At 41.6% G+C, this 72,089-nt stretch overlaps 1 non-coding gene and 4 pseudogenes across 1 annotated transcript; 2 read left to right on the plus strand and 3 right to left on the minus strand.

Annotated features, from left to right (window-relative positions):
* Window positions 1-29,057: 29,057 nt before the first annotated feature.
* Window positions 29,058-29,568, minus strand: LOC101593909 (annotated as a pseudogene).
* Window positions 29,569-38,938: 9,370 nt separating this feature from the next.
* LOC101613924 lies at window positions 38,939-40,817 on the minus strand (annotated as a pseudogene).
* A 3,962-nt stretch (window positions 40,818-44,779) lies between these two features.
* On the plus strand, window positions 44,780-44,886 carry LOC123463060. Its single transcript, XR_006638672.1, has one exon. It is a non-coding gene; the product is annotated as a U6 spliceosomal RNA (small nuclear RNA).
* A 7,766-nt stretch (window positions 44,887-52,652) lies between these two features.
* Window positions 52,653-53,020, plus strand: LOC123462960 (annotated as a pseudogene).
* A 1,025-nt stretch (window positions 53,021-54,045) lies between these two features.
* LOC101614215 lies at window positions 54,046-55,423 on the minus strand (annotated as a pseudogene).
* Between the last annotated feature and the right edge of the window lie 16,666 nt (window positions 55,424-72,089).

Genomic DNA, 72,089 nt, shown 5'->3' on the forward strand with positions numbered 1-72,089 from the left:
GGCTTTGGTCCTACCAGACAAAGCCAGGTGCGGTGTTTAAAAGTCCTGGATGCTGGGTGTGGTGGTGCATGCCTTTAACCACCACCTGGGTGCCAGAGGTAGGAGGTTACCATGAGTTTGAGGCCACCCTGAGACTACATAATGAATTCCAGGTCAGTCTTGGCTAGAGTGAGACCCTACCTCAAAAAAAAAAAGCGGGGGGGAGCCAGGTGTGGAGTCCCATGTTTTTAATGCCAGCATTTGGGAGGTGGAGGCAGGAGGATCAGGAATTCAAGGTCATTCTCTACTACACTGTGACTTTAGAGGCCATGCTGGGCTTCATGAGCCCCCGTCTCAAAAAAAAAAAAAAAAAATGGACAACAACCCTCAGAAGCTGGGACTCTGCCACATTTCCATGAAGCAGCTTCCTCCTGAATGAGGACCAGTGGACCAGCTACCGTCTTAGAAATCATCACTGCAGGAGGAAAAGGGTTCTACGGGTGTTTCCTCTGACCCCTATAACAAGTAACTTGTTAATTATTTCAGCCCAGAAGTGGTGCCTGGCCCTTTGCCTAAAACTCCTTGGCCAGTGTGAGCACCTAGTTCACTTAGCAACAAGTAGGTCAGGAAGATAATCCTGCCTTGACCCCTTCATTGAGCAAGGCATGCTGCCAACTTCTCAAGAATCTCCTCTTCTTGCCAGAGCCTAATTTGCTTGCCCACATGGCAGAGTGCCCAGAGTGTCCACCACCCTTGTACTAGACTGATGAGCGACATTATACTCAACAGTCCACCTTGCTCCCAGAGGCCCCTGCAACTAACACTCCTCCTTTTCTCACTTGATGACATGCTGTGGTTGGTTAGTTTTCCTCCCTTGTCTTATTGGCACCCTCAGTGCTGGTGTTTCCTGGAATCACCTCTCTTATAAACTACGGTCATGCATTATTTAATAATGGGGAATACATTCTGGGAACTGCATTCCAAGATAATGTCATCATTGCATGAACATCATAGAATACAACTAACTACTTACACTGCCACTAATAGAGATTAGGAGCAAAGCAGACTCATTTTCAGGGAGCTAGTTGGGGTACAGTCTGTGTTCTTCCATCTGATCCCTTGACTACTGAGGAGACAGACAGGAACAAATCAAGCTTATTCATTTTTAAATTTTTTTAACTGTTTTTTTTTCCTGGTTTTTTGAGGTAGGGTCTCACACTAGTTCAGGCTGACCTGGAATTCACTATGTAGTCTCAGAGTGGCCTTGAACTCACAGTGATACTCCTACCTCTGCCTCCTGAGTGCTGGGATTAAAAGTGTGCACCATCACACCAGGCTTGAAAAAAAAAAAATAAATAAACTCAAGGATTTCACTCTAGGCCAGGCTGACCTGAAACTCACTATGTAGTCAGGGTGGCCTTGAACTCATGGCGCTCCTTCTACCTCTGCCTCCCAAGTGCTGGGATTAAAGGCCTACGCCACCACGCCTGGCTGTTTCATTGCTATTTTAACCTCAACATACAACTAATATTCAGTGTTGACAACTTTCACAGCAAATATTAATCATGCTGGAACTCTTTACTCTGTTCGGTTCAATTGGACTGGAATGAAGGGATCCTTTCCCTTCCAGTACCTCCTTAAGGTTCCTTCTTCCTGCACTGGCTCACTGTGGTTTATTTCTTCAGCTGCTTGCTGCCCTGGGCACACACTGTCTGAAGTAAGCTGCGCAGCATGAGGAGGGAATATGGCTGCTAGACTTGCACATCACGGACTAGGAAGCCTGGCCACAAAGAGGATCTTTGTGATTGAAGGATGAAAATTGGTTTCTAACTAGTGCTTTCAAGTAAGAACAAACATTGGGATAAAGACAAGAAGTCATAGAATGTCAGAAAGAAAATTCGGAAATGAAAATCTCTGGCCTCAGAATGTTTATTTAGATGATCGACTGTTTTTCTCAAACTGTGAGGAAATAAAAGACATGCTGAGAGCAAATTTAGTTAGAAAGACTAGTTCCTGATCATATAAGAACACCTGGAGTGTGTTCTATCAAGGAGGCAGAATGGAGCCTGGTGATATTTTTAATAACAGCTAACAATGTTTTGCAAAGGCAGTGTCCACACAGGCACTCTGAGGTCAGATAGAAATCCCACCAGAAGGTAACTCCAGTGTTAGCTTGCAGAGCCTGCAGGTACTGACACTCTAAAGAGAGTTGGCCAAGTCTCCCTGTAGTTCTTTTTCACCTCAGGTGTAAGTTCGGAGAGAAGCAACAGAGCCCTGCAGTTGAGCATGCAGGCCCCAGGGCAAGTAAGGCCTGCAGCCTAGAGCCCAAGGCCATGGGATTACTCTGTATCTAGTGCCTTCCTGATTCCTAGCTCTTAGCCAGCCACCTACAATATCCCTAATAGTAAAGCCACTTCTCAATTTAGAGACCCCTCTCCTGTAGAAACCTGTGAAGGCAAGGAATTTCCTTAATTCTGTGGGTGTGGGAGCTCTACCTCAGAACCCCCTTTTATGAGGAATCCATCTCAGCCCTCTCCATGGAACCTGGACAGAATCTTCAAATCTTATCCACTATCCGGAGAGAGCTAGCAGGGAAAACAACAATCTCTTGATGGTAACAGCCATTAAGTCTTTTCCTTGGGAGTTGATCCAACAATAAAGAGGTGAGGCCCATGGACGACCAGGCCAAGAAGGGAGCAAGGCGTTCACCGGGCTTCTTGCTCGGGCCAGGAGGCTTGGCTCCACATGGGACACACCCGAGATGCCACTCCCTGTACGTTGGGCTGCTTCAGGTAGACATTAACACTCCCAGTGTTCTCCAGCTATTTCACACAACTGTCTGGGCTTAAAATATTGCCTAGCAGTAAACCCAGGGGCCTAGTAGATAGAGTTCTTTCTCAGAAGTTTCTCCTCAGCACCTTGTTTCCCTTTCTTTCTTCCTTCCTTCCTTCCTTCCTTCCTTCCTTCCTTCCTTCCTTCCTTCCTTCCTTCCTTCCTTCCTTCCTTCCCTCCCTCCCTCCCTCCCTCCCTCCCTCCCTCCCTCCCTCCCTCCCTCCTTTCTTTCTTTCTTTCTTTCTTTCTTTCTTTCTTTTTCTTTCCAGGTAGGGTCTCACTCTAGCCCAGGCTGATCTAGAATTTGCTATGTAGTTTCAGGGTGGCCTCAAACTCACAGTGATCCTCCTACCTCTGGCTCCTGAGTTCTGGGATTAAAGGTGTGCACCACAACACCTGGCCCTTGTTTCTTTCTTTCTTTCTTTTTTTTTTTTAAATCATATATATATATATTTATTTGCATGGAGAGAGTGTGTGGGCACAGCAGGGCCTCTAGCTGCTGCAAATAAACTTCAGACATACACATATGTGACACTTGAATTGAACCTGGGCCAGCAGGCTTTGGGAGCAAGCATCTTTCACCACTGAGCTGTCTTTCCAGCCTCCTGACATCCTTTTACAGGCAGTCAAACTGGTGGGTCGGCATTCATTGTGTCAGAAGGCAAAGTCTCAGGGAGCTGGCCCTTGTTTCTTTATTGTCTTTTCCCTCCCACTTCTTCCCTCAATGTGTCAACTCTGAGAATAAGCAGCAGATCTGCCTTGCGTACTTAAAATTCTTCTTGCAGAACTGTTTCTACATGTATATACACACATATATATAAGACTTTATACACAAGTATATATACTTGTGTATGTATGTGTGTAGATAAATAGAACTGGCTCATACAAATACAAAATACAAATACCAAAAACTTTTAGTCCCAGTACCTGGAGGTGGGGACTGAGGCTGGAAGGTCACCATGAGTTCAAGGCCAGGCTGAGCTAGAGTGAGCCTTGTTTCAAAAAAATAAAAAAGCTTTTAACCAGGCCTGGTGGTGCATGCCTTTAACCCTAGCACTTGGGAGGCAGATCACTCACAGTGTATCGCTGTGAGTTTGAGGCCACCCTGAGACTACAGTGAATTCCAGGTTAGCTTCGACTAGACAGTGAGACTCTACCTTGAAAAACCAAGAAAGAAAAAAAAAAGCTTTTAGAGGAGTTGGAGAGATGGCTCAGCAGTTACACACACTTGCTTGCAAAGACTGACAGCCCAGGTTCGGTTCTACATGTACTCAGGAAAAGTCAGATGTACAAAGTAGCACATATGTCTGGAGTTCATTTGTACCCGTGGAAGGCCCTGGCATGTCCATACTCAATCTCTCTGTCTCTCAAATAAATAAAAACATTTTTTAAAAAAATTATGGCCAGGTGTGGTGGCCCAGTACTTAGCAGGCAAAAGTGGGAGGATCACTGTGAGTTTGAGGACAGCCTAGGACTACAGAGTGAGTTCCATGGCAGCCTGGGCTAGAGTGAGACCCTACCTTGAAAAAAACAAAACAAAAAGTTATGGAGGCTGAGAAGTCCAGGCCCAGGAGGACTTGTGGTCTTCTAGTCCCAATCTGAAAGTCCAACCATCAGGAAGTAGGGCTGATGGTATAAATTTTAGTCCAAGTCTAAAGAGAGAAAAACATTGATGTTTTAGCTCAAAGATAAGGACAGAGAAAGTATTTCTCTCTCTCTCTTTCTTTTTCAAGGTCTCACTCTAGCCTAGGCTGTCACAGAACTCACTTTGTAGCTCTAGGCTGGCCTTGAACTCAAGACAATCCATCTACCTCAGCCTCCCAAGTGATACAATTAAGAGAGTACACCACCACATCTGGCTCAAAGATATTCATTTTAAGATCATTATAAGCCTGTATTAATTGTACAAAACAGGGCCAGAGAGATGGCTCAGCAGCTAAAGACACTTGTTTGCAAAGCCTAACAACCCAAGTTCAATTCCCTAGTGCCCACATAAAGCCAGATGCACAAAATGGCCTATATACCTGGAGTTCCTTTCCATGGCAGGAGGCCTTGGCATGCCTATATTCAATCTTCTCTCTCTCTCTCTCTCTCTCTCTCTCAAATAAATAAATAAAAATATTTTTAAAACATTGTACAAAATATTATGCTTCCCCATGACATTTTCATACATGTATACAATGTACTTCAAGAAAGACTTATTTTCAGTGCTTTGAGCTAAAGACTGGAGGGAACAATCTCCAGCATTCAGTGTAGATGAAATCTCATCAGAAACACCCTGACGCACATGTGAGCATCCCATGGTCCTAACAAGTTGAATAGGCAGATAGTAGGAGTTCAATAAATATTTGTGGAATAAAATCTCATAACAATAGTTCCTCCTTTTGTCTATTTTTTGTTAATTTTTATTTATTTATTTGAAAGTGACAGAGAGAGAGAGAGAGAGAGAGAGAGAGAGAGAGAGAGAATGGGCACGCCAGGGCCCCCAGTCACTGTAAATGAACTCCAGCCGCGTGTGCCCCCTTGTGCATCTGGCTAACATGGGTCCTGGGGAATCTAGCCTCGAACTAGGATCCTTAGGCTTCACAGGCAAGTGCTTAACTGCTAAGCAATCTCTCCAGCACTTTTGTCTATTTTTAAAAGCATTTTTTGTTTATTTTTACTTACTTATTTGAGGGTGACAGACAGAGAAAGAGGGAGGGAGAGAGAGAGAGAGAGAGAGAGAGGGAGAGAGAGAAGGAGGAAGAGAGAAGGGGCGTGCCAGAGCCTCCAGCCACTGCAAATGAACTCCAGAGGTGTGCGCCCCCTTGTGCATCTGGCTTATCTGGCTTATGTGGGTCCTGGGGAATCTTGCCTCAAACTGGGGTCCTTCGGCTTCACAGGCAAGCACTTAACCACTAAGCCATCTCCCCAGCCCCTTTTGTCTATTTTTAAAATTACAGTATTTGAGGGTGGTTTTACTTACCCATTTTAATCTTAAAGAAAACAAGTCTCAAAGACTCACCTACTCAGAGTCATGCAGGCAATAGATCTCCTCTGATGTTATTTTCTTTGGACCATCCCAGCGTTGTCATTTTCCCAAGCCTTAAACTCATTAGCACCCACAACAGGCACTGAAATCAAAAGAACCTCACAAAATGTCTTATGCCTTTAAGAACTTAAGATGTAGAAAGAAAGACAAAACCTGGTCATAAAACGATGCCACTGACAGCCCAAAGTGATGGTACACAGCCATAATCCTAGAACTTGGAAGGAAGAGGCAGAAAGATATCTGCAAGTTTGAGGTCAGCTTGGTCTATATAGTGAGTTCTGGAACAGTTGGAATTATGGGAGACCTTATCTGAGCAAAATAAATGATTAAATAAACATAAATGATGGCACTCTGTGAAACAGTTTACAGTCCTTGTAAGAGAGTACAAAGCAAAAATCGGAGCACCTGGGAGGCTAAGGTAGGAGAATCAGAGATCTGAAGCCAAACAGCCTGCATAATAAGATTCTGTCTCAAAATAAAAACCAATTGCCGGAACACAGCAGCGGCCCGGGACCCGGCCACGCCAACTTGGGCTGACAGCGGGACCCAAGCAGGAGCAGAGTTCGGCAGCAACTTCAGCGGCTCCAGCACCGGTACCAGCGGCCCCAGCAGCAGAGGACCCAGGAGCGGCAGCGGCGGCAGATCCCGCAGCAGCGGCTTCCGGGGGAGCAGCAGCGGTGGACACGGCAGCGGCAGCTTCAGCAGCGGTGGTGGCTCCGGTGGTGGCAGCTATGGCAGCAGCAGAGGCAGCAGCAGCGGCTCGGTTTGCCCCGTAGGAAAAGCAAGTGCCCAGCTCCAGAAATCAGAACAGCAGCCCAACGACCCAGGCAGCAACTTGACTGAGACCAAAGGTAACTGGGATTGCACCAGGGAAGGGTCTCACTTGGTCACAAGCTGACTTGGATCCCTCAACAGACCAGAAATCTAAACCTCTTTGTTGATAGAGGATCTGGTCATTATAATAACTACTCTTGCATACATACTCGGGGCTGTTTTTGATTGAACGTATACACTGTTTAGTTAAATTTTAGAATCTACCTGTATTTTATTCCACTCAGCCTGCTTGAATACTCCTATAGCAGGGAAACTCAACCCCTAAGAACATCTTTGTAGATACTCTGAGAGTCTTAAGAGCCACACCTAATACCTTAAGGTCCTACCCTGAAAATATATTACATCAAATCAATTGATACAGCTAAGAATACACAGCTAGCTAGAAAATCCAAGCATTAACTTAATTTAAGATGCAAAAATATATACATTATAACACAAGAAACACTAAAAAGCCACCTAAAAGTATTAATGCATCAGAAATGTCCTCCAGTGAGAAAGAGTTAGAGGAAATGCCTGAGAAAGAGTTCAAAAGAATAATTATAAATATGTTCAAAGAGGTCAAAGAACACATGAAAACAATCAAAGAAGAAATCAAAGAGGAAATCAAAGGAATCAAAGAAGAGGCAGGACACCAATTTAATGAAATAAAGAAGGCAATACAAGACATAAATAGGGAAATAGAAATAATAAAGAAAAACCAGTCAGAATTACTAGCAATGAAGAACACAGTTAATGAAATAAAAAACTCTGTAGAAAATCTCACCAGTAGGATGGATGAGGGAGAGGACAGAATATCTAAGCTAGAAGACCAGGTGGCAGACCTCATGCAGTCCAACAAAGAGAAAGACAAACTTATAGAAAAGTATGAGTGGGAATTTCAAGATATTCGGGACACTATGAAAAGATCCAATATAAGAATTCAGGGCATAGTAAAAGGAGAAGAACTCCACTCCAGAGGCATAGTAGGCATCTTCAACAAAATCATAGAGGAAAATTTCCCCCAAAATGGGAAAGAGGTGCCAATACAGTTACAGGAAGCCATTAGAACCCCAGCCAGACAAAACCCAGAAAGAACCTCTCCTCGCCATATTATAATCAAACTTCCAAACACACAAACCAAAGAAAAAATATTGAAAGCAGTTAGAGAGAAAAATCAAGTTACCTACAAAAGCAAGCCCATCAGGATTACAGCAGATTATTCAACACAAACTTTTAAAGCCAGAAGGGCTTGGAGTGATATATTCCAAGTTCTGAAAGATAACAACTGTCAACCAAGGTTACTTTATCCTGCAAAGTTATCCATCCAAATAGATGGAGAAATAAAGACATTCCATGACAAAAGCAGGTTAAAGGAGTATTTGAAGACAAAACCAGCTCTACAGAAAATACTTGATAGAATCCTCCATGCTGAACAAAAGGAAAAGCACACATATAAGGAACCTAGAAAAAACAAGCTATACTCAAATACCAGTTAACAGAAGAGAGCACAGGTAGAACCAGTAACACACACACACACACAAAAATGGCAAACATAAATACACATCTTTCAATAATATCTCTTAATATCAACGGTCTCAATGCCCCAACAAAAAGACATAGATTTGCAGACTGGGTTAAAAAGCAGGATCCTAAAATTTGTTGTCTCCAAGAAACTCACCTTTCTACAAAGGATAGACATTATCTTAGGGTGAAAGGTTGGAAGACGGTGTTTCAAGCAAATGGGCCTAGAAAACAAACAGGGGTTGCTATCCTAATATCAGACAGGGTAGACTTTAGTCCGACGTTAGTCAAGAAAGATAAGGAAGGTCACTTTATATTGATGAAGGGCACATTCCAACAGGAGGACATTACAATCCTAAACATATATGCACCTAACATGGGGGCTCCCAAATTCGTCAAACAAACACTATTAGAACTAAGGTCACAGATAACACCAAACACAGTGGTGGTGGGTGACTTTAACACCCCACTCTCATCAATTGACAGGTCATCCAGGGAAAGAATAAACAGAGAGGCATCTGGACTAAATGAGGTCATAGAAGGAATGGACCTAACAGATATATACAGGACATTTCATCCAAAGGCTGCAGAATATACATTCTTTTCAGCAGCACATGGAACATTCTCTAAGATAGACCATATATTAGGACACAAAGCAAATCTTAACAAATTCAGGAAAATTGAAATAATTCCTTGCATTCTATCTGACCACAATGGAATTAAACTACAAATCAGTAGCAAGAAAGGCTATAGAGTATACACAAAATCATGGAAACTAAATAATACACTACTAAATGATGAGTGGGTCAATGAAGAAATCAAAAAGGAAATCAAAAAATTTATAGAGTCAAATGATAATGAGAACACAACATACCAAAATCTCTGGGACACAATGAAGGCAGTTCTAAGAGGTAAATTTATTATAGCCTTAAGTGCCTATATTAAGAAATTAGAAAGGTCGCAAGTAAACGACCTAATGCTTCGCCTTAAAGCCTTGGAAAAAGAAGAACAAGGCAAACCAAAAAGTAGTAGACGGGAAGAAATAATAAAGATTAGGGCAGAAATTAATGAAATAGAAACAAAAAGAACAATCCAAAGAATTAATGAAACAAAGAGTTGGTTCTTTGAAAGGATAAACAAGATTGATAAACCCTTAGCAAATCTGACCAAAAGAAAGAGAGAAGAGACACAAATTAATAAAATCAGAGATGAACAAGGTAACATCACAACAGATTCCAGAGAAATTCAAAAAATCATAGGGACATACTATAAAAGCATATACTCCACAAAGTATGAAAATCTGAAAGAAATGGATGATTTCCTTGATCTATATGACCTACCTAAATTAAATCAAAATGAGATTAATCACTTAAATAGACCTATAACAAACATGGAGATCCGAACAGTTATCAATAATCTCCCAACTAAAAAAAGCCTAGGCCTGGATGGATTCACTGCTGAATTTTACCAGACTTTTAAGGAAGAGCTAACACCATTGCTTCTTAAGCTTTTCCAGGAAATAGAAAAAGAAGGAATTCTACCAAACTCCTTCTATGAGGCCAGCATCACCTTGATACCAAAACCAGGCAAAGATAGAACAAAAAAAGAAAATTACAGACCAATCTCCCTCATGAACATAGATGCAAAAATTCTCAAAAAAATATTGGCAAACAGAATACAAGAGTATATCAAAAAGATCATTCACCCTGACCAAGTAGGCTTTATCCCAGAGATGCAGGGATGGTTCAACATACGCAAATCTATAAATGTAATACATTACATAAACGGGTTGAAGGACAAAAATCACATGATCATCTCATTAGATGCAGAGAAAGCATTTGACAAAATCCAACATCCCTTCATGATAAAAGTCCTACAGAGACTGGGAATAGAAGGAACATATCTCAATATAATAAAGGCTATTTATGACAAGCCTACAGCCAACATATTACTAAATGGGGAAAAACTGGAAGCTTTTCCACTAAAATCAGGAACAAGACAAGGGTGTCCACTGTCCCCACTACTATTTAATATAGTTTTGGAAGTCTTAGCCATAGCAATAAGGCAAGAGACACACATAAAAGGGATACAAATTTGAAAGGAAGAAATCAAGTTATCATTATTTGCAGATGACATGATTCTATACATAAAGGACCCTAAAGGCTCTTCTAGCAAGCTGTTAGAGCTGATCAAAACCTACAGCCATGTAGCAGGATACAAAATAAATACACAGAAATCAGTAGCCTTCATATATGCTAACAACAAACACACAGAGGATGAAATCAGAGAATCACTCCCATTCACAATTGCATCAAAAAAAATAAAATACCTTGGAATAAACCTAACCAAGGAAGTAAAGAATCTATACAATGAGAACTTTAAAACACTCAAGTGAGAAATTGCAGAAGACACTAGAAAGTGGAGAAACATCCCTTGTTCCTGGATTGGAAGAATCAATATTGTGAAAATGGCAATCTTACCTAAAGCAATCTACACATTTAATGCAATCCCTATCAAAATTCCAAAGGCTTTCTTCATGGAAATAGAAAAAACAATCCAAAAATTCATTTGGAATCACAAAAAACCTCGAATATCTAAAATAATACTGAGCAACAAAAAAGAGGCTGGTGGTATCACCATACCTGATTTTAACCTATACTACAGAGTCATAGTAACAAAAACAGCATGGTACTGGCACAAAAACAGACATGTAGATCAGTGGAACAGAATAGAGGACCTAGATGTAAGCCCAAGTAGCTATAGCCACCTGATATTCGATAAAAATGCCAAAAATACTCATTGGAGAAGAGACAGCCTCTTCTGCAGAAGGATGAAAATAGAGTCTTCTCTCTCGCCCTGCACAAGAATTAAGTCCAAATGGATTAAAGACCTTAACATCAGACCGGAAACTTTGAAACTGCTAGAGGAAAAAGTAGGGGAAACCCTTCAACATATTGGTCTTGGCAAAGACTTTCTGAATACAACCCCAATTGCTCAGGCAATAAAACCACAGATTAACCACTGGGACCTAATGAAATTACAAAGATTTTGCACCGCAAAGGACACAGTGAAAAAAACAAAGAGGCAACCTACAGAATGGGAAAAAATCTTCGCCAGCTGTATATCTGATAGAGGATTAATATCTAGGATATACAAAGAACTCAAAAAGTTAAATAATAAGGAATCAAACAAGCCAATCAAAAAATGGGCTATGGAGCTAAATAGAGAGTTCTCAAAGGAAGAAATACGAATGGCATATAAGCATCTAAAAAAATGTTCTACGTCACTAGTCATCAGGGAAATGCAGATTAAAACTACATTGAGATTCCATCTCACTCCTGTCAGATTGGCCACTATCATGAAAACAAATGATCATAAATGTTGGCCGGGATGTGGAAAAAGAGGAACCCTCTGCCCTGCTGGTGGGAATGCAATCTGGTCCAGCCATTGTGGAAAACAGTGTGGAGGTTCCTAAAGCAGCTAGAGATTGATCTACCATATGACCCAGCTATAGCGCTCCTAGGCATATATCCAAAGGACTCATCTCATTTCCTTAGAAGTACATGCTCAACCATGTTTATTGCTGCTCAATTTATAATAGCTGGGAAATGGAACCAGCCTAGATGTCCCTCAACAGATGAGTGGATAATGAAGATGTGGTACATTTATACAATGGAGTTCTACTCAGCAGTAAAGAAAAATGAAGTTATGAAATTTGCAGAAAAATGGATGGACCTGGAAAGTATTATACTAAGTCAGGTAACCCAGGCCCAGAAAGCCAAGTGCCACATGTTCTCTCTCATATGTGGATCCTAGCTACAGATGACTGGGCTTCTGCGTGAGAATGAAAATACTTAGTAGCAGAGGCCAGTAAGATGAAAAGGAGACATAAAGGGTGGAGAAAGGAAGGGAGGAGCATACTTAATAGGTTGATATTGTATATATGTAATTACAATGATTGTAATGGGGAGGTAATATGATGGAGAATGGAATTTCAAACGGGAAAGTGTGGGGGTGGGGAGGGAGGGAATTACCATGGGATATATTTTATAATCATGGAAAATGTTAATAAAAATTAAAAAAAAAAAAAAAAACCAATTGCCTGTTAATTCTAGCACTGAAGAGGTAGAGACAGGAAGATCAGAAGTCCAAGGTTGGGCTAGAGAGATGGCGTAGCAGTTAAGGTGCTTGCCTACAAAGCCAAATGACCCAGGTTCAAGCCCTCAGAATCCACGGAAGCCAGATGCACAAGATGGTACATACATGTGGAGTTTGTAGCGACTAGAGGCCCTGGCGTGCCCGTTCTCTCTCTCCCTCTCTCTCTCTCTCTTCCTGTTTCTTTGACTCTCTCAAATAAAAGAAAGTTCAAGGACATTCTTAGCTATGTAGCAAGTTCAAAACCAGCCAACCTGGGGTACCTGAGAGCCTGTCTCAAGCCTTCCTCCCTCCAAATAGCCAAAACAACAACAACAACAAACCCCCAAAACAAGGTAGTTCCAAATATACTTATTCCTAAAATACTGAGTCCCTACCATGTGCAAGGCAAAGTGCTAGGACAGAATAATGATTAGCATAATCAAAATCCAGGACAGAAAGTCTGATTAGACTAATCAAAACCCAGGACAGAAAGTATGATTAGAATAATCAAAATCCAGGACAGAAAGTATGATTAGAATAATCAAAATCCAGGACAGAAAGTATGATTAGAATAATCAAAATCCAGGACAGAAAGTATGATTAGGATAATCATAATCCAGGACAGAAAGTATGATTAGAATAATCCAGGACAGAAAGAATGATTAGGATAATCATAATCCAGGACAGAAAGAATGATTAGGATAATCATAATCCAGGACAGAAAGAATGATTAGGATAATCATAATCCGGGACAGAAAGAATGATTAGGATAATCATAATCCAGGACAGAAAGAATGATTAGGATAATCATAATCCAGGACAGAAAGAATGATTAGGATAATCATAATCCAGGACAGAAAGAATGATTAGGATAATCAAAATCCAGGACACAAAGAATGATTAGAATAATCAAAATCCAGGACAGAAAGAATGATTAGAATAATCATAATCCAGGACAGAAAGAATGATTAGGATAATCAGAATCCATCTGGAGAGATGGCTTAGTGATTAATATGCTTGCCTGTGAAGCCTATGGACCCAGGTTTGATTCTCCAGTACCCATGTAAGCCAGATGCACATAGTGGTATATACATCTGGAGTTCCTCTGCAGTGGCTAGAGGCCCTGGCATGACCATTCTACCCAACTCCAACTTTCCCAAATAAATAAATAAATAAATAACAAAATAATGGGCTGGAGGGATTTCTCAGTGGTTTAAGCACTTGCCTGTAATGCCTAACAATCCAGGTTTGATTCCCCAGCACACATACATAAAGCCAGATGCACCATGGTATATGCATCTAGATTTTGTTTGTAGGGCTGGAGGCCTTGCCATACCCATTCTCTCTCCCTTTCTATCTTCTATGTCTCTCTGCTTTCAAATAAATAGATAAATATATTAAAAATATTTTTAAAAAAGAATAATCAAAATCCAAGTTCTATCCTTAAGATGGCCACAGACATGCTATGGTTGATTCTGGCCATCTTTGTCTCTTGCTTTGGCCAGCAGAATGGGAAGAAATGATGGTATGCTTATTCTGAAGCCTGTGGCTTCTGTCTTCTCTCTCTCTGTACTGGAGATTGAAACTAAGGCCTCATACATGCCAGGCAAGCACTCTACCACTGAACTATATCCCCAACTCATGAATAAAACTTCCTTTTCTTGTCTTTTTTTCTTTTGATTCAGGGTCTCACTCTGTAGCTCAGGCTGTCTGAACTCACTATGTAGACCACACTGGCTTTGAACTCATGAAAATCCACCAGCCTAAGCCTCCTTAGTGCTAGGATTATAAGAGTGAGTCAGGGCTGGGGAGATTGCTTAGTGGTTAAGGCACTTTTCTTCAAAGCCAAAGGACCTAGGATCGATTATCCAGGACCCACATAAGCCACATGTACAAGGTAGCCCATGCATCTGGAGTTTGTTTGTAGTGGCTGAAGGCCCCGGCATACCCATTCTCTTTCTAGCTGCCTCTTTCTCTTTCTCTCTATCTCTCTCTCAAATAAATTAAACAAAATTTTAAAGAGAGGGTCAAATATGCCCATCTAAATCTTATTTATTTATTTGAGGTAGAGAAAGAGGTGGGGAGGGGAGAGAACAAGAGAGAGAGAGAGAGAGAGAGAGAGAGAGAGAGAGAGAGAGAGAGAGAGAGAGGGAGAGAATGGGTATACCAGGGCCTCTAGCTACTTCAAGCGAACTCAAGACACTTGCACCACCTTGTGCATTTGGCTTTTATGTTGGTACTAGAGAATTAAATCTGTCCCCTTAGACTTTGTAGCCTTAACTGCTAAGCCATCTCTCCAGCCCTAAAACTTTCTTTTTTTATTTATCCACAAGAAGGAAAGAGGGAGAGATTGAGAAAGAGAGAGAGGGTGGGGGGAGAATTGGCACACAGGGCCTCCTGCCACTTTGTTTATCTGGTCTTATGTGGATACTGGGGAATTGAGCCCAGACTGTAAGGCTTTGCAAGCAAGCACCTTTAACTGCTAAGCCATCTCTTCAGCTGACTTTCTGTCTTTTAACTCTTCTGTCACCATGTAAAGAAGCCTGGCCATGTTAAAGAAAAAGAAAAAGAAGAAAAAAAGCTTTAGGAATAAATTATGAAGAAGAAAAAATTTAAAAAAGAGAGAATCCTGGCTTAGACTATCAGGTGATGAGAGACTGAAGAGGAGAGAAGTGCCGAGCCAACAGTTACCCTCAAGGCCCCAGGCAAGAGATGAAGCTGTCGTGCGCCCTCCAGACCCGGTGAAGCTGCACATGAGCAAGCCGGACAAGAGCAATGGAAAACCACAGAACAGAGCACACCCCTGCCTGCAGAATCTTGAGGAAATAGAATGTCAGTTTAAGTCATGGGATCTTAGTTTCTTTATGCAAAAGGAGGTCACACATATAGTGAGGACTAGTAATCCAGGAACCAGAGCAGCAGGTGTCTGTGTCCAGCCCCTGTTAGCCTGCACATTACAGGACGTGACCAAAGGATTTTACCATGAGATGAAAGGGTTTTTTTTTTTTGTTTTATTTTGTTTTGTTTTCAGTGCTGTCAAACACAGGGGCTTGAGCATGCCAAGCAACCACTCTACCACTGAGCTACATTCTCAGCCCCGCCCCCTCTGGTCTCATTAAGTAGGTCAGGCTGGCCTTGGATTTGCTATGTAGCCCAAGCTTCCACCTCGAGTTCTGGGATTACAGGCTTGTGCCAACACATCAGACCCCACGGTTATTTAAAATAGGAGATTACCGTGTATTAATGGAGTTGTAATTAGATGATCCCTTAGAAGTGTTAGGTCATAGACACTTCCTTTAAGAGGAGAGATGTTAGTGCTACAGAGACAAAGTAGACACAAACATCTGCAGTTCCTTCTAACCCCAGGCATAGCTAGAGAGCAGGACAGCAGGTCCAGATAATATGCCTTCTCTTACTTAAAACTAGTCAGTCACCAGAGTCACGCACACCCTGTAGCAAGGCCTTATCTCTAGGTAGAGACCTTTCCCCTTAAAAGGTTATAATAGTGAGGACTTTCCTTTGTCCCAAGGGCTTCTGCCTTTGTCCACTTGAGAACCCCCACTGCAGAGGGCTGGTGTTAGAGGAATTCCACCTGAAAGTCCACGTCAGCATGTTAAAAGAATTCCACCTAAAGTTCATGTCAGTATGTTAAAGGAATTCTACCTAAAAGTCCATGTCAGTGGCTTTCCATTCAGACCAGGTCAGAATCTTTATCAATGAGTAGAGAATTGGGCTAGGGAGATGGCTCAGCAGTTAAAGGTGCTTCCTTGCAAAACCTTTTGACCTGGGTTCAATTCCCCAGTACCCATATGAAATCAGATACATCTGAAACTTGCTTACAACAAGAGGCCCTGGTGCACCCATCTACCCTCTCCCCACTCCTCTCTCTGTAACTCTCTCTTTTAAAATAAATAATTAAAAAGAAAGCATAGATTTATTTCCAGCAGACAGAAGTCAAAGGCAGAGAGATTTGAAGTTGTGAAAAGACTTCACCTGCCTTTGCTGCAGGAGCCACATGGGAAGGATGACAAATCATAAGGAAGTGCTCCTCACTAAAGGCTGGCCCTGGGCTAACAACAAAGAAGGAAACTGAGACAAGCCTAGAATTTAGCTACAACCCAAAGATCTTAGAAGAGAGTTCATCCCCAGAGCTTCCAGAAACAACCCAATCCTACCAATCTTTTTCTTAGACCTTAAGTATACAACCTAGTTACGCCACTTTGCATTTTTGGACTCTGACCTATGGAACCATGAGATAATAAACAGTTGTTGCTTTGATCCAGTATATTTGTGGTCAGTGCAGCAAGACTAGAAAGCCTACATCTGGATATGTAAATGAGCCACTGGAAAGAGATTTGAGTGACATTACCTTCAAGGGGTGTGCCTTGAGCTATGGGCAGAATAGGGAAGATGGAACTCTGCCAAGAAAAGGGAAGAGGCTCCTCTTGTCTACCAGAGGGGTTGTGCTTGGGTCACAGCAAACCCAGAGATAAGGATGCCAGTGCACAAAATTACCTTATGATCCCAGGGAATTCCAGCAGGGGAATGAGAACATGAGGCAGGGGAAGGGAAATTACCTTTGTGTTGCTATATCAAAATACTTGACAAAAGTAACTTAAGGGGGAAGGGTTATTTCAGATTCCATTTTGAAGGTATAATCTATTACAGACTAAAGTGTGGTGACAGGAGCATGAAGTTGACGGTCACATTCAGTCCACAGTTACAGAGATGAATGCTGTTGCTCAGCCTGCTCTCTCCTCTCCATGCAGTCTCAGACTCCAGCCTATGAAATGGTGCTGCCCACATTGAGAGTGGGCCTTCTGCCTTCAATTAGCCTAATTTAGAAGCTCCCTCACAGACATACCCAGAGAGTTGTTTCCATGGCAATTCTAAATCCTATAGAATTGACAACTGAGGCTAACTATTACAGAAAGAATTCAATGAAAGGCATGAAGAATTGGGTGGTAAATAAGAGTGCATCTAACCTATGAACATTGAGCTCCAAGTTCAGTGAGAGACTGTTTATCAGAGAGATATGGAAGAAGAGTGATAGAAACAATGCTCAGTGTCCTCCTCTGGCTTCTGCTCATGTGCTCAAGGGGTGCATACATCTACACACATGTGTACGTTCACATCATGCACACACACCACACATACTGGACAAAAAAAATAAGTATTCAATAAAAGCAAGCTATCTTTGTAGGAACCTGGAGTATCATCCTTCTGGAAGATGCTGGGAAACAGTACAGTCATACTTCATGGCCATCACTAAGGAATATGATCATGGGAAATTTATACATCAAGTGCCACCATCACTGGTTGAGAGCCTCTCTTGGGGACATTAATTCTCTGGCACTCCAGCCTGCCATCTGTTTATGCAGAGCAGGCACCATCAGTTTCCAAAAGTTCTTGGGCAAAAAGTATCTCTGGGTAAGTTACAGGTGAGCCTGGGCTAGAGCAAGACCCTACCTTGAAAGAAAAGAACAACAGTAACAAAAAAAAAAAGTAGCTCTGGGGCTGGATAGATGGCTTAGTAGTTAAGCGCTTGCCTGTGAAGCCTAAGGACTGTGGTTTGAGGCTCCATTTCCCAGGACCCACATTATCCAGATGCACAAGGGGATGCATGTGTCTGGAGTTCATTTGCAGTGGCTGGAAGCACTGGCATGTACATTCTCTCTCTCTCTCTCTGCCCTCCCCCTCTCTCTGTCACTCTCAAGTAAATAAACAAAAAACAAAATTTTTTAAAAAGTAGCTCTGGGGCCGGGTGTGGTGGTGCACACCTTTAATCCCAGCAGTTGGGAGGCAGAGGTAGACAGATTGCTGTGAGTTCGAGGCCACCCTGAGACTCCATAGTGAATTCCAGGTCAGCCTGGGCTAGAGTGAGACCCTACCTCAAACCCCCCGCTCCAAAAAAAATAAGTAGTTCTGGGGGTTGAAGAGATAGCTTAGTGGTTATGGTGGTTGCTTGCTAGCCTGATGACCCAGGTTCAAATACCCAGTACCCATGTAAAGTCAGATAGATGCACAGAGTGAAGCATACTTCTAGACTTCATTTGCAGTGGCAAGGGTCTGTGGCTTCCCATTCTCTCTCTCTCTATCTCTCTCTGCTTACAAATACTAATATATATAATGTAGGTCTGAGCTGGGCATGGTGGCACATGCCTATAATCCCAGAATCTGGAAGGCAGAAGTGGGAGGATCACCCTGAGTTCAAGGCCACCCTAAGACTGAATTCCAGGTTAGTCTGAGCTAGAGTGAGACCCTACCTCAAAAAAAAAAAAAATGTAGCCCTGGGGCTGGAGAGATAGTTCAGTGGTTAAGGCACTTGCCTACAAAGTCTAACAACCTGGGTTCAATTTCCCAGTACTCATGTAAAGCCAGGTGCACAAAGAAGCACATGCATCTGGAGTCCATTTGTGGAGGCTGGAGGCCCTGGTGTGCCCAGTCTCTCTTCTCTCTATCTCTCTCTGCTTGGAAAGAAAGGAAGGAAGGAAGGAAGGAAGGAAGGAAGGAAGGAAGGAAGGAAGGAAGGAAGGAAGGAAGGAGAAGGAAAGAAAGAAAGAAAGAAAGAAAGAAAGAAAGAAAGAAAGAAAGAAAGAAAGAAAGAAAGAAAGAAAGAGGGAAGCTCTGGAAGATGCGCCCTGAACTGATTAGGCCAAAATAACCTGGCCCAGTCACTATAAGACTTACACTAAGAGGTGCCGACAATACATCAGCAATGATCAAAACAGTGTTTCATGCCGGGTGTGGTGGCACATGTCTAATTCCAGCACTTGGGAGGCAGAGGTTGGAAGATCACCGTGAGTTCGAGGTTTCTTGAGACTACATAGTGAATTCCAGGTCAGCTTGGACTAGAATAAGACCCTACCTCAAAATCAAAACATAAAACAAAATAAAAGTGTTTCAGGTAGAAAAAATAGGTATGCACACATAGACACCAAAAATATCCAAAAGCCTGTTGAGAAAATGTCTGTAGGGTCACCTAGAGCCCGCTCTTCACTCTACCACTGTGATCACCACTTGGTACCTTTGAGCAAGTTAACTCACTGTTTCCAGCCTTATCTATAAAATAGGAATGACAACCTCACTGGCTAGTTAGAAAGGATTAGATAATGGTGTTAGAGACCAAATCAAGTCTCAGTAAGGAAGAATGTTACTGGTGGATTACACCACATGTGGCTCTGTGGTGGTTAGCTGATCTATGCTCACGGGCAGAGTACAGCAGGGAAAGGAAGGTCAACCTAGAAAGGTAGGTAGCAGCTCTGAGTTACCTCTGTGCTTTCTATTTTATTTTATTATTTGTTTGTTTTGTCTTTGTTTTTTGAGGTAGGGTCTCATTCTGGTCCAGGCTGACCTGGAACACACTATATAGTCTCAGGGTAGCCTTGAACTCTCAGTGATCCTCCTATCTCTGCCTCCAAGTGCTGGGATTAAAGGCGTGTGCCACCACGCCTAGCCTATTTTATTTTATGATTTTATTTATTTATTTTAATAGAAACAGACTTTGTTTTCTAAAACATTTATTTATTTATTTGCTTGCAAGGAGAGAGAGAGAGAGAGAGAGGGAGGGAGAGAGCGAGCCAGGACCTCCTGCCACTGCAAATGAATTCCAGATGCATGTGCCACTTTGTGCATCTGACTTTATGTGGGTACTAGGGAATTGGAACTGAGTCATGAGGCTTTGCAGGCAAACATCTTAACAGATGACCCATTTCTCCAGCCCCTTATTTTTTTGTTTGTTTGTTTAAAAATATTCTTTTTTTTTTTTTTTTTGAGGGAGGGTCTCACTCTAGTCCATGCTGACCTGTAGGCCCTTAAAGCTATAAATTTCCCTCTTAGGACTGCCTACATTGTTTCCTAAAGGTTTTGGTATATCATGTTCTCACTGTCATTTGATTCTATGAATTTTTTTTTTTCCATTTTTCAAGGTAGGGTCTTGCTCTAGCCCAGGCTGACCTGGAAATTACTAATGTAGTCTCATGCTGGCCTTGGACGCACAGTGATTCTCCTACATCTGTCTCCCATGAGCTGGGATTAAAGGTGTGTGCCACCATGCCTGAATTTGATTCTTTGAATTTTTCGACTTCCTTCTTGATTTCTTCATTGACCCATTCATCAGTTAGTAGTGTATTGTTTAGTTTCCACAATTTTGTACATGTTCTGTAGTTTTTCTTGTTGCTGATTTGTGATCAGATAGAGTTCAAATAATTATTTCAATTTTCCTGTATTTGTTAAGCTTTGCTTTGGGTACTAATATATGCTATATTTGAGAGAATATTCCATGTGCTAATGAAAATAATGTGTATTCTGCAGCATCTAGATGAAATGTTCTGTATATATCTGTTAGGTCCATTTGTTCTATGACCTCCTTAATCCAGATGCTTTGTTTATTTGCTGGGATGACCTGTCAATAGATGGGAGTGGGGTATTAAAGTTACCCTCTACAATTGTGCTTGGTGTCTTCTGAAAACTTAAGTCTAATAGTGTTTGTTTGATGAAACTGGGAGACACTATGCTAAGTACATATATGTTTAGGATCATAATGTCCTCCTGTTGGGGTGTTCCTTTAATCAATATAAAGTGACCTTCTTTATCTTTCCTAACTAATCTTGGTCTCAAGTCTACCTATTAGGTATTAGGATAGTGATACCTGCTTGTTTTCTAGGCCAATTTGATCGAAATACTGTTTTCCAAACTATCACCCTGAAATAGTATCCATATTTTATGGAAAGATGGGTTTCCAGGAGGCAACAAAGAGAAGTTTTTTTTTTTTTTTTTTAACCCAGTCTGCAAACCTGTGCCATTTTGGTTGGAGCACTGAGACTGTTGATATTAAAAGTTATTATTGCCAGGTATGGTGTGGACACTTTAATCCTGGCACTGGGGAGACAGAGATAAGAGGATTGCTATGAGTTCAAGGCCATTCTGAGAATACATAGTGAATTCTAGGTTAGCCTGGGTTAGAGTGAAATCCTACCTCAATACCCCCTGAAAAGTTAATTATTCAAAATTGTGTACTTATTTTTACCATTGTAGCTCTTCCCATTTTACCTTTGCTCTCTTGTGTTAACTAGTATGTGAGTATGGATTGTTTTTTTCAGGTTCATTATATGTGTGGTTTTCTTTCTCTTCAGCATGGAGGATCCTGTCAAGAATTTTCTGTAACTTCCAGTTAAGATGGTGGTGTAAGTAGACACCAAAGAAGCCTAGGGGGGTAAAAGCCAAAAAAAAAAAAAAAACCCAAAAAAAACCAAACCAAAACAAAAAACCCAGCAAAATACACACTTTTACTAAAAAGTGAGGTATATAGGAAATTGAAATAGCAGCGGAGAAGTAGGAGAGATCCAGAGCATCCAGACCCCACATGGAACAGCAGAAGCTGCTCCAGTGGGGTGTTTGCATGTGCCAGACTGATACAGGCTTGGCTTGAGCTTCAGGAAAAAGACAAGGGTGTCCAATGTCCCCCCTTTTATTTAACATAGTACTGGAAGTCTTAGCCATAGCAATAAGGCAAGAGACGCACATAAAAGGAATACAAATTGGAAAGGAAGAGATCAAGTTATCATTATTTGCAGATGACATGATTCTATACATAAAGGTCCCTAAAGGCTCTACTAGCAAACTGTGAGCTGATAAACACCTACAGCCATGTAGCAGGATACAAAATAAATACACAGAAATCAGTAGCCTTCATATGCTAACAACAAACACACAGAGGATAAAATCAGAGAACCACTCCCATTCACAATTGCATCAAAGAAAATAAAGTACCTTGGAATAAACCTAAACATGGAACTAAAGGATCTCTACAATGAAAACTTTAAAACACTCAAGCAAGAAATTGCAGAAGTCACTAGGAAGTGGAAAAACATCCCTTGTTCCTGTATTGGAAAAATCAGTATTGTGAAAATGGCAATCTTACCAAAAGCAATCTACACATTTAATGCAATCCCCATCAAAATTCCTATGGCATTCTTCATAGAAATAGAAAAAACAATCCAAAAATTAATTTGGAATCACAAAAAAACCCTCAAATATCTAAAATAATACTGAGCAACAAAAATGAGGCTTGTGGTATCACCATATCTGATTTTAACCTATACAACAGAGCCATAGTAACAAAAACAGCATGGTACTGGCACAAAAGCAGACATGTAGATCAATGGAACAGAATAGATAACCCAGATGTAAGTTCAAGTACCTATAGCCACCTGATATGGTGGGAAAACTGGATATGTGTATGTAGAAGGATGAAAATAGATTCTTCTCTCTCTCCATGAACAAGAATTAAGTCCAATTGGATTAAAGACCTTAACATCAGACCTGAAACTCTGAAACTGCTAGAGGAAAAAGTAGGGGAAACCCTTCAACATGTTGGTCTTGGCAAAGACTTTCTGAATACAACTCCAATTGCTCAGGCAATAAAACCACAGATTAATCACTGGGACCTCATGAAATTATAAAGATTTTGTACTGCAAAAGACACCGTGAACAAAGCAAAGAGGCAACCTACAGAATGGGAAAAAATCTTCGCCAGCTATATATCTGATAGAGGATTAAGTTCTCGGATATACAAAGAACTCAAAAAGTTAAATAATAAGAAATCAAACAATCAAATTAAAAAATGGGCTATGGAGCTAAACAGAGAGTTCTCAAAGGAAGAACCATGGATAGCGTATAAACACCTAAAAAAATGTTCTAAGTCCCTTGTCATCAGGGAAATGAAGATTAAAACTGTATTGAGATTCCATCTCACTACTGTCCGATTGGCTACCATCATGAAAACAAATGTTCATAAATGCTGGTGGGGATGTGGAAAAAGAGCAACTCCTCGACACTATTGGTGGGAATGCAATCTGGTCCAGCCATTGTGGAAATCAGTGTGGGAGGTTCCTAAAACAGCTAAAAATTAATCTAACATATGACCCAGCTATAGCACTCCTAGGCACATATCCTTAGGACTCATTTCATTTTCTTAGAGGTACGTGCTGTACCATGTTTATTGCTGCTCAATTTACAATAGCTGGGAAATTGGACCAGCTTTGATGTCCCTCAACTGATGAGTGGATAATGAATATATGGCACATTTATACATCTATACATATATCATGGAGTTCTACTCAGCAGTAAAGAAAGATGAAGTTATGAAATTTGCAGAAAAAATTGATGGATCTGGAAAGGATTATACTAAGTGAGGTAACCCAGGCCCAGAAAGCCAAGCACCGCATGTTCTCTCTCATATGTGGATCCTAGCTACCAATGATTGGGCTTCTGTGTGAGAAGGAAAAACCTCAGTATCAGAGGCCAGTAAGCTAGAAAAGAGATATAAAGGGAAGAGAAAGGAAGGGTGGGGGTCCTTAATAGGATGGTATTGTATATATGTAAGTAGAAGGATAGATTAATGAGGGTGAAAAGGCCCAAAGTGAGGTCAGGGGAAGAGATTGAGTAAAGGAAATGTGGAGGGAGGGCAAATCAAAATCTAAGGAGATATAAATAAATCAAATGGAATCCTTCAGTTTTGGACAATAGAACACTCAGGAGCCATAGATTGTTGCTAGAAAATTTTCAGTGCCAGGGATGGGATATCTTCCAGTGAGTTGTTGGCCAGGGAGGTCCCTGATGCCCCCCATACATTGCCAAGGCCCTTGTTTTCCCACCAGGAATTGATGGTAAGACCCTATTGCTGAAGACTTCACATACTTGGGCTGCAAGGTCACTCAGAAATCCTGCTGGAACTGAGCTGATAACCTCCTCCATGCAGCCCAGCTGACAGAAAGCTCAAAGAAGCCATTCTACATGTAGTTCAATGGGAGAAAGATACACCACCAGTGAAGATACAGTGGACACTGTAAGCCTTATAATTGGCCAGCCAGGCTAAATGAGCCAACGGGTGCAATAGTGGCATGTCTGTCACGGTAGAAACCAACTGCCTTCCAATTGGACTGGAGACCTGCTCCAAGGAGGGAATACATCCCTGATACTGAAAATTTAAAACGGGTAGTCATGAGCCCTAGGGGTATGACATCTGCTGACGTCTGGATAAGTTTATATACTATGCTTATCAAACTGCCCAGTATGCACTTCTCTTAATATTCATACCTTTATATTAATGCTATTCTCACTTTGGGTAGAGAATCTTCTGTTTTCAGATGGCAGTGACTTTGGGATGACTCAGAAGGTATGATGGTGCTGGAAAGAAGTGACTAGAGTACCGAGTAACATCTCAATCACACCTTCCAAGGCTCAGGGTCTAATGCGGAAGAGGTGGTGGAAAGAATGTAAGAGCCAAATGAAGGGTAGGACTCCTTACAACGTGCTCCCTCCAGACATAAAATGGCCATGATATACATGACCTCATAGTGCCTGACACTACCTACACAAGACCATAATAAGAGGAGGGAAAGAACATGACATCAAAATAAAAGAGAGACTTATTGAGATGGGGAGGGGATATGATGGAGAATGGAATTTCAAAGGGGAAAAGGTGGGGAGGGAGGGTATTACCATGAGATATTTTTTATAATCATGGAAAATGTTTTAAAAACTTGAGAAAAAAAAATAAAAAACACCCATTTAAAAAAAAAAGAATTTTCTGTAGAGCTGGTTTTGTTCAAATAGTCCTTTAGCCTGCTTTTGTTGTGGAATGTCCTTATTTCTCTGTCTATTTGTATGGATAGCTTTGCAGGATAAAGTAACCTTGGTTTACAGTTGTTATCTTTTAGAACATGGAATACATCATTCCAAGCTCTTCTGGCTTTTAAAGTTTGTGTTGAGTAATCTGTTATTCTGATGGACTTGCCTTTGTCTCTGACTTGATTTTTCTCTCTAGCTGCTTTCAATATATTTTCTTTGGTTTGTATGTTTTGCAGTTTAATTATAATATGATGGTGAGAAGTTCTTTCCTGCTATTGTCTGGCATTCTAAAGGATTCATGTGTCTGCAGTGGCATCACTTTCCTTATTTGGGGGACATTTTCTTCTATGATTTTGCTGAAGATACTTATTATATCTTTGAATTAAAAATTCTTCTCCTTTTATTATGGCATGAATTCTTTATTTTGTTGTTTGTTTGTTTGTCTAGTTTTTGAGATAGGGCCTCACTGTAGCTCAGGCTGACCTGGAATTCACTACATATTCTCAGGTTGGCCTTGAACTCACAGTGATCCTTCTACCTCTGCCTCCCAAGTGCTGGAATTAAAGGTGTGTGCCACCACGCTTCCTATGCCCTGAATTCTTATTTTTGACCTCTTCATAGTGTCATGAATGTTTGAATGCCCATTTTTCCTTCCTATTAGTTTGTCTTTCTCTTTGTTGGACTGTCTTATATTTGCCACTTGTCCTCCAGTTTAGATATTGTGTCCTCTCCTTGATCCATTCTACTCGTGAGAGTTTCTATGGAGTTTTATGTTTGACTTACTATTTTTTTCTTTTCTAATATTTCTGATTGGTATTTTTTTTTCATTTTTTCTATTTCCTTACTTATGTCTTGTATTGACCTGTGTATTACATTAAGTTGTTTTCTGTGTTCTTCAGGAGTGTGTTTTCTTTTTTGATTTCTTTTTTTTTTAATCATTATTTATTTATTTATTTGAGAAAGAGAGAGAGAGAGAGAGGGAGAGAGAGAGAGAATGGGTGCACCAGGGCCTCTAGCCACTGCAGATAAACTCGAGATAGATGCACCACCTTGTGCATGTGGCTTACATGGGTACTGGGGAATCGAACCTCAAACTGGGGTCCTTAGGCTTCTCAGGCAAGTACTTAACTGCTAAGTCATCTCTCCAGCCCCTTCTTTGGTTTCTTTGTATAATCATTTTTTTTGAACACTTTATCAGGGCTTTCATCTAAAACAGTCTCACTGAGAGTCATTTCTGATGGATTTATAAATTTTGGTGGGGTTGTATTATATTGACTTTTTGTGTTTATTGTATTATAATTACAGATTTTTGCATCTTAAGCCAATTTGATTCTTTGGTTTTCTAATTAACAGCAGTGTTCTAAGCCATGTAAACTACCTTTATATATCTTCAATTTAGATGTTTAAGATGCCAAGTGTAGCTCTTATACTGCAAGAAACAGCAGAAGTGAACCTAGGTTTTTTTAATGGCAGCTGTGTCTTATTTTCTTTTTCTTTTTTTGTTTTATTGACAACTTCCATACTTGTAAACAATACCCCATGGTAATTCCTTCCCTCCCCCCAGTTTCCCCTTTGAAATTCCACTGTCCATCATATCTCCTCCCTGTCTCAATCAGTTTCTCTTTTATTTTGTTGTCATCTTCTTTACTTCCTATTTTGATGGTCTTGAATGGATAGTGTCAGACACTGTGAGGTCATGGATTTCCGGGGCCATTTTGTGTCTGGGAGGAGCACATTATAAGGAGTCCTACCCTTCTTTTGGCTCTTACATTCTTTCCGCCACCTTTTCCGCAGTAGACCCTGAGTCTTGGAAGGTGTGATAGAGATGTTTCAGTGCTCAGCATTCCTCTGTCACTTCTTTTCAGCACCATGGTGCCTTCTGAGTTATCCCAAGGTCACTGCCATCTGAAAAGAGAAGGTTTTCTAGCCACAAGTGAGAGTAGCATTAACATATGGGTATGAACATTAAGAGAAGTGCTTATTGGGCAGTTTGGTGAATATAGTATATACATTTAGCCAGATAGCAGCAGATCTTACACCTCCAGGGTTCATGACTGCCCCCTATTGTAGGTTTTCAGTATCAGGGTTGTATTCCCTCCCATGGAGCAGACCACTAATTCAATTAGAGGGCAGTTGGCTTGCCCCATAACAGATGTGCCACTATTGTACCCATTAGCTCATTTGGCCTGGCTGGCCAAAAAAGGCTTGCTGTGTCCACTGTTGAGTATCTTCACTGGTGATTTCTCTCTCTCTCCCTTTGAACTGCATGCAGTGTGGCTTTTTCCAGCTTTCTGTCAGCTGGTCTACAAGGAGGAGGTTTTCAGCTCAGTTCCAACAGGATTTTTCAGTGACCTTGCATCCCAAGTATGTGGAGTCTTCAGCAATGGAGTCTTACCATGTATTCATGGTGGGAAACCAAGGGCCTCAGAAATGGCCTGTAATGTTTTGGGGTAATCAGGGACAGCCCTGGTCAACAACTCACTGCAAGGTATCCCATCCTTGGCACTGAAAATTTTCTGGTAACAGTCTATGGCTCCTGAGTGTTCCATTGTCCAAAAAAGTAGGTTTCCATATGTCTTATTTATATCCTCTTAGATTTTGATTAGCCCTTCCTCCACCTTTCCTTTACTCAGTCTCTTTCCCTGACCTCACTTAAGCCTTTTCACCCCATTAATCTATTCTTCTATTTACATATATACAATACCATCCTATTAAGTCCCCCTACCCTTTCTATTCCCTTTATATCTCCTGTCTAGCTTACTGGCCTCTACTACTGACTTTTCTTCCTACTCACATTGAAGTCCAATTATTTGTAGTTATGATCCACATATGAGAGAGAACATATGACATTTGACTTTCTGGACCTGGGTTACCTCACTTAGTATAATCCTTTCCAGATCCATCCATTTTCCTGCAAATTTCATAACTTCATTTTTCTTTACCACTGAGTATAACTCCATTGTGTAAATGTCCCACATCTTCATTATCCACTCATCAGTTGAGGGACATCTAGTCTGATTCCATTTCCAAGCTATTGTGAATAAAGCAGCAATAAACATGATTGGGCAAGTATCTCCAAGGCATTGAGATGAGTCCTTAGGATATTTGCCTAGAAGCGGTACAGCTGGGTCATATGGTAGCTCTATTCTTAGCTGTCTCAGGAACCTCCACACTGATTTCCACAATGGCTGAATCAGATTGCATTTCAACCAACCATGTAGAAGAGTTCCTCTTTTTCTACATCCTTGCCAGCATTTATGGTCATTTGTTTTCCTGATGGTAGCCAATCTAACAGGAGTGAGATGGAATCTCTTTTAATCTGCATTTCCCTGGTGACTAGGGATGTAAAACATTTTTTTTTAGATGCTTATATGGCATCTGTATTTCTTCTTTTGAGAACTCTCTGTTTAGTTCCATAGCCCATTTTTTAACTGGGTTGTTTGATTTCTTTCTTTTTTTGTAGAATAACAAAAAATATTTTACTAATAAGATTTATAGACGTTTCCAAACAAGCCATACAAAATGGTCACAAGCTTTTTTTTTTTTAACTTTTTTATTTGAAGGTAGAAATCTACACTTGATAGCAAAGTCACAATGTTATTAGTGAGGGCTGTGGCATTTGTTTAATGTTCCCATTTCAGTTCACTCAAGCTTGTCCATCTACAGTGTCTAAATAAAGTTAGACTTGGCTAGAGAGCATATTCTAAAGAACTGGTCAGCTGCTTTTAACCAATGCAATTAGATTCTCATAAAAGTGGGGGAAGGGAAGGAGCCCATAAAATTAAAACTACTTCTCCCTAAAAAATAAAATACAAACAATCCATACCCCTGAAGCTAACCCTGATAACTACCTTCATTCACAGTGCTTTTTACTTAAACCATGATGGGAGAAACAAACAAAAGCAGGGAGCCCCTGATTTTACATGTTTCACAGCAATCCAAATGATACTTCTAGCCTCTGCTCATGCTTTACAACAGTGAAGCAGGAAAAGACATAGATTTGCTAATGTGCATTTAATCACCAAAGGACTGAAGATGCCTGGGCTTTATTCTGTAATGTTTCTAAGACTGTCCATTAAATGCAAAAAAAAAAAAAAAAAAAAGGAGGAAGTCAGTCTTGGCTGAACAGGAGAAGTGATGCACACTTGATGATCAGATCGACTTGAATATTGTTCATGGAATATAGCCTACTCCATGCTCTTGCTGTTTCTATGGCTTGGGCTTCGTTGGTCTTCCACTGCTCTGCTACATCATTTGCTAACGGATCATCTGGATTAGGAGCATTTAACAAAGCCTGGATCGATAGCAGAACTGTGCAGATCTGCGGTGCTTGGGACCACTTATCTTTCAAAATATCTTAACACATTCTTCCTAACTTGTCTACATTAGGATGATAAATTTTGGTCATGAAATGTACTTTAGGTACTGCCATTGGGTATTCTTCTGGAAGGAATAGTTCAAGTTTAAAAAGTCCCTCCCTCAAAGGGGGAATCCTGGGGGCCAGCAATGACCACATAAAAATAACAGGCATTGCTTTCATCTGGTTCTGCTTTGATGCCAGGAATAGGTTCTGCCAGCAAATGCTGGGTTTCCTTAATGATCCTGTGGGACAGCCGGGCCATCTTGTCAGATCTGGACTCTGGCCTCTGCTCGTCTCAGGCCCCGCTGGCCTCACTCAGAACTGGAAGTTCTGGACTCCACTCCCTGGGCCGTGGCCCTGCCTGCCTTCCCGGAGGCCCCTCTGGAAATGTCCTCTCTGCTTGGGAGCGGGCTTCCCTGAGACTCAGCCCCCTTCCTTGTGCTCCCCGCCCCAACCCCTCAATCGGGGATGTGGAAAAAATCTGATTTCTTATTATTTCATTTTTTGAGTTCTTTGTATATCCTAGATATTAATCCTCTGTCAGATGTATAGCTGGCAAATATTTTCTCCTATTCTGTAGGTTGCTGCTTTGCTCTAGTCACAGTGTCTTTTGCTATATAAAAGTTTTGTAATTTCATGAGGTCTCAATGGTTAATCTGTGGTTTCATTGCCTGAGCTATTGGGGTTATATTCAGAGACTCTTTGCCAAGACTAATATGTTGAAGGGTTTCCCCTACTTTTTCCTCTAGCAGTTTCAAAGTTTCAGGTCTAATGTTAAGGTCTCCTAGGTGTTTTTTGCTTGCTATCCAAGTGTTGTAGTATATTTGGTGGAGCAGATTCTAGAATTCACCTGAGTAATATGCACATTCAATCCAAACCTACACAGAGTATTTAAAACACACAGATAATCTAATAAAGCCAAAGTCTCTAAGGACATGTTTTGCCTCTCACTGTTAATCCTGTCAACTGGCAGGTTGAGATTTCTGGTGTGAAATGGATTCCAGGTCAGCTTGGGACCAAGTCCAACCCTGACGCCAATCATGACAGAAGAAAAAGACTGGGCCTGCTAACATCTTGGCAGGATTTTGCCCATTTTCACAATAGTGATTCTACCTATCAAGGAACAGGGGAGATCTTTTTATCTTCCCAAGTCCTCCTTGATTTCTTTCTTGAGTTTTTTTTTTTTAAATATGTATATTCATTATATAGGTCTTTCACGTACCCTGGTAGTCCAAGGTATTTAATTTTTTTTTATTTACTTATTTGATAGGGACAGACATAAAGAGGCAGATAGATAGAGAATGGGCACACCAGGGCCTCTAGCCACTGCAAAGGACCTCCAGACGCATGCATCTGGCTAACATGGGTCCTGGGGAATCAAGCCTCAAACCGGGGTTCCTAGGCTTAACAAGCAAGCGCTTAACCGCTAAGCCATCTCTCCAGCCCTATTCAATTTTTTTTTTGTTGCTATTGAAAATAGGACAGCTTCACTGATTTCTTTCTCTGTATATTAGTCTTTTGTAATGGAGAGGCTACTGATTTTTTGTGTGTTGATTTATGTCATGCCACTTTACTGAAGCAATTAATCACCTTTAGAACCTTTGAGATCGAGACTTTCAGGTCACTTACATATAGGATCATGTCATCTGCAAATATATCCTTTCCAGTTTGTATCCTTTTATCTCTTTCTCCTGTCTTAATCCTTGGGCTAGGACTTCTAGTACTGTGTTGAATAGCAATAGTGAGAGTAGGCACCTCTTTCTTGTTCCTGATCTCAATGGGAACTCTTTGAGTCTTTCCCCATCAAGTATTATTTGGGCTTTAGGTGCTTTTTATATAGGCTCAATTGTGTTGAGATATAAACCCTCCATGCCTATTCTTTCCTGAGTTTTGACTATGAAATGGTGTTGTATACTGTCAAAGGCCTTCTCTGCATCAATTGAGATGATTATGTGGTTATTATGGTTAAGTTGATTTATGTGGCATATTACATTTACCAGTTTGCAAATGTCGAATCATCCCTACATCCCTGGGATGATGCCTACTTGATTAAGGTGGATAATGCTTTTGGTATGTTGTTGAATTCAGTTTGAAAGGATTTTGTTCAGGACCTTTGCATCTAAATTCATCAGAAATGAGGGCTATAGTTTTCTTTTCTTGTTGTATCTGTCTGGTTTTGGTATTAGGGTGAGGCATCATAAAACAAGTTGGGGAGGATTCCCAGCTCTCTGATAATGTGAAACAGTTTGAGAAAAATTGGCTTCAGTTCTTCAGTGAAGGCTTGATAAAGTTCAGCTGAGAAGCCATCCAGTCCTGGACCTTTTTTTCGGGGGGGGGGGTCTTTAAATTTTATATATTTTTATTTATTTGAGAGAGAGAGATTGAAAGAGACACACAGAGAGAATGGACATGCCAGATGCCAGGGCCTTCAGCAACTGCAAACAAACTCCAGATGCAGGTGCCACTTTGTGCTTCTGGCTTAAGTGGGTCCTGGAAAATTGAACCTGGGTCCTTTGGCTTTGCAGGCAAGCACCTTAACTGCTAAGCCATCTCTCCAGCCCTTTGGGCTCTCAATGGATATGATATATTTGTTTAGGAGACTGATCTGCTCTGAGTTCAGTTTTTGTAGGTGGTATGCGGCTAGGAATTCATCCATTTCTTCCAGATTATCTGGTTTTGGGGAGTAGAGATGTTGGAAGTGTGTATTGATGATCCTTCCAATTTCATTGATGTTTATTGTGACCTCTCCTTTTTCATTTCTCATTTGGATAATTTGATACTTCTCTTTTTTTTTCACTTAATCAAATTGGCCAGAGGCTTATCAATCTTGTTTATTTTTTCAAAGGACCAGCTCTTTGTCTCATTGATTTTTAAAATTGTTTTCTTAGTTTCCAATTCATTAATTTCTGCTCTGGTCTTGATTATTTAATTCTATTTGGAGATCTTGTGGTTGAATTCTTTTTGTTTTTTCCAGTGCCTTTAGGTGTACAGTGAAGTTATTAATTTGAGATTGCTCTGCCTTTGTTATGAAGACATTTAATGCCATGAACTTTCCCCTTAGGACTGCCTTCATTGTGTCCCATAAGTTTTAGTAAGTTTTGTTTTCATTATAATTCAATTCTAGGTATTTAACAACTTATTTTTTTCCCACAACATGTTCATTGTTTAAAAATGTGTTATTGAGACTCCCAGAGCTGGTTGAGTTTTGATGTGTCTCATGTTGTTAATTTCTAGCTTTTAAAAATATATTTATTTATTTGACAGAGAGAATGAGGGAGAGGGAGATAAAGAATGAGCACACCTGGACCTCCAGCTGCTGCAAATGAACTCCAGATGCTTGTGCCACCTTGTGCATGTGGCTAACATGGATCCCGAGGAATCAAACCTGGGTCCTTTGGTTTTGCAGGCAAACATCTTAACCTCTAAACCATCTTTCCAGCCCTAATTTCTAGCTTTAAAGCATTGTGATCTGATGTAAGAAGTTACTTCATTTTTTCCTGAATTTATGGAGGCATGGTTTCTTGCCTAATATATGGTCTATTTGGGAAAACGTTCCATAGGCTGCTGAGAAAAATGTGTATTCTTGGTACTGGGACAGAAAGTTCTGCAGATGTCTGTTAGGTCTAGTTGATCTATGGTGTTATTGAGCTCTATTATTTACCTGTTGATTTTCTGCTTGGGTTTCTGTCTATTGATGATGGTGGAATATTGAAGTCCCAAATATGATGATGTTGGTGTTTATGTCTGTTTTGTTTTCAAGTAGACTTTGTCTTATAAGCTGCAGTGCACCTATGTTTGGTGCATATAGATTTATAATTGTAATGTCCTCATATTGGATCATTGTGTTGATGAGCAATAAGTGTCCTTCTTTGTCCCCTTTGATTACTTTTTGTTAGAAGTCTATTTTATCAGATATTAGTATGGGAACTCCTTCTTATTTCTTATTTCCATTAGCTTGGAATATCATTTTCCATCCTTTCACCCTGAAGAGGAGTCTGTCTTTAGTGGTGAGGTGGGTTTCTTGAGAACAGCAAATAAAAGGGTCCATTTTTCTAATTCACCCTGTTAACTTGTGTCTTTTGATGGGTGAGTTAAGACCATTAATATTTAAGTTATAACTGTGAGGTTCAAATTAATCCATGCCATGAACTCTTCTCTGTAGATTTGGCTTTGTGTTCATAAAATCATAGAGTTGACTTTTTTTCCTGAAAAGTTTTCCTTTCACTATATATTATGAGGGATACTTTTGCTAGGAACAGTAACTTATGATGGAAGCCATAGAGTTTTAGACTTGTAAAATAAATTTGTTTGTTCATTTTTATTTATTTGAGAGTGACAGAGAAAGAAGGAGAAAGAGAATGGGCACACCAGGGCCTCCAGCCACTGCAAATGAACTCCAGATGTATGTGTCCCCTGGTGCATCTGGCTTATGTGGGTCCTAGGGAACGGAGTCTCAAACTGGTGTCCTTAGGCTTCACAGGCAAGTGCTTAACTGCTAAGCCATCTCTCCAGCCTCAAGTTTTAGACTTTTAAATGTTCCATTCCAGGCCCTTCTGGATTTCAGGGGTTCCATCGAGAAATATGATATAATTCTGATGGGATTGCCTTTGTATGTAGTGAGTTATTTCTCTCTTGCTTATTTTAGCACTTCCTCTTTGTTTTCATTGATAAGAGATTTGACTATGATGTGCCATGGAGAGTTTCTTCTTTGGTTCTACCTATTTGGTGTTCTGTGAGCTTCTTGTATCTCTTTTGAGAGATTGGGAAAAATTTTATTAATAATTTTGTTGACGGGCTGGAGAGATGGCTTAGCGGTTAAGCGTTTGCCTGGAAGCCTAAGGACCCCGGTTCGAGGCTCCATTCCCCAGGTCCCACGTTAGCCAGATGCACAAGGGGGCACACACATCTGGAATTCATCTGCAGTGGCTGGAGGCCCTGGGGTGCCCATTCTCTCTCACTCTCTCTGCCTCTTTCTCTGTCTGTCGCTCTCAAATAAGTAAATAAAAATAAACCAAAAAATTAAAAAAAAAAATTTTGTTGACTATATACCCATGATCAGTATATTTTGTCATTTTAGAGTATCCCTCAGTTCTCTCATATTCTGTTCAAATGATTTTATTTATTTAGTTATTTATTATGATTATTATTTTAATTTAATTTAATTTAATTTTTTTTGAGGTAGGGTCTCACTCTAGTCCAGGCTGTCCTGGAATTTACCACGTAGTCTCAGAATGGCCTTGAACTCATGATGGTCCTCCTACCTCTTCCTCCCAGGCGCTGGGATCAAAGATGTGTGCCACCATGCCTGGATTCACATGATTTTTGATGCAAAGTTTTTGGACTCCTGATCAATTTCTTCTGTCTTATCTTTCAAGTCAGTGGTTCTGTCTTCCACATGAATAACTCTATTATTGAAGAGTTCTAGAGAAGTTTTTAAAAGCTCCTTTTGATTTTTGTTTTCTGCTGTGTTATTTTGCATCATGTCTATCTTTGTTTATTTTGTTTATTTATGAAAGAGAGAGAGAGAGAGAATAGTACACCAGGGCTTCTAGCCACTGCCAACAAACTCCAGATACATGCACCACCATGTGCTTATATCAGACCTTGAGAATGAAACCTTTGTCCTTAGACTTCACAGGTATGTGCCTTAACTTCTAAGCCATCTCTCTAGCTGTCCATCCCTGTTTTGAGGTACAATTTCAGTTTGAGATCTAATTTTCTTGATTCTTCATGGAATTCATCCTTGCATTTGATCAAGTCTTCATGAAGCTTAATCAATTGGTTATTGAGATCTCCCATTTGTTGACTCACCTTCAGTTCATTTATATCTCTTTTTAGACTTCTAAGATTTTCTTCAATTATGTTAAACCTGGTGTCAAAAGCTAGTGCTCTAAGAAATGATGCTGCTCAATTTCATTTATGCAATTGTTGGTTTTTGATAGCTTGCTTCCAGTTCAGCAATTCTTTTGATCAAATCACATTGTTTATTGTGTTTTCATTTTGGGATTCAATTTCTGTTGATTTCTCTATGATTTCACTGGAGGCTTCCATTGTGGTATTAGGCATCCTTGGTGAAGATCTCTCAGTTTTCTGACTTTGGCTGGTTATTTTGCACTGTGGTCTGCCCATCTTGGGGAAATGTTTCATTTTCTTTAGGGGGAAGCAAGTATTTGTCCTTGTAGGATCTTCAGTGAATGTTCTATTTTAGTTTTAGGTTTTCTTTCTTTCTTTTTTTTTTTTTTGTTTTTCCTTTTTTAAAAAGATTTTTATTTTATTATTTTATTTTTATTTACTTATTTGAGAGAGAGAGAAGGAGAGAAAAGGAGGCAGATAGAGAATGGGTGCTCAGGGCCTCTAGCTGCTGCAAATGAACTTTAGGTGAATGCACCACCTTGTGTATCATCTGCCTTATGTGGGTCCTAGGGAATTGAACCTGAGTTCAATTGGCTTTCCAGGCAAACACCTTAAGCACTAAGCCATCTCTCAAGCCTGAGTGTTCTATTGTAAATGTGAACTGGATTGGTGCACAGTGGTGTTAAAACTGCAGATTGTGGAGATTGCAAGTACATCAAAGATACCTGGGTAAGTGGGAGGTGGCAACTGGGAGCAATGGCCTACTCACTCCACTTACTCACACTCTTCAGCACATGGGAACCAGGGATTGGGGAAGCAGGACCTGGGAAGCTAGAGAGCCAGGAGCAAGAGGCCAGCTCCTACCGTGGCCATGTACCCTCTGGCTCAGGGGAATAGGTATTTAGGTACCCAGGGGGCAGTCACTCAGGAAACCAGAGCAAAAGGCCTGCTTCTGCATCCCACCTGAAGGGACCAGGCTGCTCCAAGGCAGCAGTAGGGGTACCAGAACCATGGAACTGGAAGGTGGGAAAGGAACAGGGAGGTCTGGCAACTCACTCTGCACATGCATCCTTATGAGCAGGGGGTACGGGAGTTGTGGACCCAGGGGCCATTAAATCATGATGGCAGAGTCAGGGACCTGTTTCCTCAGCAAGCTTTCAGGGTCCAGGCAACCCCAAGCCAGCATCAGGGGAACTGGGACCAGGGAACTGGGAAATAAGGGGGAACAGGGAGATCTGGCCTACTCATTCCTGTGTACCCTCCAGAGCAGATGATCCTAGACTTGGATACTCAGGGACCCTTCCATATTGAGTTTTCTTGAACACAGCTTTCAATGTAAGTAGAGAAGTTTCCCTGGGTTTTCTTTGTGTGCATATATGTGTGGTATGCATACATGTATGTGTTTATATGTATAAGGGCGTGTGTGTGTGTGCGCGCGCGCATGCATGCACATGTGTACCTGTGTATGAGTCCAGAGGTTGATGTCCAGTATCTTTCTCAATCACTTTCCACCTTCATATATGCATTCGAATATTTTCATTTACTTATCTGAGAAAGAAAGGAAGAAAGAAAGAAAGAAAGGAAGGAAGGAAGGTAGGAAGAAAGAAAGGGAAAGTATGGACATGCCAGGGCCTCTTGCTACTGAAAAAAAATTCCAGGTGCATGTACCACGCTGCGCATCCATCTTTATGTGGGTGTTGGAAAATCAAACCCAAGCCTTCAGGCTTTGAAAACCATTCAGCCATTTCTCCAGCCATCTCTACTTTACATTTTGGAGACGGGGTCTCTCACTGAACCTCATTGGACTAAGCTAGCTACCTAGCAAGTTCCAGGGTTTCCCTCTGTCTTAGCCTTCTTAGTGTTGAAATTACAAGTGCATCATGCCACAGTTTTTTGTTTTTTTTTTTCAAGGTAGGGTCTTGCTCTAGGCCAGGCTGACCTGGAATTCACTATGTAGTATTAGGGTAGCCTCAAACTTACAGTGATCCTCCTACCGTCACTTCCCAAATTCTAGGATTAAAGGTGTGCACTGCCACATCCGACTCCTTTTAAATTTTATTAATTTATTTGCAAGGAGAGAGAGAGAAGATAGAGAGGGAAGGAGAGAGAGTGAATTAATATGGATACACTAGGGCTTCTTGCCACTGCAAACATGTTCCACTTTGTGCATCTTGGTTTGTGTGGATCTTGGGTAATTTAACCTGGGTCAGCAGACTTGGTTTTTTTTTTTTTTTTTTTTTCAAGATAGGGTCTCACTTTAGCCCTGGATGACCTGGAATTCATTCTGCAGTCTCAGGGTAGCATCGAACTCATGAAGATCCTCCTACCTCTGCCTCACAAGTTCTGGGATTAAAGGTGTGCGCCACCACGCCCAGTTTAGAAGACATTTTAAGTAAGCTCTTTTAACTGCTGAGCCATCCTCCCAGCCCCTTATTAGTTTTGCAAAGACAAGGTTTGGCTAAGTAAATTTTGAACTTCAAAATTCCTGCCTCAGCCTGCCGGTGATTAAATTACAAGTGTGAGCCACTATACCCAGCTAGCATAGGCTTTTTAGGACCTCCCTAAAACAGCCAGTGATCTTAGGTATTTTTACTCCCTTTTCTGTGATCCTGGTGGGTTAATGTAACCGTAAGGGTCCTTATAAGTGGCAAGCCCAGAGAGAACATGTCCAAAGTGAAGAGAGATCATTCAGCTTGTCCTCTCTTCACTGGAAGAGGCCTGACTATGTCCCTCCCTGATGACGTTCATGCCCTCCACTAAGTCAGTACGAATGAGGAAATCATGCTTGCACCCTGGAGTGGGGCTTTGACCCACTGAGTTTTCCAGATCCTATGGGATGAATTAGTGCTCTATCTCTGCTGCCACAGTTTACCACAAACAGTACAAATCCATTACCTCATAGTTCCCGAGGTCAGAAAATAAAATAGGGATCATTGATTCTTTTCCACTTCTAAGGACCTTTGTGATTGCACTTGGCGAACTGGATAATCCAGGATAATCACCCTCATCTCCTAGTCAGGTGGTTAGCAGCCAAATTCCTCTTTGCCACGAAGTCTAACACACTTAGGGGCCATTGTTCTGCCCACCACCTAGACCCAATTATGACAGGAAATGTAGAGAAAACCAAGGAGGTATGTGTACCCATTCTTGTATATTTCATTTTTATTTTTTAAAATATTTTATTGATTGATTTGAAAGAGAGAAGGGAGGGAGAAAGAGAGAGAGAGATTGGGGGAAAGAGAGAGAGAGAGAAAACAGGTGCACCAGGTCCTCCAGCCACTACAAAGGAACTTCAGGCGCATGTGCCGCCTGTACATCTGGCTTATATGGCTACTGGGGAATTGAACCTTGATCCTTAGGCTTCACAGGCAAGTGACTTAACCATCAGGCAATCTCTTTAGCAGCTCATTTTTATTTTTATTTATTTATTTATTTTTTTGAGTAACAAGTGTTTATTACCAAAAACAATTGTCACACACACACAACACAGCCTCCAATCCTGTCCCTGAGGATAACCACAAATGTCCCTGGGGTATAGGAGGAAACCTTAAGAGAGAAATGGATACTGGTGACCAGCGCTTAACTGGTGGTGAGGAAAGGGCCCTTGTTAAGGACCAGTCACTCATTACCCCAGGGCCTATGGACTTTAGAGGTGGGATTAGATGTGAACTGACTGATTTACTGTCTAGCACGTTGAGGGGAGGTCATACTTGAGCCTAACAACAGCCCTCCCAACAAGCACACATGCAGGATCACCTCCAAGAATCCCAACTCCTTAGGATCCCCACAATAGCTGTGTGGTAAGAGACAAGTCCTCAGAGTCTGCAGAACAAGGCAAGTCTGGGCCAGAGGAGACACCTCCACTCCAGCACCACTCCTAAAGCATCCATGGACAAGGACTGCCTGTTAGCAGTACCACCACCTGCCTGGCTCAAACCCAAGGTCAAGGTCTGGAGTAGGAGTGGTCAGTCAGGCTCTGCAGACTTTACACCATCTGGACCTCTGGATTCTCAGGTATTCCTTGAAGCTTTTCCATGAGGTCCCCCGAGGGTGGTACAGGGGCTGGTGGGGGCTCTCCTGGGGCTTCTGACAGCGCATAGTAGACAACCTCTTGCTGGCCCTGGGTGGTGGTCTGATTTACCACATGGATGACAGGGCTGGGGTTGTCCTGAAAAGCTGAGAGGGCAGTCCCCTCGTCACCCACATCCTCTTCTGCCTCTTCTTCAGGTCCTGGCTCCGCCAGCACAGTTTCTAGAACAATGCCCTGCAGGCTGCTGTCGGTCAGCATCACGCCTAAGTCGGATCCCTCTTGCAGCTGCCGCAGTAGCTGCTGCGTCAGCTCCACGCTCTCGTAGCGAACCAGCTGCAGCCGCATGTAGCCGTCTTCATGCTCCTTGTACCGAAAACGGGGGTGCCCTGAGGGCCACTTGAACTGGTGCTTCTTGCGACGGTGCACGGTAAGGTGTGAAGCATTTGTCACACACATGACATTTGTACCTTGGCTCTGAGTCTCCTTCATGCACTTTGCGATAATGGGACTTGATAGAGCTTAGCGACCGAGCACTGAAGCGGCAGTTCTCAAAATCACACCTGTAAGGCTGACTCCTTGCTATGGGTGTCCAGGTGCTTCCGGAGGTCAATCAAATCCTTGCAACTGTAGTCACAACAGTCACATTTAAAGGGCCGGTCCTCACTATGTCGAAAGCGCATGTGGTTGCGGAGGGAAGAAGGCAGTGGGCAGGTCATGTCACACAAGGGGCATTTATAGTGATTCACATGGTTACGCATGTGGTCCCGCAAAAGCCGCTCTGTGGCAAATCTCTTGGAGCAGTGAGAGCACTGAAACCGCTGCTGATCCAATGAAGTCTGGCGATGGATGTGATCTAAGAAGTTGGTGTTGTTGGCAAACATGCCCCCACAGGTGGGGCAGGCCACCACTTTTTCCTGGGTGTGGCTACGAAGGTGTTCTCGAAGCTTACACCGGTCCTTGAAGGTGCAGGTGCAGCCTTTCCAGCCACACAGCACCACATGGCCACATGGTTGTCCTTGCTGACAGCTTGGTATGTGTGTATATATATATATATATATATATATATATCCCCAAAATGCACAGGCTGTGTGCGTCCACGTGCCGATAGAACCACTCAGGATTGTCGAAGGAGCTCTCACAATGTTCCCACAGACACAGGAAGCCTGGGACATCAGGAATGACGTTGTGGCTCTGGAAGTCCAAGATGCAGGGATGCAGGGACTGAGGTCAGCCTGGCTTTGCAAGGCTTGCAGCCCCCACTGTTTCAGCTTGGTATGGTAGCAGTGGAAGTAGACATGGCGGATGAGGTCAGTGGAATTATCCAGAGAGCAAAAGCCACACTCCTGCCACAAACAGGAGAATTCTTCTTCAAGTGGGTCATCTTCCTCATCTTCCTCCCTGGGGCCGTGCATGTGCTGCTGCAGGTGCTGAGTGACATGCTGGAAAAACTCCTCCATGGCTGAACACACAAAGGAACAGGACCCCCACTCACACTGGAGCCACAGGTTCTCCTTCCGGGGAGCTTTCCCAGGAGGAGACATGGCTTTCACCCTTTAGAACCCCGGTGACACGCGACACGGGGCCGGCTCGCCTCGCCTCGCCGAAGAGGACGGCTAGCATTCCGGCAGACCGACTGACAGTCCCGCAGGGCAAGCGCCCACTCGGCTTCCCAGAATCCACCCGTCCGTCAAGGCGTGGCTCGGACCGGTCTTGGCTTTTCTCTTTACTGATTCATTCTCCCTGCTTCTTATTTCTGCTTCCTGGGATTACCTTCCGGGTAATCTACCTGCCCCTGTGTCTTCCTCTTGGGATTGCTTTTAGGGAAATGCAATTCAAGCAAGTGTCACAGGATCTTCTGGAGAGTTAGCAAGATTTGTCAACACAGCAGGATCCAGACAGAACACAGCAGTCAGCTTATTCATATACTCCTCTTCTGACCAGCCAGCACCCACGTGGGTGGTTGGAGTTCACTCATGAGGTCTGACAGCACAATAGCATGAAAGCCAGTCACTGACACAGCCATCTGGATTATTATGAGGCTCTAGATCAGGTGTGTTCAGCCTTTTGGCATCTCTGGGCCACATTGGAGTGAGAATTGTCTTGGGTTACATATTAAATAGATCAAGATATGTGAATGAGGAATATAAACATCTTCAGAAGCATACCTGTTGGGTCATGTGCTAAAAGATCTAAGTACCTAAAATGGGGAGGAAAGGTTGTCTCAGGTTTATCTTTCTTCTCTCAGTTCAGGCGGAGGTCAGGGTTGTTTATTTGCACTCTGGCACTGACCCTGGGGAGTTTACTTAGGTGCCAAGGGAAATGAAGGGATAGTAGACTCCAGTAACATTTTCTGCAAGCCTCATAAAACAGCAGGCTTGTACTTAAACGAAGACATTGGGTCTTGCTATAGACCTCCAAAATGCCTGGTTACTTTGGGAGCTGGCATCACACATTCTTTGTTGGCTAGTGGGAATGCCATTTAACCCATGTACTACAGAGATTTGGCAGAAGAGAAGATGCAGATCATAGAAGAACTGTAGCACCTCTCTACGGTGGTGCAGAGCCCTTTCCCAGTGCAGCATGTATCGTGAAGCCTTCTCCTGCCCTGGGCGCTGGCAGAGAGCTGGAACGAGGTGCCAGGCCTGGGTGGCCCCTTTCCTGCTGTTCAGGGAGAAGCTCTGAGATGAAGAACTGACTGTAGGAAGTTTTCTGGGGAGTATGCTCAGGGACAATGCTTTTGAGGGGTGACTGGACAGATGCAGAAGCTGGGTTGTGATACCATTGTTAAGTCTGGAGCTGGGGTGACCCTTCAAAGTTATTCTAAATTGAAGTGGCAAGTCAGTAGACATGGACTGCTCCAGAACAGGATATATTCCTTCCTTGCTCAAGGTGACCAGCAAGCTTAGACTTCCTGGGAGCTGGGAGCTGAGGGTCGTGGTACTAAAATGGATGTGGCAAGGCACTCCACCTCCATCATAACCTCTCTCTATTACAATAGTGCTCACATCCTACAACCATCTTCAGTGATTTTGGCATCTTCCTTGGCCATAGAAGGGGCTGTTTTCACCTTGCCAATGTCAAGAGCTGGCTATACATGAGAAATAAAAATAGCTCACAGAAATATAAAATTGAGTTTCATTTCAGTAAGTTATTCTGGCCCAGAATTCACATTAAAAAGTACTAATTAAGCCTGCAAAGCCTAATGAACCAGGTTCATTTGTTTGCACAGCTTGCCCAACTGAAGTTAATTCTTAAACCACCCATGTAAAGCCAGACAGGGATTTATTTCAGAACCACGAGACACTGGGGTGCATACATACAATATACATGCATACAAAGTTTTAAACATTATTATTTATTTGCAAGCCCAGAGAAACACAGAAAGGGGGGTGGGGAATGGGTGTGTCAGGGCCTCTTGCCACTGCAAATGAACTCCAGACCTATACACCACCTTGTGCATCTGGATTTATATGGGTACTGGGGAATCAAACATGCGCTGCCAGGCTTTGCAAAAGAATCCCTTAACCACTGAGCCATCTGTCCAGCCACCAAAGTTTTTTTTTTAAGAGAAAGGGTGTCACTCTAGCCCAGGCTGACCTGGAACTCACTTTATCTTTTAAACTTTATTATTATTATTATTATTATTATTATTATTATTATTATTATTATTTTCAGGGTAGAGTCTCACTGTAACCCAGGCTGACCTGGCACTCAGGCACGCATGCTGTAGTCTCAGGCTGGCCTCAAACTCAAGAAATATTCCTGTCTCTGCTTCCTGAATGCTGGGATTAACGGTGTGCACCACCATGCCTGGATAAAAACTGTGTGTGTGTGTGTGTGTGTGTGTGTGTGTATTATTTGTGAGAGAGAACAGAATATGGGCATGCTAGGGCCTCTTGCCACTTTGTGCATCTGGCTTTATGTGGGTACTGGGGAATTGAACTCAACAGCAGGCTTTGTAAGCAAGTGCCTTTAACTGAGCAATCTGCCCAGTCCTGGGCAGGCTTTATAGTACACTAAGCTCTGACTCTTGCTAGCTGGGTATTCTTAGCTGTATCAATTGATTTGATGTAATATATTTTCAGGGTAGGACCTTAAGGTGTTAGGTGTGGCTCTTAAGACTCTCAGAGTATCTACAAAGATGTTCTTAGGGGTTGAGGTTCCCTGCTATAGGGGTGTTCAAGCAGGCTGAGTGGAATAAAATACAGGTAGATTCTAAAGTTTAACTAAACACTGTACACATTCAATCAAAAACAGCCCCGAGTATGTATGCAAGAGTAGTTGTTATAACGACCAGATCCTTTATCAACAAAGAGGTTAAGATTTCTGGTCTGTTGAGGGATCCAAGTCAGCTTGCGACCAAGTGAGACCCTTCCCTGGTGCAATCCCAGTTACCTTGGATGATTTTGGTCTCAGTCAAGTTGCTGCCTGGGTCATCAAGCTGCTGTTCTGATTTCTGGAGCTGGGCACTGGCTTTTCCTGTGGGGCAAACTGAGCCTGGCAAGTGTGGCCCTGCAGATCAGCACCCCTGCTGCTGGAACTGCTGCTCAAGCTGCCGCTGCTGGGTCTGTAGCCGCTGCTGCTGAAGCTGCTGCTGCTGGACCCACCACTACTGCTGCCTCTGCTGCTGCTGTAGCTGCCACTGCTGGAGCCACCACTGCTGCTGAAGCTGCTGCTGCTGTGTCCACTGCCGCTGCTCCCACAGAAGCTGCTGCTGCTGGGTCTGCCGCTGCTGGGTCTACCGCTGCTGCTGCGACTGGAGATGCTACTGCTGGGGCCACTGTTACCGGTGCCGGAGCCACTGATGTTGCTGCCAGACTCTGCTCCTGCTTGGGTCCCGCTGTCGGCTCAAGTTGGCGTGGCCGGGTCCTGGGACCGCTGCTCTGTTCCCCGGAGCTGAGCTCAGGCAGTTGGGGGGGTGGGGAGCCGCAGCTGCTCTGGTTCTCTCGCTGCTCCACGTGTTCTTCTACCTCGCGGTCTGCTCCTCCGTTGCTCACTGCTGCTCTCCCTTCACGTTTCCTGAGTTGCGGAGAGTGCGGTGTGAGGGGAAATTCCCGTGCCTGGCTTTTCCTGCAGCTGAAGCCGAGCCTGGCGGCTTTCTGGTGTGCCGCCGCTGCCACGGTTGGCTGAGCTACCAGAGACGCTTTTGTCGGCCTGTGCGGGCTCTGGATGGTCTGGATCTCTTCTACTTCTCCGCTGCTGCTTCAATTTCCTATACACCTCACTTTTTAGTAAAAGTGCATATTTTGCTGAGTTTTTTGGGTCTTTTTTACCCCTAGGCTGCTTTGGTGTGGTACCTACGCTGCCATCTTAACCGGAAGTCCTAAGCTCTGACTCTTCATCACAGTGTTCCTGGTGAGGAAGCCTGTGACTGGCAGGGATGAGGGCTGCACTTGAGGCAGATTGCACATCAGAGATTTCATCCTTTTTTTTTTTTCTTTTGAGGTAGGACTTCCCTCTAGCTCAGGCTGACCTGGAATTCACTGTGTAGTCTCAGGATGGCCTTGAACTCATGGTCATCCTACTACCTCTGCCTCCTGAGTGCTGGGATTAAAGGTGTGCCCCACCACACCCAAGAAACTTCATTCTTGTGCTCCCTTCGGCAGGACATATACTAAAATTGGAACAATACAGAGAAGATTAGCATGGCCCCTGCGCAAGGATGACACGCAAATTCGTGAAGTGTTCCATATTTAAAAAAAAGAAAAAGAAAGAAAGAAACTTCATTCTTGTGACAAACCCTGGGAACGTAAGGAATGTGATGAAGCATGCATATATGGCCAGAACTTAGTGTACACCAAAAAAATCATATTGAAGAGAAACCCTGTGCATGTAAACAATGTGGACAAGAAGGGAGGAAAGAGGGAGGGGGTAAGTAGAGGGTAATATTAGAGGTAAAATGGTCAGGGGAAGGGATAGAAGAGAGGAAGAGGGATGAGGAGGGTTAATCAAAATTAATGATATTATGAATAAAACATATGAAAACCTACTTCTTTAGTAGCTGATTATATATATATGTATGTATATATCGAGCCTTGACCCCAGGGTCCATCTCCCGAAGCCAACTTTTGACTTCTTAAATTAATTTAAAAATATTTAATTTATTTATTTGAGAGAGAGAGAGAGAGAAAGAAGCAGATAGACACAAAATGGACATGCTAGAGCCTCTAGCCCTGCAAACAAATTCCAGATGCATGCACCACCTTGTGCATCTGGCTACCATGGGTCCTGAGAAATTGAACCTGGGTTCTTTGGTTTTTCAGGCAAGTGTCTTAAATGCTAAGCCATCTTTCCAGCCTTTAAATAAATTTTTGAGGGCTGGAGAGATGGCTTAGCAGTTAAGCACTTGCCTGTGAAGCCTAAGGACCCCAGATCGAGGCTCGATTCCCCAGGACCCATGTTAGCCAGATGCACAAGGGGGTGCACGCGTCTGGAGTTCATTAGCAGTGGCTGGTAGCCCTGGCACACCCATTCTCTCTCTCTCTCTCTTTCTCTGTCACACTCAAATAAATAAATAAAAATGAACAAAAAAATTTAAAAATAAGTAAATAAATTTTTGACTATTTATATATGTATTTTTTAAATATTTATTTATTTAATTTTTATTAACATTTTCCATGGTTATAAAAAATGTCCCATGGTAATACCCTCCCTCCCCCCAACACATTCCACTTTGAAATTCCATTCTCCATCATATTACCTCCCCATCTCAATCATTGTACTTACATATATACAATACCAACCTATTAAGTACCCTCCTCCCTTCCTTTCTTTTATATCTTCTTTTTAACTTACTGGCCTCTACTAGTAAGTTTTTTCCTTCTCACACAGAAGCCCAATCATCTGTATCTAGGATCCACATATGAAGGAGAACATGTGGCACTTGGCTTTCTGGGCCTGGGTTACCTCACTTAGTATAATCCTTTCCAGGTCCATCCATTTTTCTGCAAATTTCATAACTTCATTTTTCTTTACTGCTGAGTAGAACTCCATTGTATAAATGTGCCACATCTTCATTATCCACTCATCAGTTGAGGGACATCTAGGCTGCTTCCATTTCCCAGCTATTATAAATTGAGCAGCAATAAACATGGTTGAGCATGTACTTCTAAGGAAATGAGATGAGTCCTTAGGATATGTGCCTAGGAGTGCTATAGCTGGGTCATATGGTAGATCAATCTTTAGCTGATTCAGGAACCTACACACTGATTTCCACAATGGCTGGACCAGATTGCATTCCCACCAGCAGTGTAGAAGGGTTCCTCTTTTTCCACATCCCCGCCAACATTTATGATCATTTGTTTTCATGATGGTAGCCAATCTGACAGGAGTGAGATGGAATCTCAATGTAGTTTTAATCTGCATTGCCCTGATGGCTAGTGATGTAGAACATTTTTCAGATGCTTATATGCCATTTGTATTTCATCCTTTGAGAATGCTCTATTTAGCTCCAAAGCCCAGTTTTTCATTGGCTTGTTTGATTCCTTATTATTTAACTTTTTGAGTTCCTTGTATAACCTAGATATTAATCCTCTATCAGATATATAGCTGGTGAAGATTTTTTCCCATTCTGTAGGTTGCCTCTTTGCTTTTTTCACTGTGTCCTTTGCAGTGCAAAATCTTTGTAATTTCATGAGGTCCCAATGATTAATCTGTGGTTTTATTGCATGAGCAATTGGGATTTTATTCAGAAAGTCTGTGCCAAGACCAATATGTTGAAGGGTTTCCCCTACTTTTTCCTCTAGCAGTTTCAGAGTTTCAGGTCTGATGTTAAGGTCTTTAATCCATTTGGACTTAATTCTTGTGCATGGCAAGAGAGAAGAATCTATTTTCATCCTTCTGCAGATATTTATCCAGTTTTCCCAACACCATTTGCTGAAGAGGCTGTCTTTTCTCCAATGAGTATTTTTGGCATTTTTATCGAATATCAGGTGGCTATAGCTATTTGGGCTTACATCTGGGTCCTCTATTCTGTTTCACTGATCTACATGTCTGTTTTTGTGCCAGTACCATGCTGTTTTTGTTACTATGGCTCTGTAGTATAGGTTAAAATCAGGTATGGTGATACGACCAGCTTTATTTTTGTTGCTCAGTATTATTTTAGATATTCGAGGTTTTTTGTGATTCCAAATGAATTTTTGGATTGTTTTTTTCTATTTCCATGAAGAATGCTTTTGGAATTTTGATAGGAATTGCATTAAATGTGTAGATTGCTTTTGGTAAGATTGCCATTTTCACAATATTGATTCTTCCAATCCAGGAACAGGGGATGTTTCTCCACTTTCTAGTGTCTTCTTCAATTTCTTGCTTGAGTGTTTTTAAGTTCTCATTGTAGAGATTCTTTACTTCCTTGGTTAGGTTTATTCCAAGGTACTTTATTTTTTTGATGCAATTGTGAATGGGAGTGATTCTCTGATTTCATCCTCTGTGCGTTTGTTGTTAGCATATATGAAGGCTACTGATTTCTGTGTGTTTATTTTGTATCCTGATACATGGCTGTAGGTTTTTATCAGCTCTAACAGTTTGCTAGTAGAATCTTTTGGGTCCTTTATGTATAGAATCATGTCATCTGCAAATAATGATAACTTGATCTCTTCCTTTCCAATTTGTGTCCCTTTTATGTGTGTCTCTTGCCTTATTGCTATGGCTAAGACTTCCAGTACTATATTAAATAAAAGTGGGGACAGTGGACACCCTTGTCTTGTTCCTGATTTTAGTGGAAAAGCTTCCAGTTTTTCCCCATTTAGTAATATGTTGGCTGTAGGCTTGTCCTAAATAGCTTTTATTATATTGAGATATGTTCCTTCTATTCCCAGTATCTGTAGGACTTTATCATGAAGGGATGTTGGATTTTGTCAAATGCTTTCTCTGTGTCCAATCAGATGATCATGTGATTTTGCCTTCAAACTGTTCATATAATGTATGTATTACATTTATAGATTTGCATATATTGAACCATCCCTGCATATCTGGGATAAAGCCTACTTGGTCAGGTTGAATGATCTTTTTGATATACTCTTGTATTCTGTTTGCCAATATTTTGTTGAGAATTTTTGCATCTATGTTCATGAGGGAGATTGGTCTGTAATTTTTGTTGTTGTTGTTTTTCTATCTTTTCCTGGTTTCCATATCAGGGTGATACTGGCCTCATAGAAGGAGTTTGGTAGAATTCCTTCTTTTTCTATTTCATGGAAAAGCTTAAGAAGCAATGGTGTTAGTTCTTCCTTAAAGGTCTGGTAAAATTCAGCAGTGAATCCATCTGGGCCTGGGCTTTTCTTACTTGGGAGATTATTGATAACTGATCGGATCTCCATGTTTGTTATAGGTCTATTTAAGTGATTAATTTCATTTTGATTTAATTTAGGTAGGTCATATAAATCAAGGAAATCATCCATTTCTTTCAGATTTTCATACTTTGTGGAGTATATGCTTTTATACTATGTCCCTATAATTTTTTGAATTTCTCTGCAATCTGTTGTGATGTTACCTTGTTCATCTCTGATTTTATTAATTTGTGTCTCTTCTCTCTTTCTTTTGGTCAGATTTGCTAAGGGTTAATCAATCTTGTTTATCCTTTCAAAGAACCAGCTCTTTGTTTCATTAATTCTTTGGATTGTTCTTTTTGTTTCTATTTCATTAATTTCTGCCCTAATCTTTATTATTTCTTCCCGTCTACTAATTTTTGGTTTGCCTTGTTCTTCTTTTTCCAAGGCTTTAAGGCGAAGCATTAGGTCGTTTACTTGCGACCTTTCTAATTTCTTAATATAGGCACTTAAGGCTATAAATTTACCGCTTAGAACTGCCTTCATTGTGTCCCAGAGATTTTGGCATGTTGTGTTCTCATTATCGTTTGACCCAATAATTTTTTGATTTCCTTCTTGATTTCTTCATTGACCCATTCATCATTTAGTAGGGTATTGTTTAGTTTCCATGATTTTGTGTATGCTCTATAGCCTTTCTTGCTACTGATTTGTAGTTTAATTCCATTGTGGTCAGATAGAATGCAAGGAATTATCTCAATTTTCCTGAATTTGTTAAGATTTGCTTTGTGTCCTAATATATGGTCTATTTTAGAAAAATGTTCCATGTGCTGCTGAAAAGAATGTATATTCTGCAGCCTTTGGATGAAATGTCCTGTATATATCTGTTAGGTCCATTCCTTCTATGACCTCATTTAGTCCAGATGCCTCCCTGTTTATTTTTTCCTGGGATGACCTGTCAATTGATGAGAGTGAGGTGTTGAAGTCACCAACCACCACTGTGTTTGGTGTTATCTGTGACCTTAGTTCTAATAGTGTTTGTTTGATGAATTTGGGAACCCCCATGTTAGGTGCATATATGTTCAGGATTGTAATATCCTCCTGTTGGAGTGTGCCTTAATCATTATAAAGTGACCTTACTTGTCTTTCTTGACCAACGTTGGACTGAAGTCTACCTTGTGAGATATTAGGATAGCAACCCCTGCTTGTTTTCTAGGCCCATTTGCTTGAAATACCATTTTCCAACCTTTCCCCCTAAGATAATGTCTGTCCTTTGTAGAAAGGTGAGTTTCTTGGACACAACAAATTGTTGGATCCTGCTTTTTTACCCAGTCTGCAAACCTATGTCTTTTTGTTGGGGCATTGAGGATTGAGGCCATTAATATTAAGAGATATCATTGAAAGGTATGTATTTATGTTTGCCTTTTATTTTTTTGTGGTTCTGGTTCTACCTTTGCTTTCTTGTGTTAACTAGTATTTGAGTATTGCTTATTTTTTCCAGTTTCCTTATATGTGTGCTTTTCCTTTTCTTCAGCATGGAGGACCCTATCAAGTATTTTCTGTAGAGCTGGTTTTGTCTTCAAATACTCCTTTTACCTGCTTTTGTCATGGAATGTCGTTATTTCTCCATTTATTTAAATGGATAGCTTTGCAGGATAAAGTAACCTTGTTATCTTTCAGAATTTGGAATGTATCACTCCAAGCCCTTCTGGCTTTTAAAGTTTGTGTTGAATAATCTGCTATAATCCTGATGGGCTTGCCTTTGTAGGTAACTTGATTTTTCTCTCTAACTGCTTTCAATATGTTTTCCTTGGTTTGTGTGTTTGGTAGTTTGACTATAATATGGCGAGGAGCAGTTCTTTCCAGGTTTTGTCTGGCTGGGGTTCTAAAGGCTTCTTGTATCTGCATTGGCACCTCTTTCCCGATTTTGGGAAACTTTTCTTCTATGATTTTGTTGAAAATGCCTACTATGCCTTTGGAGTGGAATTCTTCTCCTTCTATTATGCCCTGAATTTTTTTTTTTTTTTAATAATGATAGTATAAGTGTCTTTATTTAAAGAGTAAAAATGTATTCAAAAATCCTCCCTTTTACAAAAGATGTTTTTTCCCCCTGGGAATAAGTGAAATATTGAAGTATCAATATTTTTAAGTCCATTAGATCTGAAGACATTGAGTAGTTAAAGCTTTCACAATTATGAATTTTGCATTTTTGTGCTATGCCAAAGACAGACTAGTTCTTTATAAAAGGCAGTAGCATAAAGTGAAAAATGCAGAGAATGACCTCACCAAAATGTTTTGAAGGTGCAACCCTTTAAAAGAAATATCATACTTGAACATCGCTATTAGTCTGGGAAGAAAACTAAGTAAGTATTCCTAATTTATTTATATGGGTTGATACCAAAATGAATGTGATCAGTTGATTCATGTGAAGATCAACTGGATACAGCAGTTCTGCTAACTGTCTGGATTCTTACAAGGCCAACACATGTCATTAGACTTCAGGCTCAGGCTAGTGAGACATGTATAAAAATTATCTCTGTGAACCACATGGACAAAAAGTTTGAAAACAAAAGTGAACACTTCATTATTCCTGTATTTGTACAAAAGAGGCCAATGTCTTCCTTTGAAAATAAAATTCCACCATGAAAAATTCATGAGAAAATGGAGTATTAACAGCACGAATTATATTTTCTCTCAACACAAGCTATTTTTAAGAGGCAACTAGAAAACACTGGCTCCAATCAGGAAAACAGACATGCAAGTACAGACAAACCAAAGTGCTTGTGAAACAACAGAGGCTGTTGCTGTGCACCAGGGGTGGTGCTAGGTGGAGAACAAGAAACTCCTTCTGCCAACTTGTGATGAGGAAAAGAACTGCCACCAGGAGAAACTGGACAGAAAGTAGTTTGGGGGTGGGGGTGTCTGGGGAATGTTTAAAGGAGAAAAGTTTGATTTTTAGGGTTTTAAAGGAAATCTGGGACCTTTCTTCCTTAAAAACTTATCATACAAATGAGACATGAGGTCTGTTCTCTTGGCTCCAGCTTTAACTCAGTGTTGATGCATTTCACTTAGAAGTGAAGACTCCCAAGCTCTGGAGTGCTTGGCACTAGCTTCTCAGTTCGCTAGGCCCTAAGAACAGGATGATGGCAGATCTTTTTTATAGCTTCCTCTTTCTTTCTTTCTTTCTTTCTTTCTTTCTTTCTTTCTTTCTTTCTTTCTTTCTTTCTTTCTCTCTCTCCCTCTCTCTCTCTCTCTCTCTCTCTCTCTCTCTCTCTCTCTTTCTTTCTTTCTTTCTTTCTTTCTTTCTTTTGGTTTTTCGAGGTAGGGTCTCACTCTGGTCCAGGCTGACCTGGAATTAACTCAGTAGTCTCAGGGTGGCCTTGAACTCATGGCGATCCTCCTATCTCTGCTTCCCGAGTGCTGGGATTAAAGGTGTGCGCCACCATGCCCGGCCTATTTCTTCTTAAAAGACAGGGCCTCTACTATTTTGTATTGTTTTCTACTCAAATAGTCCTATAATTGTAGCACCCAAATTGTACTAATAAATTTGCCAGTCTACTACTTAGGTTTATAAATAAGCAAAAATGAATGGTGCAAATTTATCCCTTTTATGTCTGTACTGCAGAATCTTGAAGGATTTAATATAAATGAACCAACAATACATGTTCAAGTCCTAAAGCAGAGCACAGGTGTTAGAGACCCTCTTCTTCTGGTTCCCAGACCTGCCCCTATGCTTCGGTCCAAACCACTGTGCAGTGTGGTAGCACCACCAGGCCATGACTGCCATGGCCCTCTTCTAACACCAGGTGAGGTCTTCTAAAGCCACTTTTGTATATAAAATAAAGAATGAGGCCCGTGTGTAAAGTGGTATTTGAGGAACAACTTCTCCTATGACATATGACAGCTCTCTGCCAGTTTCTCATCATGATCCATGCATAATACTTTAGAGCAAACAAAAGAAAAAAGACTTTCCTAGCCATTTCTGTTTAGTGTTAGCATGCAGTAAAGCATTGCACATAGTTATTTAGTTTCAAAGGTTTAAAAACAATTTAATAATCTCCCTTTCAAGTATCTTTATGCTTGGGTATATGTATATGTCTAAGGTGGTCATGTATAGATATTTGCAGACATATACATATATGACATTTAGAAAGAAAAATAAGTGGGAAGCTTTGTTTTAAAGGAGTCTGCCTAGCTTTTCTGGCCCCGGCTGCCAAGATGACAAAGAAGCGAAGGAAAAACGGTTGAGCTAAGAAAGGCCGCGGGCACGTGCAGCCTATCCGCTGCACGAACTGCGCCCGGTGCGTGCCCAAGGACAAGGCCATCCAGAAGTTCGTCATTCGGAACCCAGTGGAGGCCGCTGCTGTCAGGGACATTTCCGAAGTAACGCTTATGTTCTTCCCAAGCTGTATGTGAAGCTGCATTACTGTGTGAGTTGTGCAATTCACAGCAAGGTGGTCAGGAGCCGATCTCGAGAAGCCCGGAAGGACTGAACCCCTCCGCCCAGATTTAGACCTGCTGGGGCTGCTCCACGACCGCCACCAAAACCCATGTAAAGAATGGGGTTCTTAAAGACTGAAGAAAAACCGTCTCCTCAGAAAGTGAAATAAAATTGAAGTTACACTTTGAAAAAAAAAAAAAAGAAGTCTGCCTATAAGGAGGTCAAACTTTCCTTTTATAATTATTTGCAAGAATTAACTAACACCTTCATAGATTAAGTACTGTTGTCCGACCTAAAGTCTTTGTTTCACCAGAACATAAGTGGTCTTGCATAATAAATCAGAACTACCAACTTTTTTTTCTTTTTTTTAAACAAAGGAAGTCACATCAAACTATCAAACTTTTTTTGTTGAGGTGTACTTTTTCAGTTTTTTATATCACTGACAGAAAAACCAGATAATATTGGAATTTTGTAAGAGCTGGTTTACAACAATTAAATGCCTCTCAAAATAATCTAAATTTTTGGCCTGACAAAATGAATAATCTATACAGAAAACCATTCATAATGGCTTGAGTTAAGCCAGATTGAAACCTGGCTCTCCTTCTTCAGCACTGCTCCTTGCCAGCTAACTTATTATGTCCTCTACTTGCAAACATATAAATAACCTGATACTTTAGTCCCTTTTTATTATGGTTTTATAAGAACGTTTTAGCTCTGCTTGATTAGATGAAGCAGGCACATACTGCCTAGCCCAAAACTTGCGTTTTCTGGTTCTATGGAGAGCAGCATCGAAAGCAAAGAGAGGAAACAGCCACATGTTCAGAAAGTTAGGCAGACTGCTCCCTGGAGATGCTGCACTAACACTTCAGCTTCAGGTGCTACTAGCTAGTTTTGGTAGGGCTAGATAGTAATGCTGACCAGTTTAGCTCTCCTGACTGTTAACGAACTATTCCACAATGAACCTGCTCTCACACTGCAGGCATTGTAGTGATCCTTGAACGTACACATTTTCTAAAATATATGCTCAAAGTAAAAAGATCCAAATTTTTAAGAATATGAAATACTTATAAAAAATCACGCATCTGATTGTACAGTCTGGAAATAAGATACAAATTCAGTAGTAAAGTATGAGCAATATTTGCTCTAAATATTTAAGAAAAGCCTTCAGCTCCCATAGGGTTTTGGACCTCAGTTATCCTTTTCTGTTTGTGGAGAAGCGGCAGCCAGGGCTACAGCTGTGACTGGCTGGGCAATTCCATGGAGTTGCATCTTTGCAAGTTTCTTTTGTTCACATTCTGTGACCAGACGGTTCAGTTCTGCTGCCCTGTACCCAATAAGAGACTTCAAGTCACAAACAAACTTGTACACAAATCTCTTGCCTTGAACTTTACAAATCATGTCCCCATCATGATAATACCATAATGCACGACTAAGTTTCTCATAGTTCATTGTAGGCTTGTTTTTACGTTGACCCCATTTTTGTGCAACCAGTTCAGGCTGGTTTAGCTTAAACTCTCCTTCATCACCAACCCAAGAAATACAGTCTCGAGCACCCTTGTCAGTGAGAAGTTCCAGCAAAAATTGCCACAGCTGGATTTGACCATTGTTTCCTGTTCTGTTCCCTGGTGAACTTCGATCTTCTCCTGAAATCCTTGGGGCTCTCTGTACCTTAGTTGCCTTTGCACTACTGTTTATAACCTTAATGGTGGCTGGGGTAGCAGACTGCACTGAGGCTGGGATAATCTGCACAGGTTGACCAATTGTAACTATCTCATTCATCTGCTGCTCTTGCCTTGCCAAGACATATTTTTGAAGAAGCTTCAGATGACTCCAGAGAATTTCTCCCTGAGGGACCTGCTGAAAAAAATCTTCTTGGTTGAGACTACATAATTCTCTTCCTGAAATGTTGAGTGTGGTGAGGTCTATATCAGTCATGCTGAACTCCTTCATTACCCAAACCACCCAATGCAGGCCTTGGTCTGTGGACCACTGTACAGGATCATAGGGTATCCCAAGGCGCTCCTGTTCTTTCCTATACCCTTCCAGAGTAGCAGCCCATCTTGTCACTTGCTCTGAGGTTTCATCTGAAATGGTTGTAAAGTGTTTTGTGCCATCAAGAGTTATTGCTTGGGCTTCTTCAACGAGATGTGCTTCTGCTTCTGCATGGTAGGCATCGGGATCAGTTACCACTTCAACAGTTTCTGCAGTTTTCACAATTTCAAGAATGTTTAGCTTTGGCTCAATTCCTTGGTAAGAAATGACCTGTACACTAAGCTGTACAGTCCCATCTGTTTTTACTCCCTGGTCAAACAAGCTTCGTTCTGGATCCAGCTGAATATTTTGCAGACAAATTTCATGAGCATCCAAAGAACACTTAAGTCTTGGTTCTAGCAATTTCTTTAAATTGCCTATGGGCTCATAGATGTCTATGGCCTGACTTACACATTCAGCTGGGGTGTAGGTCTGTGCACTCTGGCTTCTCAGTTCCATCAATCTCAATTTTTATCAGCTCTTCTGCTTCTCTTTTAGTCATGGCTGAAGTATTTTAGAATCTTAGTCCAGCTCCGGGATCGGCCCTCCGGCCCTCAACCGCACTCCACCACCGCTCGAGAACAGCAGCGGCGCCTGCTCCACGTGCGGCCTCTCCCCGGCAAAGACCTGCAGATCCTGCGACTGCACACTGTGTGGCCCCAGGCCCTTCCCGCTGAGGAGGCGCTGAGAAACCCCAGCCCCTCTCCCGCCTCGCCCTGAATTCTTATATTTGATTTTTTCACAGTGTCCCGAATATCTTGAAATTCCCACTCATACATTTATTCATTCATTCATTCATTCATTCATTCATTCATTCATCTATTTGAGAAAGCGAAAGAGAGGCAGAGAAACAGACAGACAGAGAGAGAATGGGACACCAGGGTCTCCAGCCACTGCAAACCAACTCGAGATGCATGCTCCCTCTCATGCTTCTGGCTTACATGGGTCTTGGGGAATCGAACCAAGGTCCTTTGGCTTTGCAGGGAAGCACCTTAACCACTAAGCCATCTCTCCAGCCCCCCCCCCCTTTTTTTTGGTTTTTTGAGGCAGGGTCTCACTCTAGCTCAGGCTGACCTGCAATTCACTGTGCAGTCTCAGGGTGGCCTTGAACTCACAGCGATCCTCCTGCCTCTGCCTCCCAAGAGCTGGAATTAAAGGTGTATGCCACCACACCCAGCAACACATACAGTTTTGAAACACAAAAGTATTTCAAAGTTTAAGTGTCAAAACTCCACACTCTCTCCAAGCTTGCACAGGCATCTTCCCTGGCTCTTCTCTTCCCAAAGGATGCTCTGAGGCTGACGGGCACACTTGACCGTGCACTGTGTGGAGGCACTGAGGTCAGCTTGCTGGGGGGAGGCGGTGGTGTTTGTGGGGGGGGAGGCAGTGGTGTTTGTGGGGGGGGGTTGAACTTGTGAGTTCAGCCCGCTCATACTTTTCTATAAGTTTGTCTTTCTCTTTGTTGGACTGTATTAGATCTGCCACCTGGTCTTCTAGCTTAGATATTCTGTCCTCTCCTTCATCCATTCTACTGGTGATATTTTCTACAGAGCTGTGCATTTTGCACTGACAGAACATTTGGTTAATAGCTGGTCTGAAGAATCCAAAACTATTCCAATCAAATGTCACTGGGCATGTCTGGAATCCTGGCTTCAGCAGGGTGCGCTCCCAGTCTGTGTAGTCCTGGTGCCTCTCCAGATATTCTAACATGACAGTTCAGAGCGTGAGAAAATCTTTCCAGAGATGAAGTGGCCCGACCAGTAATGCTTGGGTATACCAAAACTCCTACTATGTTCTGCTGGCCAAAGCAGTTAGTATCCTGCTTCTATTCAAAGGAGAATAAGGATTCCATATCTTGATGGAGTTTTGAAGAGTTTGCAGAGTTTTGAAGAATTTGCAGCCATTTTTACCACAGTTTTCTATCACTATTTCACAAAGAAAGATGTTATAGCCCAGAGCAATTGAGTGTCTTAGTATAATACCACTAGAAAAGTCATAGCATAGAGGTGTTAAATGGTTTTCTTTCATGTATTTATATCAATAGGACTAGCTGTTAGATTAAATGTGCTGAAGCATCAGATTTGAGAACAGACTGTGGGATGCATTAAATCAACACATTCCTTTAATACTATAAAACATCTTATGATGGAGGGTGGATTTGTGAAGGGGAGAAAGTAGGGGAGGGGAGGGGAGGGAATTATCATGGTTTATTGTCTATAATTATGGAAGTTGTCAATAAAAAAGTCAAAAAACTAAAAAAACAAAAAACCTCTTATGGTTTATGTATGAACAAGAGAGACTGTAACATTTATAGCATGATCAGTATATTACAAGACTGATAAAATTTATTTTACATTTTAATACTGTACTTTCAGATGATGAATAAGGTAGAAATGCTGTTGAATGGCCTTCTTATATTGCTTCTATTTATAAGGTTTCCACTCCTGGCATTGAAATTTTCTAGTAACAATCTATGACTTCTGGGTACAACATTGCCCACCTTCATCTCTTTAAAAAAAGGGGAGGGGCTGGAAAGATGGCTTAATGGTTAAGCGCTTGCCTGTGATGTCTGAGGACCTTGGTTTGAGGCTCGATTCCCCAGAACCCATGTAAGCCAGTTGCACAAGGTGGCACATGCATCTGGAGTTTGTTTGCAGTGGCTTGAGGCCCTGGTGTACCAATTCTCTTTCTATCTTCCTTTTTCTCTCTCTCAAATAAATAAATAAAATAAACGAACAACAACAACAAAAACAGCTGGGTTTTTAATCCCAGCACTTGGGAAGCAGAGGTAGGAGAATCACTGAGTTCAAGGCCAGCCTGAGATTACAGAGTTATTTCCAGGTCAGCCTGGGCTAGAGTGAGACCTACCTCAAAAAAAAAAAAAAAAAAAAAAAATATATATATATATATATATATATATATATATATCAAAAAGAAAAAGAAGTTAAGAATATCAAAAGTCTCAATTCTAAGCCAGGTGTGGTGGTCTATAGTCACTATCTCAGCACTTGAAAGGTGAAGACTTGACAATCAGTTCAAGGTCATCCTCAGCTACATAGTGAGCTGGAAGTCAGCCTGGGCTATCTGAGACACACACACAAGAAAATTCTGACTCTTGGGGCTCAGCACAGTGACTCATGCCTATGATCCCAGTGCTTGAGCGTCTGAGGGAGAAGGATCCCCATTAGTGCAAAGCCAGTCTGGACTACAGAGTGAGTTTTAGATCAGTCTGGTCTATTAGTGAGAGCCTGCCTCAGAAAAGAAAAAATTCTGAATCTTCCATAAGAGGATTCAAAATGAAATAAACCTTTGTTTTCTCTTGACAATACTGGTATCTGTACCTGACAGGGTTTATTTATTTATTTATTTATTTATTTATTTATTTATTTATTTATTTTTGTGGAGACAGGTTCTCAATATGTAGCCCAGACTGGACTTTAACTCATTATATAGCCCATGCTGGTCTTGACCTTATGGAAATCAGTTTCCCCAGGGCTGGGATTGCAAACATAAACTACTATGACTGGTTGTCTTGGCCTTTAAGGCTGTTGTTTAATGTATTAAAACAGAAATTATTGGATTAGTTTACGGTAGTCCAACAATAGCAGTTTGCAGGCCTGAGAGTCAAGGAGCCTGGTAGCTGCTCAGTCCATGAGGCTGGAGGCCTCAGCCGTCCCAATCCAGCACTGAAGGCCTGGAGGCTTCCTGGGGAGATGCTGGTCTTCAGTTCACACTGGCCTTTAGTCTACGCTGGTTTCAATCCGCACTGGTCTTCAGTCCACGCTGGTGTTCAGCCCATGCTGGTTTCAGTCCACACTGGTCTTCAAGCCACTCTGGTCTTCAGCCCACGCTGGTCTTCAGGCCACTCTGGTCTTCAGCTCACACTGGTCTTCAGTCTGCACTAGAAGGCACCATGCAGCTCTGGCATCCAGGTGGAAGGAAGGGGGCCTTTAAAGTTTTGTTGTTGTTGTTTGTTTGTTTTTTGTTTTTTTGAGGTAGGGTCTTGCTCTGCTCCCAGGACCCATGCAAGCCAGATGCACCAGGGGTGCATGCATCTGGGATTCACTGTGTAGTCTCAGGGTGGCCTCGAACTCACGGAAATCCTGACTACCTCTGCCTCCTGAGTGCTGGGATTAAAGGCGTGCACCACCACACCGGGCTCATTTTTGTTTTTTTAAGATAGCCTCTCAGTCTAGCCAGGCTGACTTGGAACTCCTGCTTCAGCCTCAGGAGAGCTGCAGGGATTACAGACTTGAGTCACTATGCCTGTGCTTAGCCTTTTTATGAGCTAACAGGCTTCTGGCGGCCTTTTTAAAGGATAAAGCTATCATTCTTTCTATGTTTAAATTTTTTTTTTAAATTTTTTTACTTATTTGAGAGAGAGAGAAAGAGGCAGATAGAGAGAGAATGGTACACATGTGCCACCTTGTGCACCTGACTTATGTGGGTCTTGGGGAATCAAACCTGGGTCCTTTGGCTTTACAGGTGAGCACCTTAACTGCTAAGCCATCCCTCCAGTCCAATATTTTTTTAATTTAATTTAATTTGCTTATGTGATAGAGAGAGAGAGAGAAAAAGAGGGAAGAAGAGAGACAGAGAGAGAATGGGTGCACTAGGGCCTCCAGCCAATTCAAATGAACTCCAGATGCATGTGCCCCTGGTGCATCTGGCTTGCATGGGTCCTGGGGAATCAAACTTGGGTCCTTTAGCTTTGCAGGCAAGTGCCTTGATCACTGAGCGATCTCTCCAGCCCCTATATATATATATATATATATATTTTTTTTTTTGAATGAAGTGATGAGACGATTGTCTTTTCTCCTTACATGAAGGTTTAGAAACCAAAGGAAGAGTGAGAGAAGAGGAGAGACAAAGAAGAGAAGAGAAAGAGGGAGGGAGGGGGAAGAAGGGAGGGAGTTAGAGAACCTAGTATAATAGCATAGTGACCTGAAAGTTAATTGACATTCTTGTTCCAAATTTCAAGAGTTTTTCCAGAACACAAAGACTCCATTGTCCATGGTAATTTTACTCACTATTGTTCCTGGCCTAGCCTCTGAAGGCGCAGCTGCATTGAGGACTTCAGGGACAGCAACCCCAAGCCCCAGCCTGGCACTCCCTGCAGACCAAAGAGGACAGCGTGAGAATGGCCCAATACCACACCTCCCTCCCTGCCGGGACTCAGTCCTGGGAGAACCTGGATGGAAGATCTCTGCTGCAGCTTCTACAGGGAGATCCCATAGCACCTTCCTTGGCAGAATTAGATGGTTTCACTAATCCAAAGAAGGAAGCCAATGATAAAAAGCACCCATTTGTAATCAGCCAAACTTAAGGGGCCAGGGCCAATTTTTACACACCCTGCTTCAAGTGAGCTGTATCACATTCATTGGCAGAGAAGGGAAGCTTTGGCATCATGTATTTTCTCCCAGAAGACAATTGGCCAGATATACTGGAACATGCCTTTAATCTTAGCCCTGGAAAGGCTGAGCTAAAAGGATTGCCATGAATTCATGGCCAGCCTTAGGCTAGAGTAAAACCTACTTTAAGAAAACAAAAAGAGAGGGAGAAAGACAAAAAAAAAAAAAAAAAAAAAAAAAAAAAAGAAGAGAAATGGTTGTCCGTGTAGAAAACCTGTAATGATAAAATTAATTTAGAGCTGTTTATCATTAAGATGTGGGATAGAGAAAGGGCCTGGCAGAATGAACTAAAAGGCCATACAACAAATGTAACAACAGCTTAAGGATTAAGAGACTTAATGATACTTACAGTGCTTAGTTACTGCTAACTTTTAAGTAATAGTATTGGGCCTGGCATGACGCTCACACCTGTGCTTCTAGCACTTAGGAGGCAGAGGTAGGAGGATTGCTGTGAGTTTGAGGCCAGCCTTAGGCTACATAGTGAATTCTAGGTCAGCCTGGGCCAGAATGAGACCCTACCTCAAAAACCCACCCTCCCCCCACCCCCCGCAAAAAAAAAAAAAAAAAAACAAAACATTGGGTTAAGTGCTCTCTTTCCTAGTGGTTGTGTCAGTTAATTTCATATGACTGCAGGGACAAATTACCTCAAGCTTTATGATAATTTATGACAGCTCTGGAGGTCAGAAGTTTAAGGTGGGTCAGCAGGACCTCATGCCTTATGGGGGCTTTGGCGGAAAACTCTAGTCTCTGAAGCCATCTCTTTCCCTTGGCTCATGGCTCCATCTCACTTTGACTTGTTTCCATCATTGCATCACTTTGTCTGACTCTGATCCTCATATATATGGTGTGTGTGTGTGTGTGTGTGTGTGTGTGTGTGTGTGTGTGTCCAATGCTTTCTGTGCTGTTGTCTTCACATTTACTATTTCTGGGTTCCAAGACCAGATTTCCAATTCCCCCTCTCCCCCCCCCCCCCCGACACTTTGTCTGGGGCTTTCTCTGCCTACTGGGACACGAAGTGTCAAGGAATTAATGCTCCTAACAAACTTGCCACGGGTTTCATGTCTGCTAAATGACACAGGCAGGTATTGTTGTTGCTTGTTTGAGTTTTTGAGTCAGGGTCTCTCTCTATGTACTCTCAGGCTTGCCTTGAACTCACAGTGATCCTCCAACCTCAGCTCCTGAATGCTGGGACCAAAGGCATGTGACACCATGCCCGACTCAGAGGCAGGTTTTAAACTCAGCTGCTGCAAAGTACGTCTCTATAAGCACCCTCTGCTGTTGCTCTCAACTAACTTTATTGCTTATTTTTCCTGGGGTGGGGATAGAAGGTGCCTCTTTCCAAGTATTTGACTTGAAAGTATAGGGGACTTCCCAAGGGTGCGCAGAGACTGAGGTTCATCCAAAGGAGAACCTTGTCTGATGCAGATGAGGATGCTGTGACTCTCAGATTGCAGCATTCTGTGGGAGCTCCCTGAGCATTTTTGGATACCACATGCAGATTCATAAGTCAGTTGAGTAATTGGATTTGTAGTTTACTTTAAATATTATTGTATGGTCTTGCTATGTAACTCTGTGGCCTAAAACTCAAGGTCTATCACGGGATTACAGATGTGCACCAAAGTGCCTGGGGAATTTGTATCATTACATTATTGACTTTCAAATTCAGCCACGGGATGTGGTAACAATAAGCTGACTAACAACCTTTGTCAGTACAGACCTGCAGTTAGGGCAGTACATGTAGGACACAGACCATCAATCCCAGCTGAAGGAGGCGGTGTCTCAGGCAGGTAGCTCTTCTACAATGTGTCCTTAAGCTGATGATCTGCTGGGTCCATTGAAGCAGTAGATACACAGACTATCTCTGCTCTTCTTGATTTTATCCTTCTTGGCCTGCAGGGATGCTGTTAACATAATTTTATATTTGCTTCACCAAGACAAAATTTCCAGACAGATAATCCTGGTTTTCCCACTCCAAAGAATGTGTCTTCAACAAAACCTTTAGGATTCATGTTTATTTTGAATTCAAATCCTACAGTCTCTGGAGAGGAAACTTTCGGTAAACAAAATGTTCCAGTAGCATCACATCAGAGTGGGACAAGCAAGGTCACAGTCACGCAATAGCAGGGGTGCTAATTCCCAGCAGTATACTTGACACGTCCCTCCCTGAAGTGAGTGTCAGTATTGGTGCAAATCCTGATTTTGTTACCAGTTTACAGTGTAGAGCCTTTGGTGATCTGGTTACCCTTTGTCTATCCGTTGCCCAGTCTGAGAAACAAAGATGACATTACACCACTGACTGCAATCCTGCTGGAAAGCCGGTCCTGGCTGAGACATCCACAGTGGGCTCATCCACCTCTGTAGTTGAGCCCTCTCAGAAAGCCTAACAAGTGTGGAGGTTGTTCTTTCCCACTACGCATGAGGCCTAGCACTGTTGACAAGAAAAATGTGGAGGTTTTGTCAACTCTGACTTTGGGCTTTCTCTCCTCTTGTGGACTATTAACCTCCCATAGTATCTTCATGTTAAATAGTGCTGCAGTCAGGTTCAGCATTGCTGGTAGAAATCACCCAACCAAGAGCAGCTTGTAGGAAATAAAAGAGGTTTACTTTAGCTTCCAAGCTCGAGGGGGAAGCTCCATGATGGCAGGGAAAATGATGGCATGAGCAGAGGGTGGACATCACTCCCTTGCCAACAACAAGTGGACAATAGCAACAGGAGAGTGTGCCAACCACTGGCATAGGGAAACTGGCTATAACATCCATAAGCCCACCCCAAACAATACACCACCTCCAGGAGAGTTTAATTTCCAGTTGCTATCAGCTGGGGAGACCAACCTAAGTTTATGGGGGACACCTGAATCATACCACCACAAGTAGCATATGACAAATAAATACCATGTATGCTTGTACAGGTTTTTTTTAATTATGATGTATAAATATTTGATCAGTGTATGGTTGCATGAATTTACTGTCATGAACAATTAAGTGATATCAGTACTATTCAGTAGCTATAGAGATACAACAAAATCAATGCTGGGAAGGTAGAAACAGGAGAATCAGCAATTCAAGGTCAACCTCAGCTATGTCTGGAGTTAAAGGCCATACTGGACTATCTGCTACCCTGTATAAACAAACAAATTCAATATTGCATAAGAAAACAACATTCTTGAATACATGTGTGACTTACACATTTTAATTGAGACAAAGTATGTCTCTCCAAAATAAAAACAGAAAAGAAAAAAAAACAAAGCTAAGTTTTTCCTAAAATAAAATTTTTTAAAGTTTCAAACATTTTCTAAATGTAGCTCAGAGATACAACACTTGTGTAGCATGCACAAAGGCCCATGTTTAATTTCAAACACTAATAAATAAATAGAATCCAGCATGGTGGCACTCACCTTTAATCACAACATTTGGGAGGCAAAAGTAGGATTGCTGTGAGTTCAAGGCCATCCTGAGACTACATAGTGAATTCCAGGTCAGCCTGAGTAAGACCCTACCTCAAAAAATCAAAAATAAATAAACACCTCTCTTGGCTGGCTCTGGAACTTGAAGGTTCAGATTACAATCCTATCCAAGTCCCCTCCAAAGCCACCATATAATCTCATTTATCAGAAAAGAGGAAGACTTCCAGGTAAAATGGCAACACAGTAGCCACAGCAAAGAAGCCTAGGGAGGGAAACAGAAGCACAGCAAAATATACTCTTCTACTGAAAACTGATGGTGTATAAGTTATTATCAACCACAGCAGGGAGTCAAGAGAGACCAAGATCTTCCAGAAAGGAAGAAACCAGCCAGAAATCCGCCAAGGGTGCCAGAAGCCCAGGTCTGTGAGCCCACCAGTCCCCTCGGCCAGCCGGCAGTGCAGAAACAAAGTGACTTGTTGCCTACGAGAAACTCGCCTTTTCACAAAAGATGGACACTCTGGTAGGGTGAAAGGTTGGAAAATAGTGTTTCAAGGAAATAGGCTTAGAAAACAAGCAGGTGTCCATATGCAGCTGACACGTAAAATGGAACAGCATGGCTGGAAGCCAGGAGAGAGCCAGTCCCCAGACAGTCAGTGTGTCTAGTGCCAGAAGGTGCTACATGGGCGACAGGGGGAAATGACCAATATCTGTCCAAGCAACTCATGGTCTAACCTACTTAGCAGCAAATAACCTGGTGTGATGCCCACACAAGTGCAATAGTGGAACACAGCCATGGTGGGGAACCAACTGCTCTTGGTTCGGCTGAATGATCCCCTCAGTGGTATGAGACCCATAGCTGGAGCTGGGAAACAAGTCAGAACCATACCCAAACATAAGCCCACTCTCCAATATCAAGCTACCATCAATCATGGGCTACAAGAGGGCTTACACATATTAAACTCTATAAAAAAAAAAGTAAGGGTTATCTCATTTGTCCTAGTGTTAACTTACTCTCTGTTGGAGAATCTGCTTCTCTTTTTCAGATAGACGCAGATCCTAAGGAGAGAGCCACCCCATCATACCTCAATAGGGCCCTGGCTGAAGCTAAGGAAAATTGGCGAAACAAGCAAGGGTGATGTTTTCCTGATGAACCGGATACCAGCACAAGGGGGAAGGAGACCAACACAGAGAAAAATCAACTCCTACCAAATCAGAGAGCCAGAGCCTCAGAGGCCCCTAATACCTCATCACTGAAGCAGACCAAAAATGAATCCATCATGGCTCAGAGAAATTTTGCAGAAGAGAGAGTGGAAAGAATGTCAGAGCCACATGTTGGGTCATGATATGCAGAGACATTTATTGTAACAATAACTGTGGGCTAACTCCACAATGCACGACCCATTTACCTCAACAAGGAGGGGCCAATGGGGAGGGTGTAGGTCACAGATGAGCCTAATAATGGTACCAAACTGCCTGTACTTGCAGAATAGAAAACTAATTTAAAAAAAAAATATATATATATATATATATATATATATATATATATATATATATATATATGAAAGAAAACAAGCAGGTGTCACTATCCTAGCAGCTGACAGGGTAAACTTCAGACCAACATTAGTTAGGAATGATAAGGAAGGTCACTCACTTTATATTGATTAAAGGCACACTCCAACAGGAGGACATTACAACCCTAAATATATATTCACCTAAATGGTGGCTCCCAATTTCATCAAACAAAAACAATTAGAACTAAGGTCATAGATAACACCAAACACAGTGGTAGTGGGTGACTTCAACACCCCACTCTCATCAATTGACAGGTCAACATGGAAGAAAATAAACATAGACACATCTGGATTAAATGAGGTCATAGAATAAATGGACTTAACAAATATCTACAGAACATTTCACCCAAATACTGCAGAATCCACATTCTTTTCAGCAGCACATGGAACATTTTCTAAAACAGGCCATGTGTTAGGACACAAAGCAAATCTTAACAAATACAGAAAAATTGAAATAATTCCTTGAATTCTCTCTGATCACAATGGGACTAAAATACAAGTCAATAGGAAGAAAAGCTATACAGCATACCAAAACCATGGAAAGAAACAATCTAATTTATCAGAAAAGAGAGAGACTTCCAGGTAAGATGGAATGGTGATGATGAGTGGGTCAGTGGTGAGATCAAGAAGGAAATCAAAAAAAGTTATGGAGTCAAATAATAATGAGAACAAAACATACCAACTTTGAGGAACTAAAAAGGCAATCCTATGAGAGAAATTTATAGCTTTAAGTGCTTATATTAAGGATTTAGAAAGGTCACAAGTAAACAACTTAATGCTTCACCTTAGGCCCTGCAAAAAAAAAAGAAGGCAAATCAAAAATCAGTAGACAGGAAGAAATAATAAATATTAGGGCAGAAATTAATGAAATAGAAACCTAAAAAGCAATCCAAAGAGTCAATGAAACAAGAAGTTGTTTCTTTCAAAGGATAAACAAAATTGATAAACCCTTAGCAAATCTGACCAAAAGAAAAATAGAAGAAACACAAATTAATAAAATTAGAGATAAAAAAGGCACCATCACAATAGATATCAGAGAAATTCAGAAAATCATAGGGATATACTATAAGAACATATACTCCACTAAGTTTGAAAATCTGAAAGAAATGGAAAATTTTCTTGATTTATATGACCTACCAAAATTAAATCAAGATGATATTAACCACTTAACTTGACCAGTAACAAGTATTGAGATCCAAACAGTTATCAAAAATCTCCCAGCTAAAATAAGACCAGATCCAGATGGATTCACTGGTGAATTTCACCAGATCTTCATGGAAGAACTAATACCAATGCTTCTCAAACTTTTCTTTTTTTTTTAAATAATTTTTATTTTTAATTATTTATTTGAGAGAGGGAAAGAGAGAGAGAGAGAGAGGGAGAGAGAGAGAGAGAGAGAGAGAGAGAGAGAGAGAGAGAGAAGAACAGAGAATGGCTTAGATGGATCCTGGGGAATTTAACCAAAGTCCTTTGGCTTTGCAGGCAAATGCCTTAACTGTTAAGCCATCTCTCCAGCCCCCTCAAACTTTTCCATAAGATAGAAAAGGAAGGAAACCTACCAAACTCCTTCTACAAAGCCAGCATCACACTGATACCAAAACCAAAGATAGAAGAAAAGAAAGAAAGTTATAGACAAATCTCCCTCATGAATATAGATGCAAAAATTATCAACAAAATATTGGCAAACAGAATACAAGAATATATCATAAAGATCATTCACCCTGACCAAGTCGACTTTAATCCAGAAATGCTGGGATGGTTCAACAATGCAAATCAGTAAATATAATATATTATATAAATGGACTGAAGGACAAACCTCACATGATCATCTCATTAGATGCAGAAAAAGCATTTGACAAAATTCAACATTCCTTCATGATAGAAGTTCTACAGAACCTGGGTGTGGTGGCGCACACCTTTAATCCCAGCACTCAGGAGTCAGAGGTAGGAGGATTGCTGTGAGTTCACGGCTACTCTGAGACTACAGATGAATTCCAGGTCAGCCTGAGCTAGAGTGAGACCCTACCTTGAAATACCAAAAAAAAAAAAAAAAAAAAAAAAAAAGTCCTACAGGGACTGGGAATAAAAGGAACATGTCTTGACATAATGAAGGCTATTTATGACCTACAGCCAACATAATACCAAAATGCGAAAAACTTGAAGCTTTTCCACTAAAGTCAGAAACAAGACAAGGGTGTCCAATGTCACCACTTTTATTTAATAGAGTACTGGAAGTCTTAGCCATAGCAATAAAACAAGAGACACACAAAAGGGATACAATTTGGAAAGGAAGAGATCAAGTTATGATTTTTTGCAGATGACATGATTCTATACATAAAGGACCCTAAAGACTCTTCTAGCAAACTGCTAGAGGTGATAAACACCTATAGCCATGTAGCAGGATACAAAATAGACACACAGAAATCAGTAGCCTTCCTATATGCCAGTAAGCTAGAAAGGGGATATAAAGGGAATAGAAAGGGAGAGAGGGGGGACTTAATAGGATGGTATTGTATATATGTAAGTAGAAGAACAGATTAATGGGCATGGAAAGGTTTAAGTGAGGTCAGGGGAAGATAAAGGAAAGGTGGGGGAAGGTCAATAAAAATCTAAGAGGGTATGAGTAAGTCATATGGAATCCTACTTTTTCAGACAATGGAACACTCGGGAGCCATAGATTGTTGCTAGAAAATTTTCAGGACTTCCGGTTAAGATGGCGGCGTAGGCACCACGCCAAAGCAGCCTAGGGGGGGAAAAGACCAAAAAAACTCAGCAAAATACACACTTTTACTAAAAAGTGAGGTGTATAGGAAATTGAGGCGGCAGCGGAGAAGTAGAAGAGTTCCAGAGCATACAGAGCCTGCACAGGCGTGAACAGCGGCTCCGGGGCGGCTCGGCCACCCGCCGCAGCCGCGGAGCGGCAGAGAGCCGCTGGACTCTCGGCTCGAGCCGCAGGACAAGCCAGGGGCGGGATTTTCCCCCCACACCGCGCTCTCCGCAACTCGGGAAACGTGAGGGGAGAGCGGCAGCGAGCACCGGAGGGAGGAGCAGACCGCGAGGTAAAAGCACACGTGGAACAGCGATACAACCAGAGCAGCCCCGGCTCCCTCCCCTCCCCCACCACCTGAACCCAGCTCCAGCGAACACAGCAGCGGCCCGGGACCCGGCCACGCCAACTTGGGCTGACAGCGGGACCCAAGCAGGAGCAGAGTTCGGCAGCAACTTCAGCGGCTCCAGCACTGGTACCAGTGGCCCCAACAGCAGCGGACCCAGGAGCGGCAGCGGCGGCAGATCCCGCAGCAGCAGCTTCGGGGCAGCAGCAGCGGCTCAGTTTGCCCCGTAGGAAAAGCAAGTGCCCAGCTCCAGAAATCAGAACAGCAGCCCGACGACCCAGGCAGCAACTTGACTGAGACCAAAATCACCCAAGGTAACTGGGATTGCACCAGGGAAGGGTCTCACTTGGTCACAAGCTGACTTGGATCCCTCAACAGATCAGAAATCTAAACCTCTTTGTTGATAGAAGATCTGGTCATTATAATAACTACTCTTGCATACATACTCGGGGCTGTTTTTGATTGAATGTGTACAGTGTTTAGTTAAATTTTAGAATCTACCAGTATTTTATTCCACTCAGCCTGCTTGAATACTCCTATAGCAGGGAAACTCAACCCCTAAGAACATCTTTGTAGATACTCTGAGAGTCTTAAGAGCCACACCTAATACCTTAAGGTCCTACCCTGAAAATATATCACATCAAATCAATTGATACAGCTAAGAATACACAGCTAGCTAGAAAATCCAAGCATTAACTTAATCCAAGATGCAAAAACATATACATTATAACACAAGAAACACTAAAAAGCAAGACGATATAAATCCACCTAAAAGTATTAATGCATCAGAAATGTCCTCCAGTGAGAAAGAGTTAGAGGAAATGCCTGAGAAAGAGTTCAAAAGAATAATTATAAATATGTTCAAAGAGGTCAAAGAACACATGAAAACAATCAAAGAAGAAATCAAAGAGGAAATCAAAGGAATCAAAGAAGAGGCAGGACACCAATTTAATGAAATAAAGAAGGCAATACAAGACATAAATAGGGAAATAGAAATAATAAAGAAAAACCAGTCAGAATTACTAGCAATGAAGAACACAGTTAATGAAATAAAAAACTCTGTAGAAAATCTCACCAGTAGGATGGATGAGGGAGAGGACAGAATATCTAAGCTAGAAGATCAGGTGGCAGACCTAATGCAGTCCAACAAAGAGAAAGACAAACTTATAGAAAAGTATGAGTGGGAATTTCAAGATATTCGGGACACTATGAAAAGATCCAATATAAGAATTCAGGGCATAGTAGAAGGAGAAGAACTCCACTCCAGAGGCATAGTAGGCATCTTCAACAAAATCATAGAGGAAAATTTTCCCCAAATTGGGAAAGAGGTGCCAATACAGATACAGGAAGCCTGTAGAACCCCAGCCAGACAAAACCCAGAAAGAAACTCTCCTCGCCACATTATACTCAAACTTCCAAACACACAAACCAAAGAAAAAATATTGAAAGCAGTTAGAGAGAAAAATCAAGTTACCTACAAAAGCAAGCCCATCAGGATTACAGCAGATTATTCAACACAAACTTTTAAAGCCAGAAGGGCTTGGAGTGATATATTCCAAGTTCTGAAAGATAACAACTGTCAACCAAGGTTACTTTATCCTGCAAAGTTATCCATCCAAATAGATGGAGAAATAAAGACATTCCATGACAAAAGCAGGTTAAAGGAGTATCTGAAGACAAAACCAGTCTACAGAAAATACTTGATAGAATCCTCCATGCTGAACAAAAGGAAAAGCACACATATAAGGAACCTAGAAAAAACCAGCTATACTCAAATACCAGTTAACAGAAGAGAGCACAGGTAGAACAAGTAACACACACACACACACACACACACAAATGGCAAACATAAATACACACCTTTCAATAATATCTCTTAATATCAGCGGTCTCAATGCCCCAACGAAAAGACATAGATTTGCAGACTGGGTTAAAAAGCAGGATCCTACAATTTGTTGTCTCCAAGAAACTCACCTTTCTACAAAGGATAGACATTATCTTAGGGTGAAAGGTTGGAAGACGGTGTTTCAAGCAAATGGGCCTAGAAAACAAGCAGGGGTTGCTATCCTAATATCAGACAGGGTAGACTTTAGTCCGACGTTAGTCAAGAAAGATAAGGAAGGTCACTTTATATTGATTAAGGGCACACTCCAACAGGAGGACATTACAATCCTAAACATATATGCACCTAACATGGGGGCTCCCAAATTCGTCAAACAAACACTATTAGAACTAAGGTCACAGATAACACCAAACACAGTGGTGGTGGGTGACTTTAACACCCCACTCTCATCAATTGACAGGTCATCCAGGGAAAGAATAAACAGAGAGGCATCTGGACTAAATGAGGTCATAGAAGGAATGGACCTAACAGATATATACAGGACATTTCATCCAAAGGCTGCAGAATATACATTCTTTTCAGCAGCACATGGAACATTCTCTAAAATAGACCATATATTAGGACACAAAGCAAATCTTAACAAATTCAGGAAAATTGAGATAATTCCTTGCATTCTATCTGACCACAATGGAATTAAACTACAAATCAGTAGCAAGAAAGGCTATAGAGCATACACAAAATCATGGAAACTAAACAATACACTACTAAATGATGAATGGGTCAATGAAGAAATCAAAAAGGAAATCAAAAAATTTATAGAGTCAAATGATAATGAGAACACAACATACCAAAATCTCTGGGACACAATGAAGGCAGTTCTAAGAGGTAAATTTATAGCCTTAAGTGCCTATATTAAGAAATTAGAAAGGTTGCAAGTAAACGACCTAATGCTTCGCCTTAAAGCCTTGGAAAAAGAAGAACAAGGCAAACCAAAAAGTAGTAGACGGGAAGAAATAATAAAGATTAGGGCAGAAATTAATGAAATAGAAACAAAAAGAACAATCCAAAGAATTAATGAAACAAAGAGTTGGTTCTTTGAAAGGATAAACAAGATTGATAAACCCTTAGCAAATCTGACCAAAAGAAAGAGAGAAGAGACACAAATTAATAAAATCAGAGATGAACAAGGTAACATCACAACAGATTCCAGAGAAATTCAAAAAATTATAGGGACATACTATAAAAGCATATACTCCACAAAGTATGAAAATCTGAAAGAAATGGATGATTTCCTTGATCTATATGACCTACCTAAATTAAATCAAAATGAGATTAATCACTTAAATAGACCTATAACAAACATGGAGATCCGAGCAGTTATCAATAATCTCCCAACTAAAAAAAGCCCAGGCCCGGATGGATTCACTGCTGAATTTTACCAGACTTTTAAGGAAGAGCTAACACCATTGCTTCTTAAGCTTTTCCAGGAAATAGAAAAAGAAGGAATCCTACCAAACTCCTTCTATGAGACCAGCATCACCCTGATACCAAAACCAGGCAAAGATAGAACAAAAAAAGAAAATTACAGACCAGAAAATTTTCAGTGCCAGGGATGGGAGACCAGCCAGTGAATTGTTGGCCAGGGAGGTCTGTGATGTCCCCAAAACATTATAGGTCATTGCTAAGGCTCTTGGTTTCCCACCAGGAATAGATGGTAAGACCCTACTGCTGAAAACCCCACATACTTTGGCTTCAAAGTCACTGAGAAATCCTGCTAGAGCTGAGCTGAAAACCTCCCCCATATAGACCAGCTGACAGAAAGCTGG

The sequence above is a fragment of the Jaculus jaculus genome, chromosome 8, assembly GCF_020740685.1.
Source record: "Jaculus jaculus isolate mJacJac1 chromosome 8, mJacJac1.mat.Y.cur, whole genome shotgun sequence".
Lineage (NCBI taxonomy): Eukaryota > Metazoa > Chordata > Mammalia > Rodentia > Dipodidae > Jaculus > Jaculus jaculus.